The following is a 72,089-nucleotide window of genomic DNA, read 5'->3' on the forward strand; positions in this document are numbered from 1 at the left end:
AGAAGCATAAATTGATCATCTTATTGATGCCAAATGGGCCCATCACAATAAATTAATTACAAACAGATAACTTTGCATTTCTAAGGATACCAAATACACACCTCGCAGCCCTTCCTGAAGAAGTGAAGCAAATAATAACAGATGCCTTCACCTTAATCGCTGCTCGTACCTGGACAGTGATGACATTGGCAATTCAAGTACCAAACAAAATCGTGCAATAATGTCAACCAGAATGCTAACTACAATAGGAAGCAACGTAAAATAGCAACATATTAACATCATACCGCAGAGGACGCAATAGATTCCAAGTGTGTCATTGGCTCTCCAACATATTTGACAGTCCTCTTAAAATACAAGTCTTGGTTGAAAACCTTCTCTGCCTGCACGGATTAAAATTAGGAAAGACTATCCTTGTAAAGCAAACGAAACATAAAATGTGGTTTTGATACTTAGAGCATTTGCGATAAGCCAATTTAATGACATGTCCAGCAGGTAATCGCCCTCAATACTAAAACGATAAGCATTGATATAAAAAGTTACTAAACAAAGAATGAATAAAATTACAAGTGAATGATTACCTCAGCACAAATTCTACCAACAGTGGAGATTGTATCAACAGGGTACAAACCACGAAGAGTCTCGGCACCCAGAAGAATTGCATCACTTCCTGCACCCACAAGACAATTAAGTTGGGAAACAAAGAACAAATTTTTCCAGTCAACAGAACACTTGCAAACAATGGCAAACAGTAACAAACAATACAAGAGAACATCAAAGAAAATAGAAGATGCAACCAGATAATAAGGTAACCCATTCAATGGCCTTAACAAGTAGTCTCTAAAGCACGCGTTGAGTCAAAAAGGGACGCACCATCCAATACAGCATTTGCAACATCTGTTGCTTCAGCACGGGTTGGCCTCAAGTTGTCAGTCATACTATCCACAACACGAGTAACCACAGCAGGCTTTCCAGCCATGTTACACTTGTAAAGGGCAGCCTTTTGAAATAAAAAGACCTGTAGAAGAAAAAAAAAAAGTTTATTCACCTCTTCTAAAACAAATAAATAATGTGACATTTTCTAACTTCAAAGTTAAGAAAAACGACCTTCTCTGGTGGGAGATCAATGCCCAGGTTCCCACGGGATAGGATGATGCCATCAGCTTCTTGCAGAATCTCATCAAAATGGGTTAAACCCTAATGCATACAAACAAACAAAAAAACATAAATATTCATTACTCAGCACCGTCATAGAAAGTTGAGATTCTGAACTGAAAATAGATGAATCTCACCTCCATATTCTCAATCTTAGCAAAAATTTGTGTCTGACCAAGGTCGCCCAACTTATTAAGGAACTTACGAGCCTGCATTACACCATTAACAATACTCAAGTTATTCACACAACCAACTTCAAAAATGACGAAATAATATAAAAGTATTCGGATGTTGAGACTTGATACAAGGACAAGGAACTTAGAATAACACTTACATGGCGGACATCTTCTGCATGCCTCGTATATGACAATGAGAGGAAGTCGATTTTGTTTTGAAGCCCCCAACTACTTATAACCTGAATTAAGCATTGAATTCAAGCACTCAATAAATCGGTAAAGGCATCCAAAATGAACTAAAAGAGACTTGATTCATTCTATATAAAAGTAGTCAGGGTAGCAAGTTCAAATAACTTACCTCATTATCTTGATCAGAAAGAGTAGGCAGGTCAATGTGAATTTGAGATGCATGCAAAGTGAACAATGAACCTGCCAATGTTGCAGAATTCTTTACGGAACAAATGACATCTTCTCCTTTTATTTCAGAAACCTGATCAATTGAAAATAAAACCTATCAGCCATGCATGACATCTGAACTTCCCTTCATGACTATGTAAAGTTCTTTTTGTTTTCTCCATATACTAATTTACTCAGAAAAATTGGACCATAGTGAAAATTTTCTTCGGTGGAAACTTTCAGTTTAAGGGGTGGAGGAACTTCAGGGAAGTTCTCCAATTATATTTGTTTTACCTCCAACCATACAGAAGTCGTTTCACTTCCTGTGAACAGGTACTGACCAACAAAAATGGTATCTCCCGTCTTCACCGCCTGCAAAAACAATTTAAAGATTGATTTGTGATATTATGGAGATTTATCTCAGTCTGGACTACTACTAAAAAATGAATAAATAACATAAGCTAAAACAAAATAATCACATAAACTTGCAGTATTCAACTCATTAAGACAAAAGAGCAAAGTTTCTAATATCTTAAAGCGAGACATTTAGAGATAATACACATCAACAGGTCATAAACATAACTGGACAAGTTGCAGCTTCATATCTCTACTGTCACCATGAGCACAAGTAGGTCAGTGGTTCCGTTTTCCACATATGATGAACACGTAATTCAAACTGTGATGGTGCCACTCAAATTGCTTTTTGTCGTAGGAGATCCATAATTTCAAGCATTATTGAGCCCATAGAAATCTACTGGGAATGTACAAGAAAGAGAAAACGGTAGTGGGAAATGTTCTCCAAACCATGGGCCATCATTGAGCCCATAATCAAGGTTTAAGTTCATCAATTTTAGTCATTGTTACTACAAGCTCACATTATTGGTGAAACGCAATGTCTAAAGCTATAGATGTCTCCACAGGATTTCAGCATTATAAGTAGTAAACGACCTAAACCTAACATTGACTAGGTTTTCAACCTATCCATCAATTTTGTCTATATATTCAACCAGTCATGCATGCCATGATAAAATGATAGGTGCTGGCAAACCTTTGCCAATCCATCGAAGTTGATGGGCAACAGCTCTGAGGATGGTTCTTGTCCGCGATCTGGCGTCAGAACAACGAGTCCATCTCCGAGGAGTGCAATAGGATTCCCAGTTTTGTTGGCGACTTGCAACTCAGGACCCACAGTGTCCAACATAACCTGAAAAATAGCCAAACATTAGCATGCAGTCACTTCCTTATTCTTCTTTAACTCATGCCACAAAAAGAAGAAAATCATAGCTGTTAAAAATACAGTTAGTAAACATTTTGATGGCAATCTCGGACGTTAAACAACAAAGATTTGTCCCGCTAGCATTTGATATGCAATTTTTCCATTTGTTTTAGAAAATGCTGTCCAAAAAAACATTTTACTGGCAAACTCACACGTTAAACAGCGAAGATTTGTCCCGCTAGCATTTGATATGCAATTTTTCCATTTGTTTCAAAAAATGCCTGTCCAAAAAAACATTTTAATGGCAAACTCACACGTTAAACAACGAAGATTTGTCCCGCTAGCATTTCACACGCAATTTTTCCATTTGTTTCAAAAAATGATGTCCAAAATACACTTGAGGAACACTCAAATAGTTCAAAAATCAAAAACTAAACAAGCAAAAGATTACCCGAAATCGGGTTTCGGTGGAAAACAAAGATACATAGACAAAAAATGAATGCCTTGATTCTCAGATTTCATTTATTAAACTGTTTACAACTGAAAATCAAAGGCATGCATGCATGTCAATTAGCATACAAACAGACAAGCAAAAGAATTCAACAAATCAAAATTCCTTTAAAAATTAGACAAACATACAGCGCAAAGCTTCTTAGTACTCTTAACAGCGGCCTTGAGATTCTCCAGAGTCTCCTGGTGATATTCCCGGTTGCCCCACGAGAAGTCGAATCGGGCCACTGCCAACCCAACCCATTCAAATCCATCAAACAAAACCCAACAAAAAGCCAAAAAATTCTATTCAAAAGTTTAGAATCGCGTACCAGACATTCCAGCATTGAGGCAGGAAGCGATAACCTCCACGGATCGCGATTTCGGGCCGAGCGTACCCACAATCTTCGTCATTGCGGGGAAAAAAGTCTGCAAAAAATTACCCAAACTATTACATTAACAAACAAACAAAAAAAGCGATTCAGAAATCAAATCTGAACCAAAAAGAAAAAAAAGAGATTAGGGATTTGAGTTTGCATACAGCCTTGGACGGCTCGAGAATCGAAGCCATCCGGATTGGCTCTTCCAGAAGAAGGTGATTCGAATGCATCTTCGCTGCTTCTTGGTGCTGCTTCTGCTTATTGCTCTCTGCTTTTTTGCGTGGAGAAGATGATGAAGAAGAAGCGAAACGAACGAAACGAAACGGGAGGCGCCGAAACTTGACTCTCTGGAACAATAAGCCTTTTGTCTGAGTGCTTGTTTACAGGGGTTTACTCAAACTCGGATACGAGAGAATTTTAAAAGAATTTAAAATTTTAGTGTAGTAAATTAAAAGATTTTAAAGAATTTACTCAAATTTAGGTGTAGTTAATTAAAATATTTTAAAGGATTTTAGAATCCAATTAAAAGATTTTAAAGAATTTTAAAATTTATTTAAATCTAAATGTATTTAAAAAATTAAGATTTTGAAGGATTTCAATAAATTGTGGATTTTATGAGATTTAAGAGCTATAATCAAACAAAAAAGAATCTAACCTCACCTCTTAGACCAACTTCAATGGTGGGCTAAAAGTCAAATTACCCTCCAAACTCACTCCAACCCAAGGGGAAATTTTAGGCTAAATGTTAAACCAATGCCAAATTCCTCCCAAAATTTGGCCCAGAAATCGGAGGGGACTCCACCTAATATTTATCGAAATTTAAATTTTTTTAGATTAAAATGTTTATAAAATTAATTTACAATGGTCTACATATTTTTTTTTTTAATTTAATTTAACAAAAAAATAACCTAAATTCATTCTTTAATAATCCTAGACTAAAATTTTAGGTTAGAACGATTGGAGTAGAAAAACTATTTCTGGGCTAAAAGCTAAATTTTCCGGGCTAAAAAATTTGACTTTTAGCCCAACCATTTAAGATAGTCTTTAGATTTCAAATCCTTCCACCACAATTCATTTTGTAAGAGTCTTTAATCATCTTAAATCCTATAAAATCTATCTTTTTTAAAATCCTCCCCTTAATTCTCAGTGATGACAATAAAAAATATGGAATCCTTGCTTTCGCACTTCGGTTTGGTATGTTGCCCTATTTAAACACAAAACAAATACAACTATATATTTTCATTTAATAAATTTTATTTGACCCTATATGACGAAATTTCATAACTTAAAAACCATGGGCCTCGCGCCATGTTTCATCTACTTGTGCTTTTTTAAAATATTTTATGGGGTCAATGGGTCAAATTCTAGGGGCTGTCTTCTTATGTGCTGTTGCTTGCGGTCGTCGAAGGCCGACACACCCTATGGTTGTGCGAAAAGTTTTTTATATTGCATCAAGCTTTTGACTTCCTGCGTAGCATTTGGAGGAAAGTAGACCTACCAATTTTTTGTATTTTTGTATACAAAAATAACAGATTTTGGTTAATACCATAACTATTTATCGAGTCACTCGCTAATAAACTTTAAAGAATTTACATGAAAATAATCCATTTCAACCCATTAAAAAAATTTAGTTTGATCATTTTAAACTACTAAAACACTTGTTGATTACTACAATAGCCATAGTATTACAAATTTCCAAAGCACATTAAAACTACATAGCAATTTAAAAAACACCAAAGCGTATTTAAAAATTCATAATAATTCATTTATAAGTGTAAAAAATGTGGAAAAATATGTAAACGCTCGTGATAGCCATTGTATTAAATATTTCCAAAGCACATTAAAAATACAAAGCAATTTAAAAATACCAAAGCGTATTAAAAAACAATCATTTATAAGTGTAAAAAATGTGAAAAAAACAATATGTAAACTCTCGTGATCGCATCCTCTATGTTGATAATGGGTACCGTCGTTTGAATTTTTAAAACCATACTAACCCTCACAAATAGTGTTTTTAGGGGAGTTCAGAATAAATAAAAATTTATAATAATTAATGAACAAGTTGAAATATGTGAAAGAAAATATAAATGCTTATGATTCATCTTCTACGCTTAGATAATGGTTACATCGTCATTTACATTTTTAAAACCCTTCAAACTCTCATGAATAGTTTTTTGTTTGATTGCAAAAGTAATACAAATTCATAATAATTAATGTTCTCGTAATGACAAGTTTTACAACTTTCATAAATGGTTCAACTTGGAAATCTGACAACCATAATCCATGCACCTCTAGATTTATATTTAACTGTCAATTGTCCTTCACCCTCTATTCTTCTCACCAGATTTCATTTTGCAAATTTTCTTTTTTGAAAACATGATCTTTTGGCAGATACAGAAAAATGAACAGTTCGATTAATTGAAATATGAGTCAATGTTATATAGTTTCACTTTCTAAAGACTTTATAAACTTTGAACAATATTTTCACTACAATGAAAATCTAAACGTGATATCAATGATCCGGACCGCTCATCTTTCTGCATCCACCAAAGATCATGTTTTCAAAAAAGAAAATTTGAAAAAAGGGAAATTTGATGAGAAGAATGGAGCGTAAACGTAAATGACAATCAATGGTTAAATTTAAATCTATGGTTTATGGGATTACAATGGCGAATTTCATGGTTGATCTCTTCACAAAAGTTGTAGAACTTGTCATTATGAACGTGTATTTTTTTTTATTATATATTTTTCACGCTTTCATATTAATTACAAAACTATGAAAAAACCTTACTACAATAATAGCCATAGGATCTTTTTTACATATTTTTCAAACTTCTACAATAATTGTCATTACGTGACACACCCCGACCGAGATCAAGGCATGCTGGCCGTCACGTGGAAGTGATGTAACCATGTGCACAGTGCAGAAGCTAATAAATAATAATAAAAGTACGAATAAATACAAACCCAGCTATACACAAAGTAAATAACATACATGTGCAAGTGTAAGTGTGAAAAACAAAAGTTCAGAGCACGAAAGACCTAGTGCAGTCCGGGAGAAACAACACTAAATAAACACACCCAAAGATGGTCCTACACTGGTGATAATCTGTCAGATAGGCCGGGAAAATCCTTTGGGGAGCCATCAAAAGCGCTAGCCAAACTAGAACCTGGAGGGGCGCAAAACAGAAAGCGTGAGTGGGCAAAAACAAAGCTTTTCAAAAACAAAGTTCTAACCCCTCGCCGTAAAACCTGTATACTTCCCAGAAAAATAGAATATATACATATATGTAAATCATGCTTGGAAATATGCCATGCCAAATGCCTCGAAATAAAATGCAAGTACTCAGGTAATGCCAAACAATGCCATGTAATCTATCAGCCGGAGTCACCTAACGTGACCTGTACGGCTGAATCTAGAGCTCAAATCTCCAACTCACTAACTATACATGCACACAAGTCGGAACCACCTAAAGTGGTATGTACGACAGGACTGGGTGTATAATAAGTACGTTCTAGTGCTACGATCACGTGAAGACTGGGCGAATAATCGCGGGTCACCTACGAGTCAGAACCACCTAAAGTGGTCTGTACGACAGGACTGTGCACCTAACTTGGATCCAAGATGAGCATGTGGTGCGAGAGGTGAACATCACGTGAAGGACTGTGCCTAACTTTGGGCGGGAGCACTAACACCGGGGGTGCAGGTTATGAGCTCTCTATGCATCTCAAATCACTACTGAACATAAACATAAACCATAACTTACCTGGCACTTACCTGTGCGTCCGCAGCACCAAATATATATATATATATATATGCAAATAATAATGCATAATTAAATGGGCAAACATAATGCATGGCATATAAACGTATAAACGTTTCATTTCACTTTCTGGGAAAAACATAAGTATATAGGTATATACGAAAAACCAAAAACCCACTCACGCTTTCTGTTTTACGCCCCTCTAGGTTCTAGTTTGGCTAGCGCTTTTGGTGGCTCCCCAGAGGATTTTCCCGGCCTATTTGACAGATTATCACCAGTGTAGGACCACATTTGGGTGTGTTTATTTAGTGTTGTATCTCCCGGACTGCACTAGGGCTTTCGTGCTCTGAACTTTTGTTTTTCACACTTACGCTTGCACATGTATGTTATTTACTTTGTGTATAGCTAGGTTTGTTTTTATTCGTACTTTTATTATTATTTATTAGCTTCCGCACTGTGCACATGGTTATGTCACTTCCACGTGACGACCAGCATGCCTTGATCTCTGTCGGGGTGTGTCAATTTGGTATCAGAGCCTAACCCTGGCCGTGGTGTGCCAACGAGGACGTCGGGCCCCTAAGAGGGGTGGATTGTAAGATCCCACATCACCTAGGGGAGTGATCCTTAAATGTATATTCCTATCTCTACCTAGCACGAGGTCTTTTGGGAGCTCACTGCTTCGGGTTCCATGGGAACTCCGAAGTTAAGCGAGAAGGAGGCTAGAGCAATCCCATGATGGGTGACCCATTGGGAAGTTGCTCGTGAGTTCCCAAAAACAAAACCGTGAGGGAATGGTAAGCCCAAAGCGGACAATATCGTGCTACGGTGGTGGAGCAGGCCCGGGAAGTACATCCCACATCGCCCTAGAGGAGTGATCCTTATATGTATATTCACATCCCTACCTAGCACGAGGCCTTTTGGGAGCTTACTGGCTTCTGGTTCCGTAGAAACTCCGAAGTTAAGCGAGAAGGGGGCTAGAGCAATCCCATGATGGGTGACCCACTGGGAAGTTGCTCTTGAGTTCCCAAAAACAAAACCGTGAAGGAATAGTAAGCCCAAAGCGGACAATATCGTGCTACGGTGGTGGAGTGGGGCCGAGAAGTGATCCACCCCGGGTCGGGATGTGACATTACGAACATTGGTATGTAGATACTAATTTAGCATTATGTTTTTCATTTGATTTTGATTGATTTAACATATATTTTCTTTAACGGGTAACGGATCGGGTCATATTACCTGTTAATATTAACATGTCGATTTCAGGTCGGGTCATATTACATGTTTATTTTAATAGGTGTTACACGAAACGACATGTTAAGATATTAGGTGTGTCATGAAAATGATACGAACATAGAAAACACAACAAGAATGCCATGTCTAGATGAAAGTTCTCCCGCAATTTTCGACACCAAGTGACAAATATTTATTAGACGAATACTATATTATAAACTTTTTATAAAAGTGCTATTAAAATAGCAAAAAGCATTTTTAGGACAACAGACTCGCTTTAGAATTTAGATTTTGTTTGGCAAAAAAAAAAAAAAGTGTTTTGAAGTGTTTTTTGCAAGAAGCACTTAACGTGTGCTTTGTGTAGGAAAATATTATTTGAAAAGTTTTGGAGTTAACACTTGGACTTTTACAGCTAACGAGACTACCCTTATTAAATTAGCGAGGCCCACATTTCAACTTATTTGAAAACCTGAGCTACTGACTATGATCTCTCCAATCTCCACTTCTCATAGCAAGTAGAAAAGTCAAAGGTATTAAAGATAGTGTTGGAACCAAATTCACACACAACTGTTGAGAGTGGAGATGTACAAACTCGTTTACCTATAAAACAATAAACAATTGTAAGCAGCCAATGACCGAGGGTATCCACCAAAGGCACTCTGATGGTCAAGTTAGTAAGAAAATATATGAGACTCAAGTAGTAGGCAAGAGAATAAATGTGTGATAAATGTGTTAACAGAGATGAACCCTAGAATGATATATTTATACTAGCCAAGATAGAGACCTTTTAGGATATAAATCCTTATTAAATCAGGAGAATCCTAGAACATATCTACGAGGGGTTATATTACATACGGGGCACACCAATTCCTAAATTGTAGGAACTCCAAGAATATAGGAAACCTGGTTGATTCCTTACTAGATCAGGTTTCCGTATTTTGCAGAACAAGCATGATCAATCTCAACGAAGTCGTTGGACTTCACCTTGTGCTCTAGAACAAGATAATGGTGGCATCGTTGCCCTGTTTGTGCAACTCTGTTGTGGAAGATGTTGGGTATGTGACTGCACTTCTGAGGTATCCATATTCCTATCCAACCTACTCCAGCCTAGAAAAATCATGGTCCCACAATTGCCTGAACTATGCATATGAAATGGATGTTCCCTTTGAGGATGGATAGTTATCAAAGATTGCACATTTAGAAGCAAATAAGAATACATACCTTTTTTAGTCTTTCTGACACTTGGCGATCCAACATTGTAACTATATAATAAATGTTGTTATATTTTTGAAATATTTGATTGGTTGCCTTAATCATTGGACTCCACAAAAACATTAAAAATTTATTAAATGACACCATTATTTAACATATCGGGTGGCGCAAAATATTGTACAAAATGTCAAGTTGCCACATAAGCTATCAACTATCATTTTGATGTTTAAAATTTGACATCTCCTTTGGAGATGCTCTTATTATCCAGAAAAAAGTTATGAAAAAATTCATAGTCATTTCAAAACATGAATGAATAATCCTAGTCTTTAATGCATAAAACCGACTTTCTACTTTGTCTTTCAAAGAGACGGGAAAAAATTTTTAATCTCACATGATCTAATCGATCAAGTTCAGTATTATAAAAAGTTCTAATAGCATCTTCATATTCCCTAACATGCATATAAGGATCTCCATTCTCCAAACCATGAAAAATAGGAAGAATATGAACCACTCTATATTTAAATTCATAATTTGGCATAATAGTAGGAAAAACATCTTCTTAAATCTTATTCATATGCTTTGGCCAAATACTCACGTTATCGTTCCACCATGGAAGGGTAGAGATCCCTTGTTGTACATTCATATGCCTGCATGATTAGGTAACTTAACCCCAACAATGTCATGGACATCCTTAACGAAATGCCTTTAACATAGTCAAAGAATCAATAACCTAACCACTAGACAACTGTGGTGTCTCAAGTCAAAAGACTACTTTACATGATTACAACTTATTAGTTCTTACATGAAATGTATGTTAGAATTTTCTGTTGATCATTCTTTGGTGTACTCAATACCCTTTAGAGAACCTGTATGTGTGTCTTAGTGTCTAACACTTAATGACTTGAGACTAGTCATACTTTCGTTTGAGTTAACATAACACATACTAACCTTAGAGGATTGTCAATGTCTGATCGATAATCCTTTGGCTGGGAATGTTTTAGGAATGAACATAAGAGAAAGGTCTCGTTGATCTAACTTACTTAGATCAGCCCTCTCTTAGTATTGAGTACAATCTAAGTGTTATTACTTAAACACATGATACAATAACGAGTGATTAACAATAAGATTTACCTTTCCATTAAACAAATAAGAGTTTAACAGAATAAGTATTCCAAAAGCTACTAGAGTGGATTTATGTACATAGTTCCAACAATCTCTCACTTGCACTCAAAGTCACATTCCCATGTATTTAATACCCATATTTTCCATATAAAGGTTAGGCTGGACTTAAGACATTGGATTTGTCAATGGATCTGTTACGTTATCTATTGAGGCAACCTTAAGGATGTTACTTTCCCTTGATAACATATATTCTAATGATAGTGAAGCATCAGTCGAAATGTTTGTTCTTTTGACGAGCTATGAGTTCTCTAGCTTGAGTTATCGCCTCACTGTTATTGTACTACAAAGTTATTGGTGATGTAAAGGTTGATACCATTCCAAATTCAGTAATGAGCTTCTTCATCCAAAATGTCTTTTAGCCTGCTTTAGTAGCAGCAACTTATTATGCCTCTATCGTGGAATCATCAATTACATCTTGTTTTTTGATTTTCTAACTAATAGCCCCACCATTCAAAGTGAACACATATCTGGAGTTGGAACTTCGATCGTCAACATCAGATTGGAAATATGTGTCTATATACCATTCTCAAATATGATAATCCTCCATAAATGAGGAACATGTCCTTAGCTTTTCTTAAGTGCTTAAAGATAGTCTTGATAGATGCTTAGTGTTCTTCCTCTAAGTAGCCATTCATAAGGTTGTCTTCATGTTTATCTGTCATATCTCATAATTATGGTATACAGCTATTGCAAGCAAAATCCGAATAAACTTAATCATGGATCCAGGATAGAAGGTTTCTTCATGGTGAATCCTTTTTCGTTGTCTATAACCCTTGGCTATTAATCTAGCCTTCCATGTTCCCATCAAAGCCTATCTTCCTCTTAAAGACCTATTTGTTTCCAACAGGTACTATACCTTATTAGGTAGCGATGACATACTGCTTGGTACCACTCATAACTTGTGGATGACAAACTGCTAGGAGTTACTCATGACCCGTAGAAGCTTCGATGGTTAGTAATAACTAAGCTTCATTACAGAGAAAATTGAAAGAAAGTTTCAATTCACAATCAATTAGTAAGAGTTTTAATTGACCACCGGTTTGCTAATTAGAACCTAATAGATCGTACACCATGTAAGGTAGAGATTAAAGAATACAACATAGTTGAGTGTGTACAAGTAAATGGTTTAATTTTTTATGGCTTGGATTAACTAATAAGTTAATTAACCAAACAAATAAGTTTGTATAAGACATTGAGTTAGTTTTGAGCTTCAAGGCTTAATATGCTTTGATATGTTAAGCTCATTAAGTTGAGTTGTATGATAACTTAAAACTTAAAGGGCCCAAAGGCCCAATAACTCTACATGGCCTGCTAGAGAGAGAGAGAGAGAGAGAGAGAGAGAGAGAGAGAGAGAGATAGAGAGAGAGAGAAAGAGAGAGAGCCTTAGGATTTTCCTTTTTGTTAGTTTAATACAAGGGAATATAAAGGGAAGTTATAGCTTAGGCTCTTATAGGGTTTTATGAGAGAAAATGAAAGAAATAGAACTCTGTTTGATCTTTCTAAGAGACCGTTCACCAAGGAAGGATTCTAGCATCTTCCTTTCCTTTGGTCACTCATCTCCTTTTCACATCTCTCGTTGGTGTCGAGAAATTAGAGGTTCCCTATTTTGAGAACTTGGAGATGCATATTCCATCTTTTAACTGTTAATTGCTCAATGTATGTTGTTCAATTGATCTTAGTTTAGCCCATTTTATCCTTCAGTTAAAAGATGGAACCAACTCAAAATCGAGTAGGTCTAGTTTGGATTGATTTTCTCTTAAAATTTTTGTTTTAGAATCAAATTGAACCTGCTCGGTTTGGCTCACAATTTTACAAATGAATGGGTCAAACAAAACTATGCCACACCTAATTTGATACCCTTGTAATTATTGAACCTTTAATCACCTGATTACATAATAACTTGCAAAATTGGTCCAATGAAAAATCATCTTATTTCTACCAAACCAAGTAAACACACGACTGGTATTTTAGTTTTAAGTCGGTACTTCACATGTCATAATATAAGTGCAAGATACAAAATAATATTTGTTTTGTTATTTCCATTAGTGTGAACTGCCAATTTAGTCCCTGAATAAAAATTAGGTCTCCAAACTGTGTTTTTTTTTTTTTTTTTTTAAGAAAAAGCAATCATTGAATTATAAAAATTTACCAATTACATCCCTAATATTACATTCTAAACTACTTTTTCCGTCAATCTAACTTGTGGAGCCAAAAATAATCAAGAGGCGACACGTGGATTTTTAGGTGAAGAGGACAAAATTACCCTCGAGACACACCGGGTTTCCAACATGCAAACAGTAGAGAATCATCCATTAACCGAGTCAAGAGTGCCCAAAATAGGTAACAAGTTCAAATTTATCTCATTCATCTTTACTCCATATTCTCTACAAGGAAATCATTTCATAACCTTCAAAACCTTCCATATAAATTAAATTAATTAGGCTAATTAATGGATTAATTCCTAATTAATCCATTAATCACCCAATTAATCACCCAATATACCAATTAATCACCCATTACACAAATTATCACCCATTGCACACCAAAAATACCCCAAAGGGCCGGCCACCTTTTATCCAAAGGGGACCGGCCATGCTCTATATATTGAACCCTATTTTTCTCTAAAAACCTAGTTTCACACTCTTGCAAAACTCTCAAAAACTCTCCAAACACTTTTCTCTCTAAATTCTAATTTTGGCATTAGAGGTTCTTCGGGCAAAGCCCCTCCATTCATCATGGGCGCGTAAGACTCTTGGCCTTGACCTAAGGTGTTATTTGTTTTGTAGGTGCAATTTTGTCCAAGAACAAGGAGGAAAAAATTTGCATCCACACATTGGTGCTTTCATTGAGAGTCGAAATTCACACTCGTAGAAGACTCTCGCATAAAAAGGTTTTTTTCTCTATTTTCTAGTCCACTTGTATTTTCGTACGTTCTTATTATTAGAATTTTTTATTTGCAAAGATTATTTGATAAAACGAAAAAGAGAAATATGATGGCTAGAAATTTAGAAAACTCCATGAGTGAAAATTCCAATATTCAAGAAATGGGACCATGGCGATCCACGAGACTAAATGTGATCCTAGAGGGAGCCCACCACCACAAGGTTCCAAAATGGGAACCACCGCGGTCGCCACTCGCGGCGAGGTCCATGACACCACTACCACGGCCCCAGTCGTGCCACCAAAGCAAGCTCAAGCCGTGTCATCCAAAGCTCATGGCACCAAGGCCATGATCCAACCCATGTCACTCCAAGCCCAACGCAAGCCCAAAGCGTTGCCAAGCCGAGCTCTAGCCTCGCAGCCCACTCCCGTGGCCCAACATGATCTCACCTAGCAACCTGTTCTTGTGGCCTAGCCTGCTCCTACCGAGCAGTCTGCTCTCGTGGCCCAGCCTGCTCCTGTGGCCTTTTAAACAGCCCAAATTGGTTCAAGGCCAGTTCAATCATCCCAGCTCTAAATTTCCGGACCGATGATCAAACTGGGAGCATTTTCACCATATTTTTTTGCGGATTTGACATTTCCCAACTCGAATCTCGCACCCGGAGTCTACCGCACTTCCACTGCTCAAGGAGAAACATTCTTTCCAAGCTTTTCCAATCCAAATGGCAAACAATATTTGTCTCGACAAGTCATAGAGTTGACGAGCGCCCCTAGCACAGTAGATGACCTTAGTGAACCAGCTCTTGCAGTGCATCAATATGCAACATGTTCCAAACGAGGTGTCCCGAAGAAGGACAAGGGCAAATAAAGAACCTTTCCAGCAGCGTCCTGACAAGCAGTTACTTGACCAGGCACGAACTGAGTGTTTGGGCAGTGTACACTCCCGATTAGGCCCCCGAGATAGCGTATACTCTCGTCTTAGCACCCGGAGGAGCGTGTACTCTCGGCTAGGCAGACGGACGAACATACATTCATGGTTGAGGTCACACTTCAATAGTCAACATGAGCAACATTTCAAGCAAAATGTTCATTCACTGCTAAGCCTGCAATAAGCATCTTACACCTCACATCGGAGTAGGCAACACGATAAACGGAGATAAGCAGTCACTCAATTCAGCTCAAGTTAAATCGGTAGCCTGCGAAGAACTCACTCGCTTGCTAGGAACGCACCACACGTACCACATCTGCTGCATAGACTAGCCAAACACATAGAAGAGCAACCTAGAACAGCAAGTCACGATTGGGGGTAGTCGAGAGCTTTGCTACCCCCAACAAAGATAAATTCAGGAAGAAGTAGAGAGACTCTTGATCAAGTGATTGTGTGATTTCCAACGCAACGAGGTTACCGATAAGGCATTATGATGAAACATGACCAACATAAGCAGGTCACCCTTCACAGACGAGATCAAGCAGGCAAAGCCTCTATGCGAATTCAACATGCCACATTTCACATCTTTCAAAGGGGATGAAGACCCGGAGAGACATTTAAAGCATTATCGAAGCTTAATGATCCTCTATTGAAACAACGACGGTTTCATGTGCAAGATATTCGCCACCACTCTATAAGGCGAGGCGCAAGATTGGTTCGACACCCTGCCACCACAATCTATCTGAAGTTTCGACGAACTTTCTTTGGTTTTTACCAAAGAATATTCATCCTATTGCTCGATCAAAAAGAAGTCCGACCACTTGTTCAACGTTAAAAAGAACCCAAAAAAGTCGCTTCGTGACTATGTGAAGAGGTTCAAAGCAGAGAAGGCAAGGATAGTCGGATACAATGACTTGATAGTTGGAGCAACCTTCCAGAAATGACTTCTAGCAGACCATCCACTATTCAAAAAATTGATCATAAAGGAAGATCTAACTCTAGCAGACTCTTTCGCTTAGGCTGAGAAGCATGCACTTTGGGACGAGGCACGTTAATGCACATTCGAGAACTTGAAGAAGTACCCGACATCACCTCCATATTATCCAAACAAGAAGTAGAGGAGGACTGATTCACATGTTTGATAGTATCTGAAGCAACAATAAGCTCTACCATCATACGAGAAGAGCTGGGGGCCCGACTACCTGTATTCCATAGTTCAAAAGCTCTTATCGATGTTATCAGAAACTCAAAAGCTAACTTTGGCGATAGTTGTTGCAACCCAAAAGCTTAAGTTTTGCCTTCAAACGCATGTAGTTATCCTCATGACGCATTATTCTGCCCAATCCAAACGTGCGACGATAAAGGCATAGACCCTGGCAGATGTAAAGTTTTCTGATGAACATAGCAACTCAGCCTAAAAGACACGCCAAGGGCAAACGAACATTGGAAGGACATACTCGAAAGTAAGTTTTGTCCTCGTCGCCCCAAAAGATTTTACATAAGAGTAACATGTACCGGCAGTTAAGCACTACCTCTTGCTGCGTGTCACACGACGCTAGCCGACCTTTGCTCCATAATTTAGTTCTAGAATGGTCTAATACTAGCAATTGAGCATCTCCTGCTACGTGTAACATGGCCCCAGCTTTACGACTCTCTACCATGCATTAAGATGCTAAGAAGTTAGTACAAAAGTGCGACCGTTGCCAGCACTACAAGCCAATACCACACTGCCTGCCAGCGAGCTATACCCGTATACGAGTCTTTGACCGTTCATTCAGTGGGCAATCAACTTGGTAAAACTTATGCCATTTGCTACTAAGGGTAGAGGCATGATGATCGTGGCAATCGACTACTTCACTAAATGGGTTAAAGCAGAGCCCAAGGCGACCACGACTCAAACGGACATAGAACACTTCATATGGAGGAACATCATTTGTCGGTTTGGCATCCTGCAGTCCATCGTCACTGACAACGGCCTACAATTTGTGGGCAAAAGTATGGTGAAGTTCTTCCAAAAGTATGGCATCAAGCAGCACATGTCCACGCCGAGATATCCTCAAGGCAATAAGCAGGGCGAAGCATCCAACAAGATGATCTTCAACTGCCTCAAAAAATCCTTCACCAACAAGAAGGGAAAATGGCCAGATGAATTCCTTGGATGTCTATGAGTATATCGCACCACCAAAAGACGAGCAACCGGTGAGACTCCTTTATTTTTGGCATTTAGCTCAGAAGCAATCATTCATCCCAATGTCATCAAGTCAAGTATCACCGCTCTACAACCAAGCATTGAGCAGAACAGCAAGGAGATGACCACAAGCTTAGATCTGGTAGAGAAGCCCAAGTAGACCATCACCCGCATTGCAGCTTACCAGCAGCAGCTCCTTTCCAGTTACAACAAAATGGCCTAGATCCGGTAATTCCAGCTCGAAGATCTAGTCCTAAGAAAAGCCTTCATCATTACCCACAGAGAAGGCTCTAAAAAGATGGATCTTACCTGGGAAGGTCCGTACAAGATCATCATAGTAGGCGGCAAGAGTAATTACACCCTCGCCACCATGAAACGACAAAAATATCGAAAAGCAGTAGAGCAACTACAATCTGAGGAAGTACCATATGTGACCTCCTATTACATCAAAGCCCGAAGACTCAAGCAGCTCGACAAGGACCACCTCGCAAGCTGAGGACTATCCAGTTGTTATGTAGTTCCTACCTTACAGCTAAGTTCTCGTTCGCTTCACTCATTTTTCAATGAGGAATTCAGAAGTAATCACAACTTGGCTTGGCTATGCTTACAACAACTGATCACTTATGCACTTCAAAAGAAAACTACGCCCTTCTTAGGGATTTATCACAGGAATTGTGCCCCTTGAGGGACTAACTATACTCTCTAGTGCTAGAGGGTAAACCAATTCCCTGACACCCATATGGGTCAGCTCTCCAAGACGGAAGGATAAACTCTACACTTCGAATATCCAGACGTGGATGAGCCTGGCTACCCTAGTATAACTAGATGCACAATGGCTTGCGCTAGGATTCCTAGAAGTAGCCACAATGGTCTTTTTCAAGGCTTAGCTAACTGAAAGATTTTGGGTCTCTTGGCCTAATCTATGGGGAACCGGGCCCTAGAGACGAAGAGGGCACATTACGCAATACATCCGATGGACGGCTGCCCTGGAACCTTAAAGCTGCTATCGAGTGCACTAAGGTAGGCTACGGTTTCTAGAAGACTGCCTATGGCTTACCCTTCAAGCAGTAAAGCCACGCTAGACTTACACTAACGCACATTCTTGTGAAAGGTTAAACAAGCTAGTGTGTATATACGAAGCTTTATCCACTGCCGATATGTTACCTGGTCGATAAGCTTCACCTCTGTCAAGCGCAGAACAACTTACACCAAGTCCTAAAGTGTTATGATACTTGCTACGTAGCCTACGAAATTAGAGAAAGCTAAGGTTAACAGCCTAGTGGTTACGCGGACTTGTCTACTTCTGTAAGTAAGGCATCTGGCTGCCAACCCTATGGCCTACTTTGCAAAGTTCTACACCAACACCGACGGCTGCATAGGTTACGTGGGCCTGTCTGCTTATAGAAAAGTAGCACGTCTGCCACTGGTTTATAAAGTTTAAAAGTTAAGGCATGAATAAAAGAAGCGAAGATAAAGAAAAGCGAAGGAAACATGTTTATAAACAACTAGCAAAGGCCGAAGGAGTTTAAGAAAAACAACAGTTACAAGGAAAAACAAAGAAGATCTTAAAGGCTACCTAAAAGACTACACTTCAACAGGTTAGACATCCCACAACTACTCGGTCGCCACACTTTCCGCAGTCGTGACGCTCTTAGCAGCGGCATCATCCGGCGCTTTCACCCCTAGCTGCCCTAGCTAGGCACCAACTTCTTCAACTACTTCACCATTGGAAGCCTCAAAAGTAAAAGTAAGCGAGTCTTCCGAAGAAATAGAGAAGGTTTCGAAACCTCGAGCCTATCCTTCTTACCCTTCAGTTGCTCATTCTCCTCGAGCAAACCAACATGGATGCACTGCAGCTCATCCACTTCCTTCTTCAGACTTTCGTTGATCTTTAGTACACCTTGAAGTTCCAACACTTGGGGTTCAAGCCTATTGACAATTCTTTTGAAGTGGATCACTTGATTATAAACAGCAATTAACTCTACATCCTTTGCATAAACATCGAAATGAAACTCAGAAACTGCAAACTCAAGATCTTGAATTTGAGGTATGTAACATCCAATCTCTTTCTTTGCACTTTCATACCGAACTTGGATTGCATCAAGCCTAGTCTTCAAGCCAACAATCTCTTGGCGAGCGGTCTCAAGCTACAGAGAAGTGGGGGCAGAAGTATTAAGACCACTTTAAAGACGAGCTCAAAATCTAACCTCTTGATCTCCTCAGCTAAGGAATAAGCTTCAGCTGCCATAGTCTTCACCACCTCCTTGGCAACCTTGCTATATATGCTTCATAGCAAGCAGAGCAGTCCTTCTAAATTGGGTCGTATACTTCACAAAGGAACTTGGACAAACAAACCTTTCTAACGCCATCAACAAACTTGGCATAAGTGTTCATGTCTTCAAGCAGATTTGGTTTCAAGAGCACACAGATCTCAGCAGCCTCCCCAAAAGCAGGCTTAGTGGATTTCTCACAGCTGCCCGCGCGAGCAGTCTCCTCTTTCCCAGCAGGCGAATCAGTCTCAGCAGCAGAGGGAGTGGGCCTTAGTGCCACTTTAGCAACAAAGTCCACCTTATCGCTCTTCATAATAGCAAGCATTTCTGAAGGAGAACTGGACATAGCTCTCGACAGGCAAGATGTAGAAGATTGCTAGATGAGGGGGAACAAATATCCTCTAAGCTCTTTCTCTCTACTTGTAGGATAGAATAAATCGCTCTCCAAATATCCTTTAAGCTCTTAATAACCGATTAAGGTGAACTTAAATAGGCTTTGAGAGAAATTTATTTCCCTTTCCTAGAAGGAAGCAATTCAAAGTTTCCTAAAAGCAAGAAAATCTCTGCACCTGTTACCCTTTTCTACGAGCAGCCCAACAAGTGTGGGAGCATTTGTGGAGCCAAAAATAATCAAGAGGCAGCACGTGGATTTTTAGGTGAAGGAGGACAAAATTACCCTCGAGACACACCGGGTTTCCTACACGCAAGCAGTGGAGAATCATCGATCAACCGAGTCAAGAGTACCCAAAATAGGTAACAAGTTCAAATTTATCTCATCCATCTTTACTCCATATCCTCTACAAGGAAATCATTCCATAACCTTCAAAACCTTCCATATAAATCAAATTAATTAGGCTAATTAATGGATTAATTCCTAATTAATCCATTAATCACCCAATTAATCACCCATCACACACCAAAAATACCCCAAAGGGCTGGCCACCTTTTCTCCAAAGGGGACCGGCCATGCTCTATATATTGAACCCCATTTTTCTCTAAAAACCTAGTTCCACACTCTTGCAAAACTCCCAAAAACTCTTCAAACACTTTTCTCTCTAAATTCTAACTTTGGCATTGGAGGTTCTTCGGCCAAAGCCCCCCCATTCATCATGGGCGCGTGAGGCTCTTGGCTTTGACTTAAGGTATTATTTGTTTTATAGGTGCAATTTTGTCAAAGAATAAGAAGGAAGAAATTTGCATCCACATAACTCACATTGCATGTGATACACATTAGATGGTAAATTGGTAATTTTTCATAAAGAAATAGTCTATGGAGTTAATTTTGGAGAGTAAATTAGATGTTAAATTTACAACCTATATGAAATGTTAAGGGCTTATAGGCAAGAAAATGACGGCATTACTCTTTAAAGTATGTCAAGTGATTTAAGTTGACGAAAAATTGGATAAAATAACTTTAAATACAATAGTATGAGTGAAATTAGCAATTTTTAATGAATTTAAGGGCTTATTTTACCCAAAAAACAATTCAGGGATCAAATTTTCACTTAGATTATAGTTCATAGACTAAATCGGCACTTTACCATTTTCATTATCTATACTAACATATGGGCACACACAAAGTGTGTGGGAAATTTTTTATTTTTGTTTTTGAAATAGAAGGAGAGGAAGAGAGTGTGAGAATGTGGGAGTGAGAAGTTTTTTTTATTACTTATTTATTTTTATTTTAATTAGAGATATTACATGTAAGTGAAGCTTTGAAAAAAAAAACAGTAAAATTTGGTTGTGTGAAATTACATTTCTGCCCCATATTTCTTATTCATGTTCTGTTTTAATTAGAGGGTTAAATTGGTAATTTCATAGGATTTTGGTTGAAAATAACTGTTTTATTAATTAGTAGACTAGCATATGGGCACACACAAAGTGTGTGAGAAAGTTTTTTATTTTTGTTCTTGAAATCGAAGGTGAGAGGAAGTGAGTGATAGAGAATGTGGGAGTAGGAAGTTTTATTTTTTATTTTTATAATTAGAGATATGTTAGGATTACATGTAGGTGAGACTTTGAAGAAAAAAACACAACAAAATTTGGTTGTATGAAATTACATTTCTGCTGCATATCTCTTATTCATGTTTTGTTTTAATTAGAGGGTTAAATTGGTAATTTCATAAGTGAAGCTTTCAGATATGCCAAAAATGTCCCTTGTTTTTTCACAATCAAAACCCAAAAAATTCAAAAAAAGGACAAACTCATAAAAAAATATTAACAAAAAAAAAAAAAAGGTTGGAAAACAAAATAAACTAATAAAGAAAAAGAAAATAAGGAGGCGTGGTGAATTCCTAGTTTGCTACTGAGGTGATTCTGAAAAAAATGACTATAAAAAAAAATCTGAGAGCTTTTTATGTTTGATAAACATTCAACTTCAGCTTTTTTTTACAGTTTTGGATGAAAAAAAAGGCCAAAAACACAAAGTTACAAAACCCAGCTTTGAAAAACCAGTTTTTTTTCACATATGTTTTATATAAAATTTTATCAAACACTATAATATTGGTTTTTTTTTTTTTTTTTCAAAAGCATTTTTACAAAAAGGTTTACCAAACACTCTGTTGCTTTATTTCACAGCTGCTTATTCTCACAGCACAATAGAAGCAATTTTTTTTTCCAAATTACAACAATACTAAATCAGCCCGAAATTATGCAGACTTGCAGTTACAAAACTTAAGGAAAATTAAAAAAATTAGTCTCTTTACACGTACTCACGTAATACCCATATTAAAACAAGCATTATGCGCATTAACGCGTGCCGAAAGACTGTAACATAAAAAGTAGCGGCTTCTCAATACTTCCATCTGACGTTCGTGACCGTCCAAAACCGTGACGAGCCATTTGCGAAACGCAAAAGCAAAAGATGAAACGAACCAATAGCCAATTAGCCATCCACATCAGTCCGGGTCCCACCCACGTTCCAATTCAATTCGACGAACTATTTAACCCTTATGATTTAACGGGACCGTCACAAAGCCGTCACGGCCCCATCCTACAACTCATCACGGCTCAGCCGTTCCGTTAAGCAACCTTGTGTTTCTCCCTCACTCTGCCCCAACGTCCCACCCCGCCTTCTCTAACGTCGTCGTTCCGCCAACCCCTCTAACCCTAACGTCGCTCCTCTAATGGCCTCCTGTGACGACGACTTCTCTCTCCTCGGTGACGACTCTAACCCTAACCATCACCTCCCTCACGCGCCAACCTCCCACCACATCCACCAGCCCTACGAGCCTCCTCACCGCTTCCCGACGCGAACTCCCCCAGTGCACGCGCCACCATCGCAGCCTACACTGAAGGATAAGGTCAACGAGGGAGAAGACCATGCCGACGACGGAGATGACTACGAAAATGCAGCCGCTGCCGCGTTCTGCTCGAATCCCTTCGATAGAGGCACCGATCAGACCGACATCGTCACCGGCGCGGGCGAGAAGAGAAAGGACCACTCCGATGAGCACAGAGACGGCGGCGGCGGGGGAGGAGCTCCGTACAGTTACAAGAAATCGAAAGCCTTGGCGTCTGCGAGCGGAGATTACAGGAAGGACCGAGAGGAGTGGAGCGACACGGCGATATTGTGCCTTCTGGACGCCTACCTGGACAAGCTCACGCAGCTGAATCGGGGAAATCTGAGAGGCAGAGATTGGGAGGAGGTGGCGGCGATCGTGAGCGAGAAGTGTGAGAGGCAGAGAAAGAGCATCGAGCAGTGCAAGAACAAGGTCGATAACTTGAAGAAGAGGTACAAGCTTGAGAGGCACAGGATGAGCAGCGGCGGCGTTTCGGCGAGTCACTGGCCTTGGTTCCAGAAGATGGAGCTGATCGTCGGCAATTCAGTGGCGGCAAAGGCCACCTCCGATGACGATAAAGGTGTTTCTTCTTCGGGTAACACACCACGGCAATCGAAGAGGTTTGGATTCATTTGCTGCATTTTTGTTAGATTATTGCTGCAATTGGTTGCTCAATTGCTAGTGTTGTGTTGTTTTTGAGCAGATATGGAATGGTGGTGTCGAGTCCTGTAGGTCAGATGAACAAGGTGAAATCAGCTCCGACTATCAAATGGCGGAGAGTGGTCTTCAAAATCAGTGGTGCTGCTCTTGCTGGTGCTGCTCCAAACAATGTCGACTCAAAGGTTCGGCCATCTATGCAAATCCATTGATTTATATCATTCAATTTCTGATCATCTTAGCCTGTGAATAGTATTTGTCTGAATGTGTTTGCTTCTTGCGAGCAAGTTTCATTGCGTGTTTTGTGGTTGGGCAGCTGGCAATGCTGATTGCGAGGGAGGTTGCGTTGGCTTGTCGCAATGGCGTGGAGGTATGCATTGATATTTATATGGTCGTCTGTTGACTGTAGTAATGTGTTTTTAGCTGTCGGTTTTAGTTTAATCTGCAATGTTTGGTTTTGTTTCTTGCTGGGTGTAAAAGTTGGCAATTGTTGTTGGAGGTCGCAACTTCTTTTGTGGAGATGCATGGGTGACGGCGACAGGGTTAGATAGAAGTACTGCGTACCAGATTGGGTAAATATCATTGCTGATCTTGCTATATAACCTCATCTTTGCATTCCTGAATCATACCGCCTTTTACATAGGATTTGTGGTATCTGCAACAGCTTAAATAGAACTACCAGATACAACTACAAACTGGGTAAATATGCCTTGAATACTGACGTGATCATTGCATTTCCGGTGGAAGCATGTCCAACATAGATTGGCCCTCATCTTATGTTTATTATATTCTGATATTTTTTTTTTGTTTGTCGGCCTTGTTCGGGGCTGTAAACTAGATGTACAAAATAGCGATCCTTTGAAACAGTACTAAATTTCCTGAAATTGTTTGATGGGATCTGCTTCCTCGTTTTCTTGTTCATAAAGGACTAGAATAAATCTTTTGATCCATAAGATAAGAGCAACTGAAAATGCAATATCAAATGACCATTTCTTTGTTTTAGTTTAGAGCCCAATTCATTGTTATAATGAATAAGATGAGTGACCTCTTAGTGAAGACCCATTAATCTCAACTGTATTATGTGAACGGTGAAGCTTGGGCCTCTCTGCTCTATCTCCACTTTCTGATAGTTTTGTTAATTATAAATTGCTGGCTAATCCGATAATGTATTTACAATACTCATACGAGGTGACTGTGATGTTTACCAGAATGATGGCCACTGTAATGAATTCCGTATTGCTCCAGTCAGCATTGGAGAAGATGGGAGTCCAGACACGTGTTCAAACTGCATTTTCAATGCATGAGGTTGCTGAACCATACAACAGGCAGCGGGCCATCCGGCATCTTGAAAAAGGCAGAGTTGTAATTTTTGCTGGGATTGGTGCTGGCACGGGAAATCCCATCTTTTCCACTGACACAGCTGCAGCATTACAAGCTTTGGAGAGTATGGTTATGGTTCTGTGATAATTCACACTTCTTAAACATTTTACATTCTGTGAAATCACCCAGAACTGTTCTATTTTTGCTCACACACACACACAATACATGCATGGTCTCCACCTGCACCTTTTGGACTTTATACAAAATTTTGTGACACTCGTAAGTTCTCAGTTAATGCAGAGGCAGTACTCAAGGGTACCAATGTAGATGGTGTCTATGACTGCAACTCTCAAGACAACAATTTTACATTTGAGCACATCTCTTTTAGGGAGTTGGTCACAAGAGGCGCCACCTCCATGGACTCGATGGCCCTGAACTTCTGCGAAGAACACAGGTTTCCTGGTAAGTGTATTTTGGTGTTCTTGCATTTCTGTTAGGTTGTGAACAATAGTCGGGAAATTGAGTCATTATATTTTGGTCAACATGTAACAAAACTTGTTCTCGGAATCTGTCTCATCAAATGAATTGGATGGTGCCTTCTATTCTGTACATGGGATTGAACTTTAATAGTAATCAATTTGCATTTTTATGTGCAGTTGTGGTCTTTAATCTGTTAGAGCCTGGAAATATATCGAAAGCGCTATGCGGAGAACAAGTTGGTACCCTGATAGATCAAACTGGAAGGATTAGCTAATATTTACAGAACTCTGAGCTGTTGTATTATTAGGTCTACTTACCTCAGATAACTGTCAAGTTAATTTCAACAGACCCCATTTAGAAAAATCGGTGGCTTTTACAGCTCTGATGGCTGAGACTTGGCTGCATATCCACGCATATATCATTTGCCACCCTGATTCATGAGAAGGTAGAGTAAAGATTATAACTGTTGAGTCTAAGTTATGCATGTTAATGGCGGTGCCAGTGTCTTTTGTGTTGTTTTGTAAATGGTATCATTACTTGGACGAAGATTGTTGATGCAGACGACTATTAAGATTTTTACTGGTTAGTTTGTATTAATAGAGGTGTGAATAGAAAAATATGGTTTGGAGTCACGACAGACTGAGATTCTGTGTTCACTTTTAGAGTTAAAATTGAGTAATGCTAGTTAATGTGATCGATCATTCACGTTCCAAGGCACAGGTGCACGTCTACAGATCGAAAGCATTCCCGAGACCATAACTACACAAAAATAGGGGTTGAGAATAAGCAAAGTAGCAGCAGAGATTTGCAGCGAGATAATGCACATGAAAATCGAGGATGATGATGATGCAGAAACAAGGGAACGGTGTCGTCAATCAGACCAGCCCGTCTTCCGTGGTGGCGAGAGAAGGCGAAAGTGAATTGCGGGAATCATCGTAGTCTTCTCCGAGAGGAGATCTCTCGACTCGGATGTCCTCAATCATCTTAGTTACTTCAACCATTGTAGGCCTCTTTTCAGGCTGAGGCACCGCACAAGCCAATCCCACATGGAGCATTGCCACAAGCTCCTCCTCAATGTTCTTGTACCTCAGAAGTTCTTGATCAAACACCTCCCCAGTCCACTCCTCCTTCACCACTGACCTCACCCATTTCGGAAGGTCCACCGCCTCCTCCTCTTCCATACGGGGACGGGCGGGAGAAGGGTACTGGGACGGAGCTCGCCCCGTTAGAACCTCCAGCAGCAAGACTCCAAAGCTGTACACGTCCGCCATCTGAGATAGTCTCTTGACCTCCGCCTGCTCGGGAGCTCGGTATCCTCCCAATCTTGCGATGGCGTGAACCGGGTTGAGAAGCAGAGACAGGCCGAAGTCGGAAATGCAAGCAACGCCATTCTTGTCCAGAAGGACGTTGGAAGATTTGACATTGCCATGGGGTACTTTTGCGGAGCTGAACACCTCATGAATCCTGGCAAGCCCACGAGCCGCACCCAACACCAAGCTGATCCTTGTAGTCCAATCCAATGGAATTCTACCCGGACCCCGATTCCCTAAATTACATCCAAAAAAATAAAATCATCAACAATCAAACATAGACGCCCTTTTTTTATGACGTCATGTGTATGAAATAATGACATGTGGATAAAAATTTACACACGTCTTTATTTCATTTGACATAGAATGCCATCATGATGACGTATTCGTCTTATGTAAGTCATTCTCAAGAGGAATTTGTGCAGTGGTCGAGAATCAATATTTAGGGATGTAAAGAGGATTTAGTGTGTTTAAATAAAATAAATAAATATGCACAAATAAAACTGGTTGTGAACTTCTAGTAAGACATTAAACTACGGAATATTAAACAAACAATAAGTTATATATACACATACCACGATTTAGTACTCATTTTATTTTCTGTTTAGTTGGCATCAAGTTCTACTATTAGTTGAAAGTTTATGAACGGTTTTAAAGTCTGCAAATTATATTCAAAATAGTTTGAGGAATTTGACAATATGATCACTTTTAAAGAAAAATTAGGTTCTTCTCCCTAACTTTTTTATGTTATTGATTGTTCTTTTTCAATTTTTGATCAAAGTTATTTGGGTTTTCCACGTCATTATTTCAATGATAAATATTTACATGTAACATTTTAAAATTATATAATTAAAAATTATTTAACCTTTTTCATTATATCTATTTAGTGTTTAAAACGTTATATTTAGTATATTTAATTATTTTGTACCGATTTTTTCATTTGTAACCATCTTGTTAAATTTGTAACTATATTTGTTAGTCTATACCAATTTCCTTTTTAACTTTTATTTGTATCCATAATTTTTTTAATCTTTTATTTGTACCCATTCATATATTCATAATGTACATTTTTCAAATGTACCACATTGCTATAGGTTAAATGTACCCTTTTTTTGTCTGTAAAATGTACGCCATTTTCTAGTGTAAAATCTGTTCACTTTTATTCTCTATAATGTACCTACGGTTTGTAATAAAATGTACTCTTTCTTAATTTACAATACATCCATATTTAAAAATAAGAACAAAACATTTTATTAAAATAAAAAATAAAAAATCTGATCAAAGTAGTCAAACTAATAAAGTTAGTTTTTTAACAAACGATATTATCTACACTAAGGGGGTGGAGAATGGGCTAAGCTTCATAATGAGCTAGCAACAATGTAGTTCAAATTCACCTTTGGCAAGAATCAAATCTAAAACATCTCAGTTATAAGTGAAAAGGAATACCACTAGTATAACTAAGTGGCAAGTTTCGTTAAATTTGAGAAAAAAAAAAATTAAAGTCCCTATTTTGTAATACTCTTTGCATTATTTTAAAGAGAAATTATTCATTTTACCATTAAATTTTTAATTAATACTGAAATTTAACATTTCGTCCTACAATCAAAGTAATCAAATTAATAAAGTTTCAGTCAAAGATTTTTGTCAACCAGGAACCAGAACCAAGGTTTCCCTTTTTTAAATTTCAATTAAGATTATCAGTTTTTAAGTATGATGTTAATATATGATCGCTATGTCATCAATCTAGGATCGTTATGTCGTGGTCGATATTTAATCTTGATTAGTTTATCAATTAATATTTGATTTATGAAAATTTTAGCAATTTCCGAAATAGTCTTTTTTCAGAATTTTGTACCAAATTAAGCCCTAAAAATGCAACAAAGTATTGAAAATATGAACAAAAGCAATAATAATATTACCATGCAGAAGTGAGTGCAAGCTTCCATTAGGGAGATAATCATAGACTAGAAGCTTCTCCTCCTTGGTATAGTAATAAGCACTCAGCCTCACCACATTGGGATGCTTCACCTTCCCAATCACATCCATGTACTGCTCAAACTCCTTTCTCTCGCACGGGTTCGCGTCCTTGAGCCGCTTCACCGCCATGGTGCTCCCGTCGTCCAGCACCGCCTTGTACACCGTCCCCAGGCTTCCTTTCCCCAACATCTCCGCCGACGCCCGCAGCAAATCCTCCAGCTCAAACTGCTTCCTCGGGTCAAAAAACACCAGTTTGCTTCTGTCGGTCGCGTTTGTCCCGTCGCTGTCCCCGCCGCCCCCACTGTTGGCGTACACCCTCTTCTGATCGGCTCCGTAGCTGCTCCCACTCCTTCTCTTCCCGCTCTCGCTCCCCACCATCGAGCTAGAGCCGCAGCGGTCTCTCGCGCAGTAGTGGGCCACAAGGAACGACACAACCACCAACATCGCCACGCAAATCACGATCACGATCGCGATGACCACGCCGGCGCTCAGCCCCTTCCTCGGTTGCTTTTTGTTCGGCTCGTTTGGGCTCGTCGTCTGAGGCAATTGGCTGGGATTAGACGGCACCGTTTCGGATGAAGCCGCCGAGGGCGGATCGCTAGTGCCGGTGAAAGAACAAGCCGGCAAGGGGCTCAGTCCGCACAGCCTTCGTTCCCGGAAAAGCTTTTGTCGCCGAACTTCTTCAACAGACCCTCCGGCAGCCGTCCGTACAATTCGTTGTTAGTGAAATTGAGCTCCTTGAGGTCGGCAAGGGAGGCGGAGAGGTCGGGGACTACACCGGAGATAGCGTTGTTCTGGAGCCTGAGCGTGAGAAGCCGGGTGAGGCGGGTGAGATTGTCCGGAAACGGTCCCCGGAGGTTGTTGTCGGCGAGGTCGAGACGGAGGAGTTGCCGGAGGGAGGATATCTCCGATGGAATTTCGCCAGAGAGGTCGTTGCCGGCGAGGTAGAGGAGCTTGAGCTTGGTGCAGTTGACGAGAGGAGAAACGGTGCCGTTGAGGCGGTTGTTGTGGAGGTCGAGGAGGCGGAGCTGGTCAAGGGAAGCGAGGGAATCAAGTGGGCCTCGGAGGTTGAGGGAGGGGAGGGAGAGAGCGACGACGCGGGCTTTGTTGGTGGAGCATCGGACTCCGGTCCAGCAGAGGGTGCATGCATCGAAGCCGGTCCAGTTTGAGCGGAGGTAGGCGTGGGTGTCGGTCTGTAGGCGGAATTGGGTGAGGGCCCAGGTGTCATTAGGTGGCGGAGAAGAGAGTGACGGGTGGCTGGAGGCGAAGAGAAGAAGAGAGAGAGTGAGGAAAGGCAGCGCCTCGTTCTTCTTCATGAGTTTTTGCTTAGGCGGGAAGAGTAGGCAGGCATACAATAAGAAGTTTGTTTTGTATTTTTGAAAAAAATAAAGTATGATAAAGACTTAAGAGAGTGAGATTGAGACCCTCCTCTTTCTATGACTTTTTTTTTTTTTGAACAACCATATTATCTACATTAAGGGAAAGGAGGTGAACTTAATCTCACCATAGGCTAGCAAACAAATTCGTTTTTTGCAATGATCAAACTTAAGACTTCTTATTTATAAGTGAAAAGAATACTACTAGAACATAATACTGAGTGACTCCTCAAATTTGAATAGAGACATGGAGATCTAGAGAGAGTAAGTGGGGTGGGGAAAAGATATGAACTTGTTTTCTTTTTTATTTTGTTACTTTGGTTATTTGATAATTGGGAGTGATATGATTAGGGAAAATGGGTTCTTTCTAGAGAGAGAGAGAGAGAGAGATGGGAATAGGAGTAGTATGATTAAAGAGGGGAAAGAGAGAAGGGGCGTGGTTGTACGAATGATTGCTGTTCTCCACTCCTTCCATATGGAATGAGTAAAGGGTTTTGAAAGCAGGGTGGCTTTTTCTTTTTCACTTTTTCTAGACTAAATAGACCAAAGTTGAATGAGGAGGACTCAAAAGCACCGCCATGGGTATGGCATGGCTCGGCAAATCAACCAAATTTATTAGGAGATAATATCTGACATTCATTTAGGTGAATATCAATTTGACAAGTATGGAGAATATTTCTACGTATCCTAAGTTATTTTTTGTACACAAAGAAGCAGGCAACACTCATTTACTACGTGCCACTTATAGATCATTTACTAATCCGTAATTAAATTGAGAGGAATTGAATTGAAGATGAATTGGATTGAGGAGGAATTGAAATGAGGTGGAATCAGAATCGGATTCTTGTTGAAGTTGTTTACTAAAACTGTTTGGAATCGGAGTAAGAATGATGTTGAGTCCATATAAGTTGTTTACTAATTCACTTCAATCGTAATGAAAACTCGGTTGATTACTATATTGCCCTTACATAAATAAATTATTTTCACACTAATTAATTTAATTAAATTCTTATAATAAAATTCATCTATATAAAAATATATAAATAGGTTTTATTTATTTATTAAAAGATGGCATGAATGATGTTGAATCCATATAAATTGTTTACTAATTTACTTCAATCGGAAAACTAGGTTGATTACTAAATTGCCCTTACATAAATAATTATTTTCATACTAATTAATTGAATTAACCCATCATGGGAGTTCTTGTGTGAGTTCCCAGAAACAAAACTGTGAGGGTGTGGTCAGGGCCCAAGGCGGATAATATCGTGCTACGGTGGAGTCGAGCCTGGGATGCTGGATCCACCTAAAGTGGCATGTACGATTGAACTCCTAGCTCATAAATCATGCCTGCACACGAGTCGGAACCACCTATAGTGGTCTGTATGACAGGACTGAGTGTAAATAAATACGTTCTAATGCTACGATCACGTGAAGACTGTACGAATAATCGCGAGTCATCTACGAGTCGGAACCACCTATAGTGGTCTGTACAACAAGCCTGTGCACCTAACTTGGATCCAAGGTGAGTGTATGGTGCGGGAGGTAAACATCACGTGAAGGACTATGCTCTAACCATGGCGGGAGCACTAACACCGAGGTGCAGGTTTATGAACTCCCAACACATCTCACATAATCATCAATTTACATAAACAATCTACAACTCACCTGGTACATACCTGAGCATCCATAACATCAAATCACATTTATGCATACTATATTAATTCAATGATCTACGTATAAATCAATATGCATGACATATTTATGATTAAAGCTTGTTGAGCATGGTTTTGAAATACGAATGTATTCTATTTTTTGGGAAATTATATAGGTTTTACGACGAGGGGTTAGAACATTTGAGAAATGAAATGGTTTTGAAAAGCTTTATTTTTGCCCACTCACACTTTCTATTTTGCGCCCCTCCAGGTTCTAGGTAGGAGTTATCGTTGGTGGCTTATGAGGATTGCCGGAGGTTCTGACAGATTTCACAAATGTAGGATCACCTTTGGGTATTGTATAATTAGTACTTGTCCTGTCGGACTGCACTTATGCTACTTATGCTCTGGTTGTGTATTTCACACTTAATCTCGCACTAGCACCTTTTCTTAGCTAGTATTGCTGGTAACTTGGTTTTTATTTATTCATATTTCTCTATATCAATATTACTTCCGCACTGTGCACATGGTTACGTCACTCTCATGTGACGACCAGCATGCCTCGATCTAGGTCAGGGTGTGTCAGTTTTGGTCTAGAGACCCATCATGGGAGTTTTCGTGTAAGTTCCCAGAAACAAAACCGTGAGGGTGTAGTCGGGGCCTAAAGTGGACAATATCGTGCTACGGTGGAGTCGGGTCTGGGATGTGGTGGGGGCCCGAGCGGGGATGTGACAATGAGTGTCAAATGAAGGGCAATGTTGGGATAATAAAAAACAAGTGAGGGCATAATTGGTAAATAAAATCCATTCCGGATTCCTCAAGTCACAAGGAATTGAAATACCTCCCTTATGTAGGGAGTCCAATTCCTCCAAAATTAGGAGTTGGATTCCTTTATGCGTGTGACCCCGCATGTATTTTGATCCCCAAGATTACGTAAACAAAGGTGTATGCCGTAATTGGAATCCAATTCCGTAAATTGATTCCGATTACGGGTACGTAAACGTGCCATTAAAGTTTTTGAGAGTCTGTTTGGTGGGTTGATTGGAATATGTTGTCATCTATTATTTGTTGTATCAAAAATGTGAGATGGACAAGGCTACGCATGATGATAAATTTACAATAGAATGAGTTATTTAACCTATTCTAATACATAGGTTTCAAATCTCATTTTACAAATCTCTGTCAATCTCTAAGGCCCAATTCCATTTAGTCCACCAAATGAGCTACCATTTAGGGGTTGAGCAAAAGACGAATAGTTGCTAGGTGTGTTTTATTTTTATTTATTTATTTTTTTTTCTTTCCTTCCAGAAGATAGACTCTATTAAATTCTAATTGAAATGTTTACATCTTCAGCCAAAATATTAAAAAGAAATTCTGAGCCAATACAAATATTAAAAAGAAATTCTGGACCAATACAATTCCATGAACTTAACTGATGTTGAATTCTTTGAACTTGTAAATACTGAGAAAATGCATAATTTAGGAATTCTCCTCCAGAATCTGATCTAAGAGCTATAATTCTTGAACTTAAAAAATGTTGAAAACACCTCAGACTTGTATTTGAGAGGATAGAACCAAGTGTACTTGGTATAGTCATCAACAAAGATGACATAGTACCTATAGCCACTTACAGAAGATACTAATGCTAGCTTCCAAACATCAGTATGTAGAAGTTCTACTGGTTTACATGTAGTGCTATGAGAGGATATAAAGGAAAGCTTAGAACATTTTCCTAAAGCACAGTTTGAACAAAAACACTTATTTGTACTAGAAGCAACATACTTACAAGACTTAGAGACTATATTATGAACTTTGAATGAAAGATGACCCAGCCTTTGATGCCAAACTTCATGAGAGAATTTATTTGCTGTAGCAAACAGATGATTGCCAGCAGAAGGATAGGCATGAAAGGGATAAAACCCATTCCTTACTGGACCTTTAAAAAGCGTCATCTTCGAAGAAAGATCATTCACAATAAAGTGAAACGGATATAGATGAATAGAACACCAATTATCAAGTATGAATTGATTTGCACATAGCAAATTTTCTTGAAAATCAGGCACATAAAGAACATTCTTTAGGGAAAAATTATGATTGGGAGCAAAAACTCTAGAGGAACCAGAGTGTAGAATTTGCAAACCTTTGCCGTCTCCAATTTAGATTTGTTCAGGTCCATGATATGCTTCTGGATTTTGTAATTGTGCTAGAGAATTGGTCATGTAAGATGTGGCGCCAGAGTCAAGAATCCAAGACTGTGGAGTAGAGGAGGTGTTAGCACACATTGCAGTTGGAGTTGACTTGTTGCCATATGATGGATTTAGACGGTGTGGACAATCCACAACTTCATGATCAAATTGGCGACAAATCTGACAAGAGAGATAACGACCAGAATTGTAACCAAAATTATAGCCAGAGTGTCCTCCTCGATTAAATTGTTGATTATTTTGGCAATTAAAGTTCTGGTGTTGATTATTAGAACGATAATTGGAGTGATTTCGACCTTGTGAACCCTTAGAATTTGAGGAAAAACGATCTTGACCGCGACCTTGGGAGGAGTTGAAATTTAAGGAATTCTGAGCAACAAGGCCTGAGAATTAAGGTTTGCACCTGAAGTAGGTAGTAAACCAGAAGCAGATGATCAAATTGATGAATTATAAGCTTGAAATGTTAAAGAGGATGACAACTTCTTCCTGTTAGTCAACTGAAGTTCCTTGCTGAGAAGGAGACCATGAAGCTCATCAATTGTAGTAGATCCAAGGCGAAATTGAATCGTATCCACAAACGATTCATATTTTGGCGGAAGGCCATGAAGTGTGACTGAGATCAATTCAGAATCCTCAATTGGAGCACTAGCGCTGGTAGGAACGTCAGCAATTTCTTCAATTTGTTGAAGATAAATAGCAGTAGTGGAGTCACCTTTTGTAATTTAACGGAGACGTGATCGGAGTTCATGAATGTGCGATTGAGATGCCGCTGCAAGGTGCGATTCAAGTTTTGACCAAAGCTCACGAGAAGAATTTACACTGACGATGTAAGGAATCAAGGAATCAGAGAGAGTAGAATTAATCCAGATCAAAATGTTTTTGATCATTCTCAAACCAGGCTACATACTCAGGATTAAGTGTGGCGGTGCGATTTTCAACAGAATCACAGAGAAATTTGGGTGAAGCCGCCATGAAGCCATCAACAATTCCAGTGAGATTATATCTTCGAAAAATTGGAGCGAAAAAAGCACTCCAGGTGAGATAATTTGTGGTGGTGAGCTTGATAGGAACCATGGATCCGATGTTTTGGATTGTGATCAAAGAGATGGGAGAATGATTTGTAGCTGATGAAGCAGGAGGATCAAGCTGCGAGGAAGAATCTGAGGGAGAATTAGAGGTTGCCATGATTAACGAATTAGGGTTTGGGTAAGAAATCACAAGGGAAAGAAGCGAGGATTAGGATGGGTTAAGTCGGTAGACAGACGCGAAAGATACCATAAAAGAGTAGTATTTTCATTAACTCAAATGATAAGATTACAAGAGTATTATATACAAGCTTTGATCACTGCACATGTGTGGACTCGACACTTTAACAAGCTATAACAACCAAAACAGAAAGGACAAAAAATATCTCAACAATTCAACACACTAAGTTTTATCCTTTTCTACTAAATGAGTTTTATTAATACGACCTTCCATTTTCTGAATTAAAATCACAACGAAATGTGCCGCTCGATTGCCTTCATGACAAACAAATTCGAACGAAACAATTCCCACATCCTTAGCAATAGCCAAAGATCATGAACTATACTTTCCTACTTCGCATCCACACTGATCTTCTTTCGTAGCATCCTAATTACCCCGCAAGCGTCGGACTCGATAATGATATTTCGTAGTCCCTCTCGTCCGCACGCCTCCATCGCTTCTCGAATTCTGCCATCATGGCATTAGCTACCTGAAAATCCCCGACCGCCCCCACCCACCCCAACTGCAACCAAAATTCCAGCAAAATTGAGAACTACCCAACCTCCAGCCCCCTTCTTCCTCTTCCCACACCACGCGACATCGCAATTTACTTTCAAATAGCTAGTTAGATTGACTAATATATATATATATATATATATATATGTTGCATCAATCTAATTATCATGTCAATCCTTCGACCGAACTCTGTCAGAACTTTGAAGTTAGTTGAGTCTAAACCTTCCGTGGTGCTTTAGGAGCACAGAATATTCCGGACATTCAAATTGTTAAGTCGTTCTAACAATTAAAAAACTCAAAAATATCCCATATTCCAGAGCATCATAAAAAATCTTGGCTTAAGTCATCTATAAATGGAGAATATCTTCTGCCTCAAGTTTTTTTTCTCTTTCAAATGTCTACTTCTCTTTGTGGAGATTTTTTTCTTGTGTTCGTAACATAAGTAGTACATCACGTGTTATTATATAAGTGGTGAGAAATTTTATATTTTTATGTCATTAATTTTTTAATACAAAAATCTCATCTCTGTGATGTCAAAGTAGAACTTTAATGGAATGGCTAATGGCCAGGAGATGTACATTCCCTTCTCATTTTCTATCATTTTCTCTCTCTATAAGTGGGGTGATAGCGAGCGAGAATGGGAGAGGGTATATTACTGACATCATTTTTATATTATAAAATTTTACCCTTTAAATATACAAAATGATTTGTTTAAAAATATTTGATAATTATTTTGTTCTTTGTTTTTTGTTTTATTTTTTGTGCTAGTGATAGAGGTGACTTGGCATGTAAAAAAAAGATCTATGAAGAAGATAGATGAAGGATGGTGGTGAAGATGGAAGAAATGCACACAAAATGAAAACAAACAATTAATTGCTTATCAAACAGACCCTTTATAAGTAAGCATTAAGCATTTGCTATTTGCACTATGTACAACTAATGTTGAGAATGAGTTTCACATTAATGGGAGAAGGGATCTGACATGAGCTTAATTATAAGTAAATTGGACTATTCCCCATATTGCCAATTGGTTTTATGATGGAATCTCAACTTTCTTCATGCTCCACGTCATCCCGTTGTGTTGTCCAGGTATTAGGCATGAAAATTCGTCACACGTGAGGAGGCGTGTTGAGAATGAGTCTCACATTGATGGAAGGAGGAATCTTGAATGAGTTTATAAGTAAGTTGTGTTACTCCCCATATTGCCAATTAGTTTTATATACAAGAACCTCAACTTTCTTTAACTAATTAACCCATGTTTGGCTCTAAGCAATTATATTGAACACAAAACATTAAACATGCATGCATGATTTATAATCATCTCTTGACCTTGGACTACCTTTTGAGGCTTTTATATAAAGAAGAATGTCCAAACTCAGTTCTGCCTGTTGTTGCTGATAGTCTCATATATAGATGATAGCTCCGTATTCATTTTTCCATATCACAAAGCAAAAGCTCAGTACGAGTTTGAGTCTTAAGAAAGCAAAGTTGCTCTACCTACCAAACCCTAAATTTACCATCACAAAAAGCACACCTAAAACACAAACATGACCAGATTGCTGTCATATATATAATCAGGTTATTGAAGTGATCAATCAGTTTCTTTGTAGAACCTGCATGCATACAAGTATAGGAGTGCCGAATGCTGAGGGATACTGCATACAATCCGCTAGCAAAATGAGTAACGAGTTTGACATGTATAACACTACCCCAAGAATGAAGTAATTATCAGACATTGCAGCTAACACCGTGGCCTCAAAGTTGGTAAAGAAATTTACGTAAAGTTGTAAAACTAAATAAAATTTTGTCGTTCAAGGTTTTATCGAAGAGTAATGTTATTCATACCATATTTTTGTACCACATTATCATACTATCTTAGGTGACATTTGATGTGGACAGCTACATCATTTGAATTAATCAGATTTTTAAATTTAGTTTATTATTTAATAAACTAATAATTAAGAAAAACTAGTTAATTAAATGATGATTGTGGTATATGAGGAGTCTTTCTCCTTCATTTCCTTGGGTTTTGCAAAATTTTCAAATGATGTGGCTGTCCACATCAGATGCCACCTAAAATGATATAGAAATGTGGTACAAAAACGTGGTATGAATAACATTACTCTTTATCGAAACTTTGAGAGTATGGCATGAGTCTCTTTAGGGCGGTGGCGCATGATTACCCAGTTCCCAGTTGTCAACAATCATGCATCTTTAGTATAGTGTAATGCTGTCTCAAATAGTGAAGGAAATGCTCACAGACTATACCATGCACCCTCTGTCTCTCTCTTATTTTTTACTTTTCTTGCTGTTCGTTCTTTTAATTATGAAACATGCATAAAGAGAGGGAGAAGAAAAAAAAAAAAAAAAGAAAAAAAGGAGATACTGAGGGTGTGATTGGCGTTCCAATTTGCCTCACTCGTTTGTTGTAAAATTTTTCAATATGCCTGAAACACGATATACATGATATATGTTATTATATAAATGGATAAACACTAAAACAAACAGATACAAGCTGTACTCAATAAAGGAAAGGGATCCTCTCCAAATCACTTCCTCCTAATCCACAAAATCAAGGAATCTGTGCTATTAAAAATTGATCCAACGACTAAAGTTATTATAACTTTTAAAATGAACTCCTATTTGTAGCCGTTAGATTTAATTTTAATAGCACAAATTTCTTAATTTGATGGATTAGAAAGAAAGGATTATAAAATATCTACAACAAAAATACATTATTTGCAAGTTGAAAAAAAAGACAAGTATTATTCTTTTAATATTGTGTACGTCGTTTGACCAGATTTTCCCTCCTTCTAACAACTCTTGTTCTTTTTGGTACTAGTTTAACTCATTTCCTCTACATCTTCCTCGTTTTATAAATATGTATATTTTATATACCTAATAGATAAACCTTTATTAAAGGCAGACACCTAATGCAAAGGAATCTCCATTTAAAAAAAAAAAAAATGAGGATTAGATGTATGGCTCACTCAATATAAAACTTCAATGATCCGAACCGTTTATTTTGTAAGTCTCGATTCATAGATCTGCTCTACAAAAATTCAATTCAATCCAAAATCATTTGCCTATTTAATTATCAAGATAAAATTTCATTGTTTCTTATATAACAAAGTATTCGTTAATTATTTTGATCCCAATTAGATGTCTTAAATATTTCTGATTCAGCTAATATTTTGTAAAGATGATCTATGAGATGCAACTTGAAAAATAGACGGTTTAGATAATTAAAGTTCGATGTGGTGTGGACCCCATAACTAATTCCTATTTTTATATAAATATAAAGATCCCTACCCTTAAGGGCTTCCTTATTAAAGGTACCCTTAGGCGGATATTATTCGCTTCTTCTTTTTCAAGCAAAATTATATATTGTATATTGAAACACCAAATAATGGAACTCAGTCAAATTATTTATGTGCTTGAAAATTCTAACATAAGTAGCTTCTAATTTCAACTGTTAAATGCATGGTCGATCGGCCTTTTTTTATTCTTGTTTTGTAGTTTTTATTTCCGGCTATCTTAGTTAGGATCGATTTAATTAGTTACTGTTTGGGTTAATTGCAAAAACAACTTTAAGTTTTACAGTGTTTTTACAAAACTCCTTGAGGTTGGCGTCAGTTGACTACTCATTATAGTAGGATTTGACACCTTTCTTATCTCCTTGTAATCAGGATAGGGGTTATTAGTTTTTTTCTTTCCTTGTATCATATATTTACGAAGCATTCCAAAACCCTAAATTAGCACATACGAACCAAGGTTGTTGCTGGGAATGAGTTGGGGAAAGGGTAGATGGTGATTGTCTGTGGGTCCGCAGTGAAAAAAACTAAGGGAAAGGGTAGATGGTGATTGTCTGTGGGTCCGCAGTGAAAAAAACTAAGGGAAGTTAGATGTTTGGATTCAAGGGAGGAGAAGATGGAGGAGGAGAAGATGTGAGATTTTGTCAAAAAAATTAGTTTGTTTTAATGTTTTATTCATTTTTAATTTGATTTCTTTTTCTTTTTATTTATAAAGGTTTTTTATTTCATTTTGTTTGTAAGTAATTATAAGGGTAGATTTGTCCTACTAAGATGATTTTTTGACCAAAAGGGGTTATGTGAAACTAAATTAAAACTTAAGGGAGTATTAGTGTAGTATTTCAAACGTAAGAAAGTTTTATGAAAACACAATAAATCTGCGGAGTGTTACTATAATTAACCTACTGAAAACACCTATACGTGCATGCATGTACTTGGGTGAGGTGGGAGTTTCTTTGGCTCTAGTGCCACTGCAACTAGGCCCCCATCCTCATGCATGCATGTGTTAGTGTACAAGCTTAATTTTTATCAAAATTTCTAACGAACAAAAGAAATGCAAAAAATGCAATATTAGGATAATCGACCATAAGAAAAAATGCGATATGGTCAGTGGCTTATTGCGAAAAGAAATGGTACAAATTAATATTAAATTTTAATCCAAGACGGCAGGACCAGTTCAATTAAGTTGTAATTACAACCAAGTCTTTAGCTGCTTCTAAAATGATCCAAGTCTTTACCTACTTCTAAAAATTAATCCAAGCCTTTACGTGCTTCAATTGTCTACAGGGAAAATCCAAGACCAGTTCATCATCAGTCTCTCTTGCTAATCTATAAATAGATAAGTGTACCCATACATAATTTTCATCCTTCTCAAAGCAACTGATCATCTAGTTAAGTACAAGTTCCAAGTCCTTGCTAATCTATACGATAATCCCCTATAGACTATACATAGCTAGCGATGAAAGGAGTTCATTTCCCTGTAACTGCTGTTGCCCTTTTAGTATTAGCATTCGCCACCCTCCTTGCCTCCGCCTCTGATCCCAGTCCTCTTCAGGACTTTTGCGTAGCAATTAATAACACCGATTCTGCTGGTATGTATAATTTTATGTTTCAATTATGTAAATACAATTCATTAATTAAGATTGTTCTTCTGTTGTATAAATTAATTATATGTTATTTTGTGTCAAGTAAAATTTCATTCAGTAAATAAAGAGAGTACGTAGGTAATAGCTAGAAGCCTAACTATATGATTTTGAATGGCTGATGGTTCATCATCCATGCATGTACAACGCGGACGTACATAAAAAGATTAATTAATTTGTTTGGGTGTTCCATTGCGAGCAGTGTTCGTGAACGGGAAGTTCTGCAAGAACCCAAAACTTGCATCAGCAAACGATTTCTTCTCTGACAAGCTCCGGTACCCCGGAAACACATCGAATCCGGTTGGTTCAATTGTCACGGCGGCAAACGTGGATGATATACCCGGACTCAACACTCTCGGCATATCCTTTGCTCGCGTAGACTTTGCACCAAATGGCCTCAACCCTCCTCACACTCACCCTCGAGCCACGGAGATCCTCATAGTCTTGGAAGGTTCACTCTACGTCGGATTTGTCACATCCAATGGCGACGGCAATCGGCTGTTCACCAAAGTGTTGTACAAGGGAGATGTGTTTGTATTCCCAATCGGTCTCATTCACTTCCAACTTAATGTCGGAAAAACCAACGCTTTGGCCATCGCCGGTCTCAGCAGCCAGAACCCAGGAGTGATCACCATTGCGAACGCAGTCTTCGGATCCAACCCTCCCATCAACCCTGATGTTTTGGCCAAGGCATTCCAGGTGGACGATAATGTGGTTGCTTATCTTCAGAAACAGTTTTGGTACAATAACAGTTAATCAAAACGACTCACAAATTATGTGAAGTCTAATATTAAATAAATAAGAAGATCATGGTTTGATTTGCTTATGTAATGATGTACCAATCTTCCTATACAGCCAGTCTCTTTCCGATTCCGAGGGATGTTTTGAGCATAATTTTAATACAACAGTGATGTGTGTTATTTATCCCTAAATCTCTTACTTGGAAGGTTTTTTTTTCGTGGGTCGAGCTCTCACTTGCAGTTTGAACAATCGAAAAGTGAACATAAATAAATATAATATATCATTCGATTCAACAAAATTATCATAACCACCTTCGATAAGAGCAAAAGGGCAACAAAAGAACGAACCTCACCTTATTGCCATAAGAACACCGTATCAACCAAAAGAGAAGAAAAAATGGGTTCCAGCAGCCTATCCGAGCCGAACCCGACCAACAAGAGAAGCAGCCACAAGTCTTATCGAAAACTAAATCAGTAGATCTGCTCGGCCTAGAAAATGTATGCTTTGTCAAACCACATCTGCTATTCTGCTCTTCCTACCAACCACCAAATACAAAAGAGATTTTAAACTTATTGTAACGATATCATGATAAAATCATTCCACACCCCAAAATGATCTGCTCGACTCGTCCAAAACAACAAACAATCTGCTTCTCCAATCCACTTCAAGCAAGCAAATGTGTTCCTCCAAACCACCTCGCCCCAAAATTGATCAGGGCACCTAAATTTCTCTTTGGGTCAGCATACTACCAATACCCACCACCACCACCTTATTAGTATGTCGTCTGAGCCATTCATTTGGGTCTGATCAGAAAATACAAAAAGAAGGACGACGAAGCATGCAGCACTATTAAGAATAAATTGTAGCAAGAACTTTCTTAGTGTTCATTTGTGATTTACTTGGACTGACATGATAAATCTCATATGCATTGGACACTTATTTGGGCCTATACCCGCTTAGATTTGGGCCAAACTTCCGTCTAGCTATATTTTCTACTACTCCGCTCATTTCATGAAGTATTCTACCATGTTTAACGACAACCATATTCGTTGCCCAATTAATGAAACATAAGTAACTCTAACTACAAGAATACTACAAGGGAAATTCTCCTTTACACATTGTTTTTCACGAGCAAGCAGTCATGAGATTTAACCAAATGAGCTTTGCTTTTGTAATGCATTTGCACCATTGCGTGGATTCGAACCCTGTTAGTTTCATAATATTATCTAATCTAACAAATATATCGGTTGACAAAAACACAAAAAAAATAAAAAAAATAAAAAAAATAAAAAAATAAAACTTTCTTTCTACGGTGCAGGTGGAAATTTGACAAGATCAAAATTTGCCAAATGTTTATATATAATTATGTATTGTCAACGAGAGTTCCCTTCCGTTGTCAACATGAATATTAATTAGTGTGTTTGAGAAAACCAATTCCACCGTCCGTAGAGAGAGGATTACGTTGGAATGCTTCAATTGGCTTAGCTACCGATACCTATTTTGATACTTGCATTCCTATTTGGAGGAATGAGCTCATTCTTTTACTTGCAAATAATGTATCATCGTCGTAAAAAGTTTGTAACCAAAACTGTCTAATATCTTAATCTTTACTTGAAGATAACTGTACAAAAAATCATTCATATTCAAAATCATTTAGTTGTCTTGATATACCAAATAAGTTCATAGTGTAGGTACTAAGCAACATATTCATAATATTAAATCATCCAACTATTTAATATATTAGGACAACTAAACAATTCGAATTCGAATGTTTTTTTTTTGTAAAGATGACCTTCAAATGAAGATTAAGATATTGGACAGCTCTGATTATAAAATTTCTACAACGAAGATACATTATTTGCAAGTTGGAAAAAATGCAAATAAGAAAAGTAAGAAAAATGACATTTTTTTCTCTCTCTAGAAGCCCAAATCCACAACCTCATCTCCAGCTTCAAGTTTCAGCTGCCGCCACTTGCTCTTGCTTGCGGTAGGCGACAGCCTGCTACTCCTTCCCTCCTTTGCCTTTTCCATCTTCTTCCTCCTCTCTTACTTCCTATGCCCCATCCCCCTCCCCCTTTTTCCTCTCCCCTTCTCAGGCTCTTTTCGTTTATTCCGGATTCTCCTTGAGTTTATCACAATTTTCCTAAGTCGAGTCTTAACTATCCCCTGAGTTTGTATCAAATATGGGCTTCATGCCCCTTATCTGGCGTCTTTTACCTACTTTTATTGCTTTTTGTCTTTTAATTTTCCTTCCTCCCTCCTTCTTAGCTGTGATACTCCATCCCCATTTCACCAGGCACTCGGATAGACGGGCTCTGATCAGAATTGGATGCCAAATCTACTACCCTCCCTCAATTCCCCTCCCCAAATCGGCATCCTAGGCATGTTGGATCTCTATCGAGGCCAAGTATTGGGTATTTTACATACTCCTTAGCCTCACTCTCTACCACATGATACCTTCTTTGTATATATTTGCAAAGCACAATTTTTTCCTTTTTGATCTCTGCGATTTCTGAGGAAGAAGTCGGGAGACTTCTATTGGACACCCAGGGTCCAAAATGCCATTTCACTGTATAAAACACACAAAAACCTAAATTTACAGAGCAACTCGAGGGCAAAAAAGGCATAACACTGGCGAAGGAACAGTGTTTTAGGCTTTTTTTCTCTTTTAGTATATATATAATTTCCGGCTCTCGAGATTGATTTAATTAGTTACTGAAAACACTACATGCATGCATGTTTTAGTGTAACAAATTTAATTGTCATCAAAATTTCTAACGAACAAAAGAAATGCTATACAAAATTTTCAATTTTAAAATAATATTTAAATTACCCTAAGAGGATGGAGAGTTCGAACCTAAGTGTAACGCAGATTTTATTATTACGATAATGGATCACCTGCAAAAATGTGGTATATATGGTCAGTGGCTTATTGCGAAAGGAATTGGTACAAATTAATATTAAATTTAATCCAAGACCAATTCAATAAGGAGTGACTACAACCAAGTCGCTAGCTGCTTCTAAAAGTATCCAAGTCTTTACCTGCTTCTAAAAATTAATCCAAGTCTTTACCTGCTTCGATTACCCACAGGGAAAATCCAAGACCAGTTCATCATCAGTCTCTCTTGCTAATCTATAAATACAGAAGTGTCCCCATGCATAATTTTCATCCATCTCGAACCAACTCATCATCAGATCATCTAGTTAAATACAAGTTCCACGTCCTTGCTAATCCCCTATAGACTATAGCTAGCGATGAAAGGAGTTCATTTCCCTGTAACTGCTGCTGCCCTGTCAGTATTAGCATTCGCCACCCTCCTTGTCTCTGCCTCTGATCCCGATCCTCTTCAGGACTTTTGCGTAGCAATTAATAACACCGATTCTGCTGGTACGTATACTTATATGTTTTAATTATGTAAAAACAATATCCTTAATTAAGATTCCATTCAGTACAGAGAGTACGTAGGAAATAGCAAGGCCTAAACCCTAACTATATGATTTTCCATGGCTGATGGCTCATCATCCATGCATGTACAACACCTACGTACATAAAAAAAGATTTAATTTTCTTGTGTGTATCATTGCGAGCAGTATTTGTGAACGGGAAGTTCTGCAAGGACCCAAAACTTGCATCAGCAAACGATTTCTTCTCTGACAAGCTCCGGTACCCCGGAAACACATTGAATCCAGTCGGTTCAATTGTTACGGCGGCGAACGTGGATAATATACCCGGACTCAACACTCTCGGCATATCCTTTGCTCGCGTAGACTTTGCACCAAATGGCCTCAATCCTCCTCACACTCACCCTCGTGCCACGGAGATCCTCATAGTCGTGGAAGGCTCACTCTACGTCGGATTTGTCACATCCAATGGCGACGGCAATCGGCTGTTCACCAAAGTGTTGTACAAGGGAGATGTGTTTGTATTCCCAATCGGTCTCATTCACTTCCAACTTAATGCTGGAAAAACCAATGCTTTGGCCATAGCCGGTCTCAGCAGCCAGAACCCAGGAGTGATCACCATTGCGAATGCAGTCTTCGGATCCAACCCTCCCATCAACCCTGATGTTTTGGCCAAGGCATTCCAGGTGGACGATAATGTGGTTGATTATCTTCAGAAACAGTTTTGGTACAATAACAGTTAATCAAATCGACTCACAAATTATATGAAATCTAATATTAAATAAATAAGAAGATCATGGTTTGATTTGCCTATGTAATGATGTACCAATCTTCCTATACAGCCAGTCTCCTTCCGACTCTGAGGGATGTTTTGAGCATAATTTTAATACAACAGTGATATGTGTTATTTATCCCTAAATGTCTTACTTGGAAGGTTTGTTTTTTTTTGTGGGTCGAGCTCTCACTTGCAGTTTGAACAAACGAAAAATGAACATAAATAAATATAATATATCATTCGATTCAACAAAATTATCATGACCACCTTCGATAAGAGCAAAAAGGCAACAAAAGAACGAACCTAACCTTATTGACATAAGAACACCGTATCAACCAAAAGAGAAGAAAAAATTGGTTCCAGCAGCATATCGGAGCCGAACCCGACCACCAAAAGTTGCAGCCACAAGTCTTATCGAAAACTAAATCTGCTGGGTCTAGAAAATTTATGCTCTGTCAAACCACATCTGCTCTTCCTACCAACCATCAAATACAAAAGAGAGTTTAAACTTATTGTAACACAGAGATCATGATAAAATCATTCGACACCTCAAACAAAATGATCTGTTTGATTCGTCCAAAACAACAAACAATCTGCTTCTCCAACCCACTTCAAACAAGCAAATGCGTTCCTCCAAACCACCTCGCTCCAAAATTGATGAGGGCACCTAAATTTCTCTTTGGGTCAGCATTTATACTACCAATTCCCACCATCACCACCTTATTAGTATGTCGTCTGATCCACTCATTTGGGTCTGATCAGAAAATACAAAAAAGAGGACGACGAAGCATGCAGCACTATTAATGTGGCCGGCTACTAACCGTCTCAGCTCAGACCAGAGACACCACCATTGAGACTTGGGGCTCTTATTCTCCAATTTTCCCTTAAAATAATGGACCGGGTCACGCCACTACTCTCCTTGTTCATGCATAGAAGAAGTTTCTCCTAGCTAAGAACAAGTTTTTTCTCTTTAGGTTCAAGTAGAATAGCAGAATAATTCAAATGTGCCTCCTAGCTAATAACAAAGTCTATTAACCAATTACATGAAATTGAAGCGGACCAAGTCATTTACAAATACACTTAAACTTGGATCTTCATACTACCATGTCAACCAAAACGAGGCCATCAATGATGAGGTCGACCTCGATCATTTTTTGAGCTCAAGCTAGGCGAACATTTTAGGTGGTTCAGTTGTAACACATGATGGGATATTTAGTTACCTGTGTAGAGAGGTTAAAATCACACAAAATACTTGCAAGAGAACAAGGTAGTTGTAGTACAAACGGCTTAAGCAATGTCGTTTTTTGCAGGGATTATTTAAAAAATTAATGAAAAACCCTAATCCTAGTTAATTATTTGAAAATAAAGATTGGAAAAGGTTGATTTTGAATTTAAAAGTAATAAAAACGAATTGGCTTTTTAGCCAAAATGGTCCCTGAGATTTGCATAACTCCTCACTTTGGTCCCTGAGATTTCAAATCAATAGAAGTGGTCCTTGAGATTGTCCACCATCCATCATTTTGGTCATTCCATTAAAAACTCCGTTAAGTGTCCCGGAGCTCTTGGCCGGAAGTTTGGGCAATTTTCAAAGCTTTGTAACTCAATTGTTTATTGACCAAATTCGACCCATAATATATCAAAATGAAGATAGAAAAGTGTAGAATAAGATTATACCTATTTGGAAACCTAGGTTTCTAGAGATGGTCGGAAAATAGCCTCAAAGTTGACTGGTCCGAAGGAAAACTGGACAACTCGCCGGAAATTGGGCAAACTTTAAACGTTCATAACTTCTTCAATACTCAATGTAATCAAGTGATTCAAAAATGAAAATCATACTTCTCGACGAGACAAAGAGAATGGTATCTTTTTCAATGGCTAACTCTCCTTGGTTTGGTCGAAAAACGGCTCGAAAGTAGCTGTTTTGGTCTCAAGTTAGCCACTTTCGAGCCGTTTTCTGGCTAAACCACGGCGAGTTAGCCCTTGAAAAAGGTACCATTCTCTTCATCTCGTCTAGAAGTATGATTTTCGTTTTTGAATCACTTAATTTGTTGCGTATTGAAGAAGTTATGAATATTTAAAGTTTGCCTAGTTTTCCGCGAGTTTTCCAGTTTTCCCTCAGACCAGTCAACTTTGAGGCTATTTTCCAACCATCTCCAGCAACCATTGGGCTTCCAAATAGGTATAATCTTATTCTACACTTTTCTATCTTCATTTTGATATATTATGGATTGAAGTTGGTTAAGAAACGATTGAGTTACGCAAATCTCAGGGACTATTTTTGCTAAAAAGCCAAACGAATTTTAATAAAAGTAATTTAGGAAAAACAACTAATAACCAATTAGAAAGGAAACAAAACAAAGAGAAAAAGTTTTGAGAAACAAATTTGGAAAAGCACTAGGGTTCTGCCATCCCCTTACTAATTACATATGAATTATCCATGCAACTTTGAAGGTTAGGTTTTCCTAAAATATATTCTACTTGTGGCATTCAAGCTAGAACGTATATCAAACATGCAATCCGTTTGTGGCATTCAGATTAAATATAAACATGCACGACTCATTATGCTTTGTGAAAACCCCTTGAAAAACCATGCAACCCCTAAGACGTGGCATTCGCCTTAGGTGAAATTACAACTATCAATCACAAAAGGCAATACTCAATTCTTTGGTGGCATTCTGACCGAATTGCATCCACTTACTTATCTAAACATCCTAATGGTCGCGAATTTTAAGACACAAAGACAGTTTAAAGCACAGTGATTAATAATTCAAAGCATGCATGAATAATATCATATGCAATTAAATAAAAACTACATATTTATGCTAAGACTCAAGGCATCGCCTTAGCGAAAGAAAAATAATTACGCATATTCATAATTAAAATCAAAAGAGTTTTATTAAACAAAAAAAAAGAATGAAAACACCTTGAAAGTATAAGTCTTGAAATCTCTAAGCTTTGCCCAAAGTCTTCTCCCAAAAATTGCATACGTATGAGAGAAACCCTAGGTGTGCCCAAAGGCTTACTTATACTACTCTAATTAAAATCCTCCTAGTATAAGGTCTTAGAATAAGACTAGGAAACCTAATAAATTGAAATAAAATAGGAAACATAATCCTAAATTGACTTGGTAAATTCGTCCAAAATTCTGCACAGCCACGTTTTGGACCCAAATGAGCTCCAAAACTACCCCAAAATAGCTAGATTTAAAGCTTGGACTATTCTGAACACTTCTCCAGAAGGCCACGAACCTATCCAAGATCTTGGGCTCCAAAAACGCAATTTAAGCCCAGAAACGTCACTTTCCATAAACGTGCACTGCTTCTTTAATAAATCGTCAGAAAATAACCGCTTGGTATAAAAATCCCAAATTTTGACACGAACAAACCTAGAGACACACGAATGTCTTCCAATTTGCATCACTCCAAAATTCGTCCGTTTGATTACATTTTGCTCCAGAGGAAGTCGAATGTCCTATATTGAAAGGGAATTGTTATTGGCACTTCAAAAATCTCATTCTACACTCCAAACTTTCTATATTTGGAAAGAAAAATACACTTGTGAGGAGTGTAGAATGAGATTTTTGGAGTGCCAATAACACTTCCCTATTGAGAATATAAAGCAAAGTATTAAAATTCTACCAAAATAATTACCAAATTATACTAAGAATAGGGCAAAATATATAATATAATATTGACTCATCAAAATACCCCCAAACTTAGCTTTTTGCTTATCCTCAAGGAAAACAAAAATAAAAGCTAACAAACTATAAACTTAACTAAAACTAAATGACAAAAAATTTCACCTTCAAAGTTGCAATCCATAAAATACGTTAAAAAACTATTCATCTTTTCAAAAGTTCCAGCTCATCCCACTACAGAGTCTAAGCCATTTATAATCAATTAGAAAAGAATTCACAAACTTCCTTTGGTGTAAAGTGAAACAACATAGCTAAGGAGACTCGACTAAAGACCCTTACTCCTCGTACTTTTATTTCACACATACTACATTTAAATAAGACTTTTTTTTTTTTTTTTCGATTTTTTTTTTCGTTTTTCAATAACAGTAGGGGTTGTGCAATGTCAGTTTAAATCTCATTGTATGGCTCTCTGTGTGTAGGCAGCTCGGATGAAGTTGATAACCGAGAGAAATGAACACTCAAGTTGCAGATCTAGCGAGTCACAAGGGAAAAGTTAATAGTCAAGCTCCTGTAACTGCAACAGGTATAAAACTCATCCATCGATTCTTATTTTACTCAGCATGTATGTACACATTTTTCTTGTGATATGCTGTGATAGTACCCAAAACGGATAACGAAGACCGGGTAAATGCCAAAAAAAATAAATAAAACTTGGATTTGGGATGTTGATGAAGAAGATGGACCTTGAACATGACTTGTCCCAATAATAAAAGTTAATGATAACCTGGATCACCCTTGAACATATGTATGGGCCATTTGGACTTGAACCGTATTGAGGATAGAGAAAGAACTACCCCCAAACTTAAATAATGGCATCCTTGAATGTAAAAGAGATAGATCCCAAAAAAATGGTTGATATATGAACCATTTCCACTGTAACTCATACGCCTAATTGTTCTGTTGCAGCAAAATACCCCAGATCGTCAAGGGCAGCTTGATGGACAAAACAATTGGCCACTTAGCAAAATAAAGAGTTATACATTCTATCCCCCAAATTTGGATCAAAGATTGGGTTACAAAAATGTAGATCTGCTACTATGATGGAGTTCAGTGCTGCGATATGTGGATCTGTGAGTTCTCATTATTCTACATCCACATATCATAGAACTGAATCCCAGAAAACAAATGGTCAGATGTACACTTTTGTGGCTGGATCCATGATTCTGCAAAAGCTATGTAATTTCGGCATTATGTTTTAGCATAATGTAGGAATGTGGTTGATGGTAATGTAGACTTGTTGCTGGGTGCATGATTCCAACCTAAAATAATCTCTTTGTGCATAAATTCTTGTTTGCTTTGTTTGTTGTATGCAAAAACCCACGTTATGAAATCAGAGATAGAATGTAGAAAATACTAACTGTAAACTAAAAATTAAACAAGTAAAAACTTTTTTTTTTTTTTTTTTTGTGTATTTGTATTTGTATATATATATATTTTTTAAAGATTATTGTTGACCCTAAGGGACAGCCTAGGAATTTAAATGCATCTAGACTGAAAATGATGAAATAAAAGAGACAAAAAGTAATGAAAAAGTTAGAAAATTGGGTTGCCCCCCAATAAGCGCTTTATTTAAAATCTGTAGCTAGACAAAACAGAAGCCCAGTGATTAAGTTGCTAGATCCTTCAAAGTCATTAACGCGCATACGATATCATAGGGTGATTCCAAATATGGTTTCAACCTATGACCATTAACTTTGAATGTGTTACCACTGTGCTCATTAGTAATGTCAATAGCTCCATAAGGATAGATCTTTGAAACCCGATATGGCCATTTCCAACGAGATTTGAGTTTTCCTGGAAATAACCTTAGACTGAATTAAATAATAACATTTTCTGCCCTGGCATAAACTATTTTATGAGAATTTGACTATCATGAAATGCTTTGATTTTGTACATCTTTGTATATGCATGCATTGTCATAAGCTCCTCAAGCTCATTGAACTGCAACTTACGTTTTTCCCCTGCTGAATCATAAGCAAAATTCAACTCTTTAATAGCCCAAAATGCCTTATGTTCTAGCTTCATAGGTAAATGACAAGCCTTGTCATACACGAGCCGAAACGGGGACATCCCAATCGGTGTTTTAAACGCTGTTCTGTAGGCCCAAAGTGCATCATTTAATTTCAAACTCTAGTCTTTGTGAGTGGAGCCAACTGTTTTCTCCAAAATACACTTTATTTCCCTATTTGAAACTTCAACCTGCCCTGATGTTTATGGATGATAAGGAGTGGCAACATGATGAGTTATCCCATATTTTGCAAGCAACGCAGCAAACTGTTTATTAATAAAATGCTTTCCCCCATCACTAAGTATAACTTGAGGGATTCCAAACCGTGCTTTAAACATCCGCAAAATACTTCTTTTCTGCTGAAAAGAAAAATCAAGAAGTAACACTCATTTTGCCAAATAATTCACAAAATCAACAAACTACGAGGTATTGTTGTGGACATCGTAAAGTTGTTCATTTGGGAAGCTTTCATTCAGTGAGAGAGAATTTTCTTCAGCAGTAGTTGGAAGAATTAATCTGGATAAATGGTCAGCCATCACATTTTCACTACCCTTTTTATCTTTAATCTCCAAATCAAATTCTTGAAGCAAAAGAACCTAACGAATTAATCTTGGCTTAGTATCTTTCTTAGACAACAAATATTTAAGGGCAACATGATCAGTATAAACAATGACCTTAGCTTCAACCAAATAAGACCAAAACTTCTCTAAAGCAAATACTACTGCCAATAATTCCTTCTTTGTGGTTGCACAATTAAGCTGTGCATCATTTAGAGTACGACTTGCATAATAAATGACATGGGGAAGCTTGTCTTTACGCTGCCCTAAAACTGCCCCAATTACATAATCTGAAGCATCACACATCAACTAAAATAGTAAGCTCAAATCCAGGGCTGCAATAATAGGGACTGAAGTTAGGAGTGTCTTTAACTTGTTAAATTCCTCCAAACAATATGCGTCAAAATTAAAAATTACATCCTTAGCCAATAAATTACACAAAGGTTGGCTAATCTTGGAGAAATCCTTGATGAACCGTAAATAAAAACATGCATGCCCAAGAAATGATCTCACAATCTTCACTGTAGTAGGAGGTGGCAATTTGTCAATAATGTCAATCTTGGCCTTATCAACTTCAATTTCCTTGTTGGAAACTGAGTGGCCTAGAACAATACCTTGCTTAACCATGAAGTGGCATTTTGCCCAATTTAACACCAAGTTTGTCTCTTGACACTGTTGTAGGACCAAAGACAAATTCTGCAAGCATTTATCAAACGAATCCCCAAATACTGAAAAATCATCCATAAATACTTCCACAATCTGCTCAACTAAACCAGAGAGAATACTCATCATACAACGTTGAAAAGTAGCTGGTTCATTACATAACCTAAATGACATCCGTCTGTAAGCAAATGTTCTAAAAGGACAAGTAAAAGTTTTTTTCTCCTGATCTTCTGGTGCAATTAGAATCTGATTGTACTCGGAATAGCCATCTAAGAAACAATAAAATGCTCGACCAGTCAATCTCTCCAACATTTGATCAATAAAAGGTAAAGGAAAGTGATATTTTTTGGTAGCTGAATTAGGCTTCCTATAAACACACATGCGTCAGCCAGTAGTTAAATATGTAGGAACCAGCTCATTGTTATCATTCCTGACTATCGTAATTCTAGTACGATTTGGCACAACCTGTGTAGGACTTACCCATTGGCTATCTGAAATTGGATAAATCATACTTGTGTTAAGAAGTTTCATTACTTCAGTTCAAACCACTTCCTTCATGATTGGATTAAGGCGCCTTTGAGCATCAACTGTGGGTTTAACACCTTCTTCCATTAAAATTTTGTGCATACAAATAGATGGGCTGATTCCCTTAATATCTGCAATAGTCCACCCTAATGTATTATGATATTTACACAACATTCTAAGCAATTTTTCATCCTCGAAATGTGTCAAGTTTGCTGCAATAATAACTGGCAACGTCTGGACAGCCCCTAAATACATATATTTCAAGTGTTTAGGCAAAGGTTTCAGCTCCAATTTTGGTGGCTATAATTTGGACAGTTTTAATGGTTGTTTTAGCTTCCCCAAACTTTCATAAACATGTCTTCATTTAGGCAACACGCTATCTAGAGCTTGAACAACTTTGAGGATGTCTTCATCATGTGTGAACCTGTATTGAATAAACCACATAATTTGCATGAACAAACCCATCCAACACATAAACACGGATACAGTCAAGCTTTTCTGCTGGCTGTTTGGCTGCTTCAAACAAATTAAAAACCACTGATTGATCTTGGACCCTTAGTGTTAAAGTCCCCACTTCCTCATCAATTAATGTTCTTATTGTTGCCATAAATGGTCTGCCCAAATTAATTGGCGTTTGTAAATCTTTATCCATATCCAAAACAACAAAATCTGCTGGCAAATAGAGATTGTTAACTTTGATGATCAAATCTGATATGCAACTGATCGGTTAGCTAATTGTAGGATAATTGAAGTAGGATTTAGCTCTCCTTGACCTAGTCGCTGAAAAACAGAATAGGGCATTAAATTAATACTAGCACCTAAATCAATTAAAGCACGCTTAAAATCAGAATTTCCAATAGTGCAAGAAATAGTGAAACTCCCTGGATCTTTCTTTTTAGGGGGTAGTTTGTGCAGTAAAGCAGCACTACATTGTTCAGTGAGAATCACTTTTTCGAAGTCCACGAGCTTTTTCTTGTGTGTGCATACGTCTTTCAAAAATTTGGCATAAGATGGAATCTTCTTAATAGCATCCAACAATGGTAAATTAATCTGAACATTGTCTAATGTTTGCATGAAATCTCCTAATTGTTGATCTTTGAGCTTTGGTTGTAACCTTTCAGGATAGGGAAGAGGAGGATCATAAACACGTCTGATTTTTGGGCAGAGGCAGATTCTGAGTTGTTTGAAATTTGTCCAGAAACAGTTTCTGCATCTTTTTCTGCAATTTCTGTAGCTTTGTCCCCATTTTCAAATTTTCCTTTGTCACGATTGTCTTAACTTTTTCCACTATGTAAAGTTCTCACTGCATGCTATACCCCTTGGATTAGGCACTGTTTGACTAGAAAACTTCCCTTTTTCCCTTTCTGTAATATTACCTGCTAGCTGCCCAAATTGGCTCTCCAAATTAGTTATGGAAGCTTGCATATTCTACATGTTTGGATTCATTGTCTGCTATATCTTTTGCAGGTTCTGGTTGCTTTGCTCAAAACTGATGCGAGTGGTATTTGCTAACTTGTCAATTGCAATTTCCCACAAAGCTTTGGATGGTGTGGCAATTTGCTGGACTAATGGTGGGAATGGTGGTTTAACTTGCTGCTCACCACCCCATTTTAAATTTGGGTATTCTCTCCAACCCGAATTACAAAAATTTGAATAAACATCATTTATTTGCCTTGGATAATTGCTGAATGCATTAACTTGCTCTGCCACAAAATTTGGATATGCATCTTTTTGTGGACAGCCTATAAATCATGTGTGGGTTGGTTGCAAATTGCACAACATGCTGCTGTAGGTTGCTAGATAGCAACCTGCTGAACTGGTGTTGCAATTTTCTATAGGATCATGTTAAATTTTGCATCAAAAATTTCTATTTTTTTCTCAATCTTTTCAATTTGAGCAAATACATGTGGAGATCTATGGACATTTAAAAAACGCCCCTATTTTGTGGTTGATCCCCTGCCTATTGTTGAGATTCAAATGCCATGTTGTCAAACAATTGATAAGCCTCCTGGGCATTTTTAGTTGAATAAGAACCTCCTGATGAAGCATGAACATGATTCTTGGTGTTTGAATTTAATCCTCTAAAAAATATGCACATCCGTGTGTCTCCATCAATGCCCGTGTGGGGACACTTTCCGAATAACTCCTTAAAACGTTCCCATGCCTCGTGAAACTCTTCATTAGGCTTTTGTGCAAAAGATAAAATTTGAGTCCTCATATCAAGAGTTTTAGAAGCAAGATAATATTTGTTAAGAAATTTGTCACTCATTTGTGCCCAAGAAGTGATACTAGCAAATGGTAGGGTAAGCAACCATGTTCTTGCATTGTCCTTCAATGAATAAAGAAAAAGACGAAGTTTGATTGACTCTGCAGTAAACCCCTTCACTATAATATTTATGCACCCCATTAAACTCTGTGATATGCATATTAGGGTTCTCATGAGCTAATCCATGAAAAGTAGGCAAAGTCTCCAACATGTGATGTCTTATTTTGAACGCGTCGCCTTCCTCATCTGGATATACAATGCAGCTTTGTAATTCATTAGCACAGGTTGCTAATGTATCCCTTAATGGTCATGTAGCAGTTGGTATGGCGAAAGTCATGGTATCCTTGCTATCCAAAACCCCAGAAAATAGATTTTTCATAAAAGTTCCCTCCAATGAGGGTTCCCACGCTAAAAACTACTCCTTGCACCTTTGTCATAAAGTGCATTCCAGTTCTGGATTGAATTCTATTAGCTGCTGATTTTGAGATCTGTTGCATACCATGTACCGAATCTGCCCAGATTGTGTGATCTGTAAAAAAATGAAATTTAAATTAATAATTTTTTAATATATAATTATTTACAGCAATAATTAACAAAGAATTATGATTAACACAAATTGTTTAAAAACAATCCTCAACGACGGTGCCAATTTCTTGATGGGATTTTTAGTTACCTGCGCAAAGAGGTTAAAATCACATGAAATACTTGCAAGAGAATAAGGTAGTTGTAGTATAAACAGCTTAAGTAAGGTCGTTTTCCGCAGAGATTATTTAAAACAATTAATGAAAAACCCTAATCTAAGTTAATTATTTGAAAATAAATATTGGAAAAGGTTGATTTTGAATTTAAAAGTAATAAAAACGAATTTTAATAAAAGTAATTTAGGAAAAAACAACTAATAACAAATTAGAAAGGAAACAAATCAAAGAGAAAAGGTTTTGAGAAACAAAGTTGGAAAAGCACTAGGGTTCCACCATCCCCTTAACAATCCTATGTAGATTTACTAATTACTTATGAATTATCCATGCAACTTTGAATTTTAGGTTTTCCTAAAATATATTCTACTTGTGGCATTCAAGCCAGAATGTATATCGAACATGCAATCCGTCTGTGACATTAAGATAAAATATAAACATGCATGACTCATTATGCTTTGTGAAAACCCCTTGAAAAACCATGCAACCCCTAAGACGTGGCATACGCCCCAGGTGAAATTATAATTATCAATCACTAGAAACAAAACTCAATTCTCCGGTGGCATTCTGACCGAATTGCATCCAATTACTTATCTAAACATCCTAATGGTTGTGAATCATTAAGACACAAAGACAGTTTAGAGCACAGTGATTAATAATTCAAAGCATGCATGAATAATATCATAAGCAATTAAATAAAAGCTACATATTCATGCTAAGACTCAAGGCATCGCCCTAGCAAAAGAAAATTAGTTACGCATATTCATAATTAAAATCAAAAGAGTTTTATTAAACTAGAAAAAGAATGAAAACACCTTGAAAGTATAAGTCTTGAAATCTCTAAGCTTTGCCCAAAGTCTTCTCCCAAAAATTGCATACGTACGAGAGAAACCCTAGGTCTGCCCAAAGGCTTATTTATACTACTCTAATTAAAATCTTCCTAGTAAAAGGTCTTAGAATAAGGGCTGGTTTGGAATTGTTGTGCTTTGAAAAAAACTGCCCCTGCAAAGAGAATAAGCAGCTGTGAAATAAAGTAGTAGAGCATTTGGTAAACTTTTTTGTAAAAGTGCTTTTGAAAAAAAAAAAAGCAGTATTATAGTGTTTGATAAACTTTTATATAAAACAGATGTGAAAAAAAGCTGGTTTTTCAAAGCTGGGTTTTGTAGCTTTGTGTTTTTGGCTTTTTTTCACCCAAAACTGTGAAAAAAAGCTAAAGCTGAATGTTTACCAAACATAATAAAGCTCCCAACTTTTTTGGATAGCCACTTTTTTCAGAATTACCTTAGTACCAAACTAAGGCTAAGACTAGGAAACCTAATAAATTGAAATAAAATAGGAAACATAATTCTAAATTGACTTGGTAAATTCGTCCAAAATTCTGCATAGCCACGTTTTGGACCCAAATCAGCTACAAAACTAGCCTAAAATAGCTAGATTTTAAGGTTGGACTATTCTGAACACTTCTATAAACGGCCACGAACCCATCCGAGGTCATCTTGGGCTCCAAAAACGCATTTTAAGCCCAGAAACTTCACTTTCTAGCAACATGCACTGCTTCCTTAATAAATCGCCAAAAAATAACCGCTTGGTAGAAAAATCCCAAATTTTGACATGAACAAACCCAGAGATACACGAATGTCTCCCAATTTTAATTACTCCAAAATTCATCCGTTTGATCACGTTTTGCTCCAGAGGAATTCAAATGTCCTATATTGAAAATATAAAGCAAAGTATTAAAATTCTACCAAAATAATTACCAAATTATACTAAGAATAGGGTAAAATATATAATATAATATTGACTCATCAACACACCAGCCACTTCACCCTAACTAGGCTTAATCATTTTGCTCCGCCTTATATTTCATAGGCATTGTCAAAAATGGCGATGGGGGAGGAGCATGGTTGGGATGCGCCGAGCAGATATTGGATTCGACAGCTGAAACTACCAAGTTGTGAGTGTTGTTTTTGGTACTCGGTTCTCATTATCGCAGCTATATATTCTAGTTTGCAAAGCAGAATATAGGAAGGATCTGGGAATCTAAGGGGTTATCAATCGTGATCAAGTCGGCAAGTTGTATAAATTTGTGTTTTCATGGTCAATTTTAATAGAGTTGCCCTGGATTTGTGGGTGTTGTCTTTAGGCGTTAGTCATCATCTCGAGCCACGGATCCTCGAGTTTGGTGGTTGCTCGGATCTTTTGCTCGGCTGAGGGCTTGGCTTTTCTCCAACACTCTCTCTTTCTCCCCCCCAACCTCTTGTAGAAAGGCGTATGTATATATGTACATACTCAAATATAATACAAATCTATAGCCCAATTATAGGTGAACCGCTCAAATATATAAGCATCATGAAATGAAAGGTTACATCAAAGAATCGTTGTATTAGTAACTGCATCCAATCTTCAAACTCAGCACTATTTACAGATTAATGCTACGAGGAAAATTATATACACACATTTGCGTAACCTGAAACACAAAAACAGAGAGGAAAGCTATATATACACAATACATATTTATGGGGGGTCAAACCAGTGTAAGCAAAAAACACAAGGTCAAGAAAAGGTTGGTAAGGTAACTCTTTCTCCCTATCTAATGTTAAATATGCTTAATTTGGAAAACGACTCAACAAGTTGTACCAGTTGTTAAAATGAATTAGTTAAGACTTTACAAAGTTCTCCAACATCGCCGAGAGAGGAAGAATCATAGTCCGGATGCCTGTTTACATATGTTCCTTTGCTTACAACAGCTCTTGCCATAAGTGATGCTGTCTCCTCAAGTGTCCTCAAACGCTTCTCTAGTACTCCACAAGGGTTTAAGCCTCGTGGTATTACTGTTGTCTGGCTCGGTGCTGAAGGCCTTAACTTGAACCAGCATTCAGCCTATGCACTCGCGACACAATATATATTAATTAATAAGCGCAACAACTTTTACAATATGCCTTAACTATATGCCACAGCTGTGCAATATTTGTGCATCTATACACTGTTAGCCATGACTACCTGAGCATTGTAGCTTTGCAAACCCATAACTGGAGATAATATACAAGTATCCAAGTTATGAGACTCAAATTTGGTACTTCTATGGACCAAATGACCGATTGAATGGTAAGTCAGAAATGTTGCACGTAAGTCACCATCAGGTATTCGGTAAATTGGATACCATGCCACTGAGTACCTGAAAATTCAGATGGCACTTGAAAGTTATGTGCCAGTTAAAATTCGCTTGGCATCAGTTGTATTACAAATAATTTTGCTTTGTTTGATGAAACTAACAATGGTCAATTACAAACACATATTTTACATTTTAAAGAGATTGAAGCCAGTTTTATTACTAACTAGGATCTGGGATGCAGAACATTTAGATTTATAGAGTTTAGATTTGTTGGATCTCCATAAGCTTTAGAATGTGACAGTCCATCACCTCGTACCATCTCTTTTATCCTGAAATGAAGGGCAACAGATATAAGATCTTCAACAAATACATAAAGTTCCTTAGGATCTTTGACGACCTACAAAGTAAATACTACATCGTTTTAAATGACAACTTCAGTAAAAAATATAAAAGGATACTTGTCATATAAAGGTCGTTTAACTTGAGGTTGTTCTGATTCATAATATTTAAACAGTAGCTCTAAATCACCAGACCCTGTTGTGTCAATTAATCGAATAGATATATCTCTGGCAGAAGCAGAAGATTGTTCTGAAATACACAGTTGATTTACAAGCGATGAAGTGATTGCATCTTCCTTATGATCAGGCTGAGGAAGAAGTAATGAAAATAGTGGAAGACTACCAATGCTAGAGGAATTTTTGGATGTGTCACTATCCAGCCTTGCACTTGGCGCATCCGATTGTGTGCCCATCTAATACACATATCAATATGCTCATCTCCTCCAAAGCTCTTCATTGACCTCGTCATAAGCTGCTCTGCTCCAAATTTTTCCAATTTGCGTTGGGGGGAGGGGTAATTAATCCAAAATCATCTCAGTAGTTATCACATGTATTATAAGAATGTAATTTTTTTAATTGTATTAGTTTAGAATTCCTACTTAAATAGGGATTGGTACAACCCTAAATATATTGTAATATTTTCAGACATCAGTGTAAGGAGTTAGAAGCCCTTATCTAGAGGGATCCCCATTTTTAGGGACTTATTGTGGGGCCTACCTGACATCGAAGTTCAATGATCTGAACCATCTATTTTTCAAGTTGCACTTCATAGATCATCCTTGCAAAATATTAGCCAAATACAAAATGTTTGAGGCATCTAATTGAGTTCAAAGAAATTGACAAACACTTTGTTCTAAGAAACATTGAAATTTCATTATTCCAACAAAATGAGTAAATGGTTTCATTTGAATTTATTTTTTTTTTTTTTGCAAAGATGATCTATGAATGAAGACTTAAAAAAAAAAAAAAAGTTTGGATTGTTGAAGTTCGATGTATAATGAGCCTTATGAAACCATGATTTTTGAGGGTCGGAATAAGACCGATCCGATCATGGACTCACCAGCTCGGAATAAGATTGATCCGAACTCCAAGACTTAAAGATCTGATTGTGTTCATATCTAAATTAGATCATGTAGCAGGTGCCACCATTACCCTATTCCGGGGCAATAAATGGAGTCCTAACGACTTCATTGGATAACCATGCTTGTTCTGTAACACATATGATTTGATCTAGGAATTGGCGTGTGCTGCAAGTAATCATAACTCCTTAGAAAATGCAATATCTACTTCTAGATACCTTTTAGGATTCTTCTGGCTTAGAATGAGGATTCTATCCTAAAAAGGTCTCTCCCAGAGTATAAATACACCTGTCTAGGGTTCATCTCTGGTAACGTAATCTAAACACTTGGATTCTCTTGCCCACCGCTTGAGCCTAAATTATTCACTAATTTGACTGTCGAAAAGCCTTTAGCTGGCTTAATCCCTTTCCCAGGGTTCTAGGTTTGCTTACGGTTGTTTGTTATTCTGTAGGTAGTCGAGTTTGAGCACTTCCACCACACACGACAGTGAGTTTTGGTTTCGAAAATTGGTGCTTTCATTGAGAGTGAACTTTTATTCCTCTAGGCCAAACCATTATACCAACTGTCATGTCTGAAAGCTCGCTTAATGATGACAACTTCATCACCCTCCAAGATGACACAAACTAAAGATATGACGGGACCACCGCCATTGATGAGATATAGGAAGACGTCATGGAAATTTGTCTATCTCTAAAAAGTGTCCAACAAAGCCCGTTGGTCAAATAACTTGCAAGACGTATCGACATGAAAGAAGTCGTTTCTCACTTCGGAGAATTGGAAATCTAAATGATAGAAGTAATCGATTTGACCTTCGAAGAATTGCCTCAACGCCCTACCCATGAAAAGCATCATAGGAAGTCCAGAAGACTTCAGAGTCTCTACCTTGTCCAATGCTTAGGAAAATAAGCATTCTACGAGAGTGAACTACATATATGGTGAGCAAATATATCTGGGGAACACCTAAAAAGAAAGAAATAGGGCTTGCAAGAAACCAAGAATGGTGGCCTCTATCAATAAACTACTAACCATCGATTCCAACATCCTTATATTCTCCAATTGAGATCTAAAAGATGTTCACTCGCCCAACAATGATGCCCTTGTTGTCAAAGTGAAACTCTCTAACTTTCTAGTAAGCTGGGTTCTGGTCGACAACGAGTGAGGAGTTAGCGTTCTCTTCAAGGATGTTGATGAAAAGATGGGGATTCTTGATAACATTAATTAGGGAAATACGACTCTCCATACCTTCAACGGGGCATCGATCAAATCCTTAGGAATAGTAAAATAAACAGTCTAGGCAGAGCCCTACAACTACTTGGTTACCTTCCAAGTGATAAATTGCCTAACTCTTCACAACGCCATCCTCCACTATAATCAGTTACTTAGGATGAAAGATGTCTTATCTAGCTACATCAGCTACTCTGTTACCCCACTCCGAGTGGGGTAAAAGAAATAAAAGGAGATTAATCGGCAACATGCTGCTGTGCTTTCGAAAGCATAAATATAATCTGAAAAGGGAAGTGAAGTTCTAGCACCTCTATGGGAGAACCAACATATCAATCAAAATCAGGGGGTCAACAAACGAGCTACAAGAAATTCAACCTAGATCTTAATCCCCAAGACGATAGCACCTCAGAATCGAAGGTGGATGAAGATGTTGTATACGTCAATCTCAACCTCGATAGACCAGAGTGAAAAACTAGGATCGGATCAAAGTTAACTGATCATGAGAAAAGGGTTGTTTACTAACTTCTTGCAGGCCAACAAAGATATATCCCCTTGGTGATTTGCCACCGGCTCTATATTAACTTAACTGCCAGACCAGTTATCCAATGTAAGCAAAATCACGAAATAGAGCGAAGTAAGATCATATAAGCAGAGATTGACAAAGTCAAGGATTCCATGTTCATCATCGAAGTGGACCACCCAGACTGGCTAACGAACGTGGTACTAGTACAGAAAAACAATGGTAAGTGGAGAATGTGCGTGGATTTCATGGACTTAAACAAAGCTTGCCCAAATGATCTGTATCCATTTCCACGGATCGACTTGTTGGTGGACTCAACCACTGGGCATAAACTGCTAAGTACCATGGATGCTTTACTTCGGATACAACCATATAAAAATGTATGAGCCATATATGGGAGCGACGTCATTCGTCATTGATCAAGGCATGTATTATTACAAAGTCATGCCTTTCGAACTTAAGAATGCAGGGGCAACATATTAAAGGCTTATCAATCGAACCTTCAGCGAAAAGATTGCAGGCACTATAGAAGTCTATGTATATGAATGGTTGTCAAGAGCAGAGAAAAGAAGGATTACATAGTCACTTCCAAGAGTCATTCGATTTACTCTGAAAATATAACATGGAGTTGAATCTGGGAAAATGTACTTTCGGAGTAGCATCAAGCCAATTCTTGGGGTACTCGGTCACCAAGCGAGGAATCAAGGCCAATCCCAATCAAATTAAGGCAATCATAGAAATGAAGTCGACTAGAACAATGAAAGAAATACAGAGCTTAACAGGAGAACATTGGCCCTCAACAGGTTTCTTTCGTGGTCCACTAACAAGTGTAACCATTTTTCATTGCGGTAAAGAAAAGTAAAAGCTTGCTCTGGATTGACAAATGCCAAGCTCAAAGAATACATCTCTAAACCCCCGTTACTATCCAAGCCAATCGACAAAGAAGATCTATATATGTACCTAGAAGTATCGAACTACACGTTGAGTGCAGCTCTGATTCGAGAAGATTCAGATGAGCAGAAATGCAAGTATTGAAATCCTTGATCTAAAATTGGGGCAAGGTAAAAAGTTGTTATTGATTTGTTTCTTGCAAGTTGTTCTAGATATGGTTTGTAATTTTGAAGTCCAATAGATGCATAGATAAGCACGGAGCGAAAGATTCTTCATTGGTTTAATGTTGAATTCCTCGTACTGGAGTAAGGTGATGTACTAGATATTGTGATGAATACTTTCTGGATGCTAAGTTTAGGAGGTAAGGTTTCTCTGAATCAACGTCACCGATGAGGCTTTTGAGCTCTGTCTCAGGCCAAGAAACTTACTCGTATCTTGCTCCGTTGCTTATTTTATTTCTACAAGTTCGTTTAATTTGGAAGGATTCATCAGACTTAGGAAAAAAAGATGCAAGACAAAGTAATAAGTTCACACAAGGACATGTTTATTATCAAAATCCCAGTAAAAGGTGTCAAATAGGTACAATAGTTTGGGGGAGACAAGCCATCACCCCTGGAAAAAGGAAAATTTTGAAAGCTACTTGGTAAGAATCCTTGGTGCTGATAGAGATATTATTATAGGAATGATTGTGTACATTGCCTATCTTGCTATGTTCGGAGCAAGATACTACATCGATGGCGAGTATCTTGATGGAGATTTGTCACTTCTGTTGTCCACAAGCGAAGGATGAGGAAGAAAGTGATGACAAAGAACCCTCTAAATAATCTTAACACTCTGCTGAGATTCCACCCATATGCAAGGGTTGCGTGAAGGTGTTGTAAGGGGATGAATGTTATGGAACAAATCACAAAAAGTGAGGGATATTAGCATGGAATTATGGCTAAATTGAGAATTACTTAGCTTTGTTTGGCATAGATTGTTGAGGTAAAAAAAAAGATATTTTTGGTTTAAGGATTCCAAACATCGAAAGATCACAGACGAAACTAGGTGTGGAAAGAAAGCTTTTGTGGGAACGCAGAGGTTCCAAGATGTGAAAGTGACAATGGCTATAGAAATCTCAAAGTGGGAACAGCCATTTAAAGGCAAGTCACTAGAGGATCTTGCCGTTGAAAGTGAAAAGGTTTCTATCTTGATATTGACACGTACAAGGATCAAAGCCACTTGAAGAAACGTACAATTAATTTTTGTGAAGCATGCACACGAAATGGAGGCATCTATCATCAATTACGGTTGATTTCGTATGATGTTAGAGGTTGCATGACAGAAATCGAAGCGATTCAACTGTCCTATGTTAATGCCAAGAATTTGATCAACACACGGAGATAGAAGACTAAAAGGTACGTATTCCAGCTTACTCCGAAATGAATTGTCTTTGGATAACTATCCATCCTCAAGGGGAACGGGTTGCCTCTCAGATGCATAGTTATGGGGTAATTATGGGACAATGATTTTCTAGGGTCGGAGTAAGGTTGATCGGAATATAGTTACCTTAGAAGTCCATTCATGGACTCACCAGCTCTGGGCAGAGCTGGATCAGATAAAGTACCGCTGCCACCATCATCCTATTCCGAGGTAATAGGTGGAGTCCTACCGACTCTGCGAGATGACCTTTCTTGTTCGCAAGACATGTGATTTGACCTAGATATAGACACATCCTTTAAGTCTTGGAATTCCTACGATCTAGGATTCTCTCAGCTTAAAACAAGGATTTTATTCTAAAAAGGTCTATCTCCCCACTGTATAAATACACCCGTCTAGGGTTCATCTTTGGTAACATAATTTAAACACTTGAATTCTTTTATCCACTGCTTGAGTCTAATTCACTAACTTGATCGTCGGAGAGCCTTTGGCTAGCACACACCCCCTTCCGCGGTCCTAGGCTTGCTCAAGATTGTTTACTGTTTTACAGGCAGTTTAGTTCAAGCACTTCATCCACACATGTCGGTGCACAAATTTGGGTCCAACAAGCCCCACAACTAGTCCTCCATTGGATAAAGCCTCTAAGACCATCTCCAACCGATATGCCAATCCTATGTGGATTGACATATCAATTGTGTGTTGCCAATTTTAACATATGAAAAAATCTGATGTCCAATTATTTTTTCAGTGTTTTGTTTTGTGGGTCCTAATAATGCACCAATCATAAATCATTAAAATTAGTTTTTATTTATTTGTTTTGAAGAGTGCGCTCTACAAATATTAATTGAATAAGAAAAAACATATGGGTTGAAGTAAAAGAAAATTTGACATTGCCACATCAGCTTTTAGATTTATTTTGACATTGCCACATCAGCTCTAAGGAGTCATATTTCTAAACAATTCAATAAAAATCCAATCTTGAAATTATTGTGCAATGGAGACGCCTTCTGTCCTATTTGAAATCTAATTAATGATGCCACTTAGTCTTATGATCTACTGATATTTCTCTTCACTTGTAAGTGAGAGGTCTTAGGTTCGATTCTCGCCAAAGAAGAATTTGAACCACATTATTACTAGTATATTTTGAGGCTTAACCCAGTCCCCCACAATTTTAGTATAGATAATATCGTTTATTAAAAAAAAAAAAATTCTAATTAAAGCTTGTGCGTGAGCAGGTAGGGAAAGATAAATATATATTAATACACTTTTTTTTTTTTTGAACAAACGATTTTCGTTACACTAAAAGGTGATAGACTTAGTCTTATAATGGGCTAGCAATAATGCGGTTTAAATTTATCTTGGCGAGAACGAACCTAAGACTTCTTACTTACATGTGAAGAGAAATACTACTAGACCATAATACTAAGTGACAGTGTTATGGAGACTTTTATGAAAGGAAAAATATTATCATTGTCCGTGACTTAAGTATGATTAAGATATCCGTAATATTTAAGGACAAAGTACTGAAATATTTTTATAGAAAAAAAGTATTGAAATGGATTTATGGGGAACAATTAATGTAAAATAATGCACCCTGGTGTGGGTTTAATCCTCTCTCGTTCTCCTTTTTTCGTAACAACTAATAATTTAACCCAATAATCCAATAATGCTATTCTCTATGCTGGACTATGTAATATGATACATAAGAAATGAAGTAAGCATATGGTTGAAGATTAATGGAAAAAAACAAAAGGTTCATTACACACGCCAAGGTTAGGTGAATTAAGTTTAGCAAAAAAAGAAAAGATTAGGTGAATTAAGGGAGGGGACCAGCTGAGCTGTGAAGGCCGTTTCCTTCATGGCTTTGTCAAATTCATATCTAAAAGAAAAAAATATATTGGCAAAGCAAAAGAAGAGGGACATAAGCATAAGATCAATTCATTTATACTAAGCAAAAGAATGAGATATTTTTTTGACAAACGATATTATCTGCACTTAGGAAAAACAGTGAATTTAGCCTCATAATGTGTTAGCATTAATGTGATTCAAATTCGTCTTTGGCAATAATCAAACTTAACATCCATCACTTACAAATAAAGATGAATACTACTAGACCGTAATATTAAGTGACAAAAAAAGAAAAAAAAACGATCTTAAATCAAATAGTTATTTTTATTTACAAACTAAGACGATGCACTCTTTTTCAATATTGGCAAAATGAAAAGGCTTTATTCTATATAGCATAGTACATTAATTGTCCAGTGGTACCAAACCCCACTCGCAATTTGTTTTGACTTATGCTAGTTACGTAACACAATTACCATATAATCACTATTTAATGACAATAATCTTTATTAACGTTGAATTTTTTTTATGTGTGAATTGTCTCAGTGGTTAAAGTTATCCGTTGTGTCACAAGTTTAAACCTTTTTTCTTTCCTTAGTGTACATTAGTACATGTCCACACATAAAGTATGTGTGAAATATTTTACATTTTTTTTTGAACAAACGATATTTACACTAATAGATGGGAGTTGGCTAAAAAAAATAAATAGAGTGAGAGAGAAGTGGGAGTGGGGAGAGAGGGACAAACATTTATTTTTTATTTTTTAAAATTAGACAGGATATAATCACATGTAGGTGAGGTTTAAACAAAATATAACAAAATTTTATTTTGTAAAATTACATTATTGTCCTTAATTTTTTTGTTATGGTAGAAGACAAAAAAATCTTTTCATCATCTTTTGGTTGACAAAAAGAGTTTCATTAATATATAGTTTAGATTATGAAAATAATATCGCTTGTATTAACAAAGAAATCTATCATTTTAATTTCTATTGACATTGATGTGTTGTGATACAATCATAAATTCATAAAGATTTGCATAAAGAGTTTTAAGTTCAAGTGTAAAAATCATGTATCATTATATCCGAGTTCTTGTGTTTGATTATTCCGTCCCTAATATCGTTTGTTAAAAGATCATAATGGTACTTTGTAATTGAAAATCAATGTATACGCATAATCTATATGTATATATAAACATGCATAGTCAATACCATTCTATAGAAGTACATGCATGGCGAAGCCACAGAGGGGCAAGGAAGGGTGACTGCCCTCCGCTCGCGGAGATCGTTCCTACAACTTAGGTTTCTGCCCCTCTCCATTGGTCTTGTTGCTCTGGTGTTGCGTTGGCTTTCTGCAGCGACACTACTGCGTTTTTTTTTATTTTTTTATTACACATTGTTTTCTCATATGCTAGTAGGTTGCTTGGATTTGTCACGTAACCAAAGCAGAAACTACATTACAGAAACACTGTCTCACTGGGATAACGTGTAAGGAAAAGAAAAGAAAACAAAAAAATTGAAATATAAATTCTCCCACTGACCAACACACAATTGAAAAAGACAAAGAAAAAGATGGAGCACATCGAGGTGGTGGATTTAACCACATGGGTGGTTTTGATATGGGTTACAACTGCAATATTATTATTGGTAAGCCAGCTCCGACAGTGGCGTTCAGAGGATGTTGCCGGACAGCTTCCACCTGGGCCGAGACTGTGGCCTGTGGTGGGCAACATATTTCAACTGGGTCTGGGTCCACCCCACGAGTCATTAGCTGTGTTGGGTCGCAACCACGACCCTATTATGACACTCTGGCTAGGATCCATGAGCACCGTGGTGATCTAGTCGAGCCAAGTGGCCCGTGAAATGTTCAAGAACCACGATGTGGCCCTAGCCAGTCGAAAAATTTACGAGGCAATGAAGGGCGACTATGGCAACGAGGGCTCACTGATCACGGCCCAGTATGGCCCACACTGGCGCATGTTGAGGCGCTTGTGCACGACAAAGTTTTTTGTGAAAAGTCGTCTCGATGTCATGCGCGGTGTTCGTGGAAAGTGTATCGATGGAATGCTCCAATTCATAATGGACGCCTCTAGTAGGACGTCGTCAGAAATTAGTGCCAGTACTGATGGCATTGATCTGGGCAGGTTCATTTTCTTGATGGCCTTTAATCTGATCGGGAACCTCATCTTTTCCAAAGATCTATTGGACCCAAAGTCGGAGAGGGTCTATGTTTTTTTACCATGCAGGTAAAGTTATGGAGTTGGCTGGGAAACCTAATATGGCAGATTTCTTTCCAATTTTGCGGTGGCTTGACCCGCAAGGCATTAGGAGAAACACCCAATTCCACGTGGAAAAGGCCTTTGAAATTGCAGGTGAGTTTATCAAAGAAAGAATGGAGAGCACGGAGAATGGTGGATGTGATGGCATAGAGAAAGCGAAGACTTTTTGAATGTGCTTTTGGAGTACCGTGGTGATGGAGTTGATGAGGCCTCTAGGTTCACTTCTCCAAGAACCATCAACGTCACTGTCTTTGTAAGTCCCTTTCTATGTGTGTATTGCAATTTGGAAGGGGTGGATAACCGTAGCTTACTACTAGTTATCTCTTTTTTTTAATAAAAAAATAAAATAAGAGTACTATAAGCGAAGTGGTACTAACCGATGCATCAATGCTATAAGATGTTGATTAATTTATTATTAATATTATATACTAAGGGTAAATATGTTGTTCATGCATGTTACGTGTATGAAATAGATTAGTTATGTACATTATGTGATAGTGTTTCGGCACTATAATTTGTTCCTACACAGGTATGCGCTCATGTGCCTTAACAATAGTTGTTTTAATTAATGAGGAAGGATGATTCCAATTCAGAATCTCTTACTTTGAGGCTCAATTTCTGTGAAAATAATTTGATATTATTTCAGGAGATGTTTACTGCTGGAACTGACACAACTACAAGCACCTTAGAGTGGGCAATGGCTGAGCTTCTAACGAGCCTCAAAGCCCTAAAGAAAGCTCAAGCCGAGCTAAGAAGCACCATATCTCCAGGCAACAAGCTTCAAGAGAAAGACATTGAAAATCTCCCATACCTGGAAGCAGTCATCAAAGAAACCCTAAGACTCCACCCGCCTCTCCCTTTCTTAGTTCCACTCATAGCCATGGAGTCCTGCAAAATGCTAGGGCACCACATTCCGAAAGACACTCAAATTCTAGTGAATGCTTGGGCCATTGGACATGACCCAAAGACATGGGAAGACCCTTTGCTTTACAAGCCGGGGAGGTTCTTGAAGCCCGACATGGTCGATTATAAAGGACACAATTTTGAGTTCATACCGTTTGGTTCTGGTCGTCGGATATGCCCTGCAGTGCCACTAGTCTCTAGGGTACTCCCTTTGGCTCTAGGGTCGCTCTTACACTCGTTTGATTGGGTTTTGCCGAGCGGGCTTAAACCAGAGAACATTGACATGACTGAAAGGATGGGAATAACACTGAGAAAATCTGTCCCTTTGAAGGTTATACCTATACCTTACAGTGGGCATGTGGGATCTAATGCACTTTTCATTTAGAAAGCCAAATAGGTCATTTGGAATAAGTTTGTTTGTTAAATAAGTTTATTATTACATGAGCATTATAATTAATGCAATAAGTAGGTGTGTATCAAATGTAATGCGATGACGTCGATCTATTTGGTGGTGTGACAAAAATGTATGCCGTGCTTGTATATAATGTGATGGGGATTTTTCTTTCTAAGTTGTTAGTCTGAATGATCACAAATGATAAAGCGTTTGTGGATTTTCTTGCATATTCCAACACATCTCATCTCAGTCTTTGATTTTCCAACTCTGTACGCTCATTTCATACAGCCGCTGCCTAACAAAGGACCCAAAAATACCTATCGGTTTATTCTCTACCCCAAAACCAAAATGTCAAAAACACAAATTTACACCGCACCTTATTGCACCTGCATTAGCGATAACGATCTCTTAGTTGCTGCCAAAGAGTCAGTCTTCCAAATTACTAAGAGAGGTTTAATGAAAAAAGCTTGAACTAACTTTCATTTAACAAAAAACCACCATAAACTTTTATTTAGTAAAAGGGATTAAGTTTTAATCATAAGGACACATTATCAATATGTTGGACCCTACAAAACCTAAAAACACGAGGTTCAATAAAAAGCCCAACCTGCATAAAAATTGTTATTCCAAAATTACCCTAACAAAGCTAACCCAAGCCTGTTAGCCAGAATGACAATTACAAAATTCAATCAGTCCCTCCATCGCCATTAATGATAAAACACCAACCATTTTCTACAAGCAGCAAGTAGAAAATTCGAATTCCAAAACCACAAATCCATTCCGCAAAACCTAATCTAACTAAATCCAATTTCAACTTCGATTCAAATTTTTAAACAAGAATCTACGCACAATGGCAGAAGAATCTGCAATCAAAATCTTAGAAAAATAACAAATTCTAGACGAACAAGTGGTACTAAACTCACATCCTTGTTAAATTCTCACTTTGAAAATACAGTAATGTGTATGTTTGCATGTTCGTGATTCCATAAACCTTTCAATTCTTCCTTAGAAAACACAAAGAAACAATTAATTTTCTTTTTACTACAGTTTGATAACTAATTTTTTTTCGAAACTGAAATTCTGTATGTTTCCTACTTTTCTTAAGTTTCATGTATAACTTTGGGATCGTTCAAGCAATATTGTGTTTTATTTTTGGTTCAAATCCACAATTAGTGTCGGTTACATTGTTCTAGATCGATAAGTGTTTATTTTGTTACATCTCATAAACATTGGGGGTTATTTTTTTATTTTATTTTTTTATATCAATTTCACAAAATAGTGCGAGTTATTATGCTTTATTCCATAAATATTGTTCGATTTTGCTCACTTTCCATATAAATAGTGTGGGATATTTCATGAATAGTGTGGTTTATATTGTTCTAGATCTAGAAATAGTCTTTATTTTGTTAGCTATCAAAAATATTGGGAGTTATTTTTCACAAAATAGTACGGGTTATCATGCTGTAATTCTAGAAATATAGGTTTTTTGTGCTAGATCGAGAAATAGTGTGCTTTATGTTAATTCATGTTCATTAAAAGCGTGGAATATTTTGTTAATGTTGAGTTAGCTCCCTTTTATAAACAATGTGGGTTGTTTTGGTTCAGTTTTACTCCCTTTCCATATAAGTAGTGTGGGATATTTCATAAACAATGTGGGTTATATTGTTCTAGATCTAGAAATAATGTCTATTTTGTTATGTATCATAAATATTAGGATGTTGTTTTTTATCAAGTTCACAAAATAATATGGGTTATTATGCTGTAATTCCAGAAATACTATTGGTTTTTTGTTCTAGCTCGAGAAATAGTGGGCATTATGTTAATTCATGATCATAAAAAGTGTGGGATATTTTGTTGTAGTTCATGGACTAATGTTGATTTTGCTCCCTTTCATAAACAATGTGGGTTGTTTTGGTTTGGTTTTGCTCCCTTTCCTTATAAATAGTGTTGGATATTTCATAAACAGTGTGGGTTAAATATTGGGAATTGTTATTAGTACTCCAAAAATCTCATTCTACATTCCAAACTTTCTATATTAGAAAAGAAAAATACACTTTTGAGGAGTGTAGAATGAGATTTTTGGAGTGCCAATAACACTTCCCTAAATATTTTGCTCCCCTTTCATAAATACTGTGAGTTTTTTTGTACATTCCACAAATAGAGGTTATTTTCTTACATTCCAGGCACATTGTGGGTTATTTTGGTTCATTTCATAAATAGTGTGACTTTATTTAGCGTAGTTCCAGAAATAACATGTGTTATTTTGTTACGGTTCAAGAAATAGTGTCCTAACAATTTCTCATTGTTGCAGATGGAAAAA

General features: G+C 37.6%; 5 protein-coding genes, 1 non-coding gene and 1 pseudogene across 9 annotated transcripts in view; 5 read left to right on the forward strand and 2 right to left on the reverse strand.

The window, feature by feature from the left end:
* Positions 1–4,131, reverse strand: part of LOC125479905 (pyruvate kinase 1, cytosolic-like) — a 5,377-nt gene extending 1,246 nt beyond the window's left edge. The window contains exons 1-13 of the mRNA XM_048590054.1: positions 3,971–4,131; positions 3,762–3,858; positions 3,580–3,677; positions 2,773–2,928; positions 2,019–2,096; positions 1,687–1,818; positions 1,487–1,567; positions 1,290–1,361; positions 1,105–1,194; positions 871–1,015; positions 579–667; positions 285–380; positions 102–169 (exon numbers count right to left, since the gene is read on the reverse strand). Of these exons, the coding sequence (XP_048446011.1) occupies positions 102–169; positions 285–380; positions 579–667; positions 871–1,015; positions 1,105–1,194; positions 1,290–1,361; positions 1,487–1,567; positions 1,687–1,818; positions 2,019–2,096; positions 2,773–2,928; positions 3,580–3,677; positions 3,762–3,858; positions 3,971–4,039 (1,271 nt within the window). The 5' untranslated portion in view covers positions 4,040–4,131. The remainder of the gene's footprint in view (positions 1–101; positions 170–284; positions 381–578; positions 668–870; positions 1,016–1,104; positions 1,195–1,289; positions 1,362–1,486; positions 1,568–1,686; positions 1,819–2,018; positions 2,097–2,772; positions 2,929–3,579; positions 3,678–3,761; positions 3,859–3,970) is intronic.
* An 18,457-nt stretch (positions 4,132–22,588) lies between these two features.
* LOC103927674 lies at positions 22,589–26,063 on the forward strand. 4 transcript variants are annotated; one of them, XR_007260367.1, is made up of 8 exons: positions 22,589–23,364; positions 23,448–23,586; positions 23,718–23,771; positions 23,882–23,973; positions 24,610–24,845; positions 25,013–25,183; positions 25,378–25,646; positions 25,922–26,063. XR_007260367.1 is itself a non-coding variant. In XM_048590080.1 (7 exons), exons 1-7 carry the CDS (start codon positions 22,589–22,591, stop codon positions 25,473–25,475), a joined length of 1,566 nt encoding a protein of 521 aa, XP_048446037.1. In that variant the 3' UTR covers positions 25,476–25,833. The 4 variants fall into 4 exon arrangements, 2 of the variants coding, with proteins under 2 accessions (XP_048446037.1, XP_048446038.1); XR_007260366.1 differs by having other exon boundaries at positions 25,916–26,057; XM_048590080.1 differs by lacking the exon at positions 25,922–26,063 and having other exon boundaries at positions 25,378–25,833.
* Positions 25,842–29,973, reverse strand: LOC125479918 (leucine-rich repeat receptor-like protein kinase PXC1). Its single transcript, XM_048590079.1, is given in 3 exon segments — positions 25,842–26,747; positions 28,431–29,132; positions 29,135–29,973. Coding segments are annotated over 3 exon segments (2,043 nt in total). The 5' UTR covers positions 29,805–29,973; the 3' UTR covers positions 25,842–26,076.
* Positions 29,974–40,203: 10,230 nt separating this feature from the next.
* Positions 40,204–41,370, forward strand: LOC125479973 (germin-like protein subfamily 1 member 17). The gene is made up of 2 exons (XM_048590157.1): positions 40,204–40,387; positions 40,641–41,370. Exons 1-2 carry the CDS (start codon positions 40,255–40,257, stop codon positions 41,192–41,194), a joined length of 687 nt encoding a protein of 228 aa, XP_048446114.1. The 5' UTR covers positions 40,204–40,254; the 3' UTR covers positions 41,195–41,370.
* A 2,982-nt stretch (positions 41,371–44,352) lies between these two features.
* On the forward strand, positions 44,353–45,492 carry LOC125479976 (germin-like protein subfamily 1 member 13). The gene is made up of 2 exons (XM_048590160.1): positions 44,353–44,567; positions 44,771–45,492. Exons 1-2 carry the CDS (start codon positions 44,435–44,437, stop codon positions 45,322–45,324), a joined length of 687 nt encoding a protein of 228 aa, XP_048446117.1. The 5' UTR covers positions 44,353–44,434; the 3' UTR covers positions 45,325–45,492.
* Positions 45,493–54,920: 9,428 nt separating this feature from the next.
* LOC125480004 lies at positions 54,921–55,020 on the forward strand. The gene has a single exon (XR_007260416.1). It is a non-coding gene; the product is annotated as a small nucleolar RNA R71 (small nucleolar RNA).
* A 12,514-nt stretch (positions 55,021–67,534) lies between these two features.
* LOC125479979 lies at positions 67,535–69,944 on the forward strand (annotated as a pseudogene).
* The last annotated feature ends 2,145 nt before the right edge of the window (positions 69,945–72,089 follow it).

The sequence above is a fragment of a genome, unplaced genomic scaffold (genome assembly GCF_019419815.1).
Source record: "Pyrus x bretschneideri cultivar Hongxiangsu unplaced genomic scaffold, Pyrus_bretschneideri_v1 Contig30, whole genome shotgun sequence".
NCBI classification, from domain to species: Eukaryota; Viridiplantae; Streptophyta; class Magnoliopsida; order Rosales; family Rosaceae; genus Pyrus; species Pyrus x bretschneideri.

Excerpts from the sequence above, each read along its gene's own strand:
- LOC103927674 (XM_048590080.1), top strand. The coding sequence starts at position 22,589 with ATGGCCTCCTGTGACGACGACTTCTCTCTCCTCGGTGACGACTCTAAC. Across the intron at positions 23,772-23,881 it reads CTTGTCGCAATGGCGTGGAG|TTGGCAATTGTTGTTGGAGG; the intron begins GTATGCATTGAT and ends TGGGTGTAAAAG. Across the intron at positions 25,184-25,377 it reads CGAAGAACACAGGTTTCCTG|TTGTGGTCTTTAATCTGTTA; the intron begins GTAAGTGTATTT and ends TTTTATGTGCAG.
- LOC125479973 (XM_048590157.1), top strand. The coding sequence starts at position 40,255 with ATGAAAGGAGTTCATTTCCCTGTAACTGCTGTTGCCCTTTTAGTATTA. Across the intron at positions 40,388-40,640 it reads TAATAACACCGATTCTGCTG|TGTTCGTGAACGGGAAGTTC; the intron begins GTATGTATAATT and ends CATTGCGAGCAG.
- LOC125479976 (XM_048590160.1), top strand. The coding sequence starts at position 44,435 with ATGAAAGGAGTTCATTTCCCTGTAACTGCTGCTGCCCTGTCAGTATTA. Across the intron at positions 44,568-44,770 it reads TAATAACACCGATTCTGCTG|TATTTGTGAACGGGAAGTTC; the intron begins GTACGTATACTT and ends CATTGCGAGCAG.